The sequence below is a fragment of the Onychostoma macrolepis genome, chromosome 02, assembly GCF_012432095.1.
Source record: "Onychostoma macrolepis isolate SWU-2019 chromosome 02, ASM1243209v1, whole genome shotgun sequence".
NCBI lineage: Eukaryota > Metazoa > Chordata > Actinopteri > Cypriniformes > Cyprinidae > Onychostoma > Onychostoma macrolepis.
Window position 1 is genome coordinate 36204578 of NC_081156.1, and position 72089 is coordinate 36276666.

Below are 72089 nucleotides of genomic sequence, written 5' to 3' on the forward strand. Positions count from 1 at the left end.
CACACACACACACACACACACACACACACTGTCAATCTCTCTCTCACACACACACACACACTGTCAATCTCTCTCACACACACACACACACACACACACACTGTCAATCTCTCTCTCTCACACACACACACACACACACACACACTGTCAATCTCTCTCTCTCTCTCACACACACACACACACACACACACACACTGTCAATCTCTCTCTCTCTCTCTCTCTCACACACACACACACTGTCAATCTCTCTCTCTCTCACACACACACACACACACACACACACACACTGTCAATCTCTCTCACACACACACACACACACACACACTGTCAATCTCTCTCTCTCTCTCTCTCTCTCTCTCACACACACACACACACACACACACAGGGCTGGCTCGGGGTCTGTTGGTGCCCTAGGCAAGATTCTAACCCCCCCACTAAAAAAATCAGAAAATGCAGATTTTTCAAAACTTTATTATAATATAACATAACATAACATACTGATAAGTATTAACATAAGTAGTAAATAAATTGTGATACTAAATAAACTAATTTGACTTACAGTCACCTGAAGAATCACACAAAAAGTTTAATTAGAAATTAAAATACAAATCAACAAAAAAGGTGCAAAAATCTATGATATTTTCAGAATTACAGAACAGTAGGATTTCTGTGCAGCAAAGTCATCAATAACTGCATCAAACACAAGTTCTGATCATCATCCTCCTCATCCTCATCCTCCTCATCCTCAGTGCTGCTGAAGACGCCGGTGCAGCTCTCGGGTCTCAGCTCAAGAGATATTTACTGCACTTTTTGGTGAATTAAAAGCAAGCAGTAATGTAACTGAAGTGAAAACAACATTACAGAACTTTACATTTATTTTAAAGAGAATAAAGTAAGATTAAATAAGCAGCTCTGCTCCACAGCGCCAGATGTTCTGAACACTGCATACACCTCGTGTGTAATAATCTAAACTCCGATCATTTTCTTTTTTCGCTCATGTTTAGAAATGATACTTTCAGAGCACATGAATGACGAAACTATTTTACCTGCGTGCGCCACGCATAATTAATGCGTTATGATGATGTATTATAATTACGTCATGACGCAGAAAGTGTTTAAATTAGTCCATGACATGTTGTCAAATCTTATGTCAATTTTATTTGAATTCTAACATTATTTTAATCAGTTCGAAAAGTACTAAAATTGTTAATGTCAGTAATCATTTTGCTTAATATACGGCTGTAGGAGCGCGCGATGGTCACAAGAGGGCGCTCTTCCGAGGAAAAAAAACTTTCGTGCGACACACACACACACGCACACACACACACACACACACACGCACACGCACGCACGTTATAAATGAAGCCAAAGGAAACAGACTGATGCTCATGATGCATGATGGGTAACCAGCGTCACGCTTGAGCTCAGACATGCAATACTTCCTGCAAAATAGTGGGCGGAGCTGGAGGAGTGACGATGATGAAGATGAAGGTGATGAAGATGAGGCGGAGAGACCAGCTTGACCTGCTCCTCATGAACAAGAAACACAAACTGTTTCTTCTGCTGAAATCAGTTTCAAAGCATCCCATGATGCACCTGATGTGTCTATAAAAGATGAAGTTTTCTCATTTGTGACTCCTGTTTGATTCATCATCATCATCATCATCATCACGCTATTATTCTGACATGAGGAGAAACTCCTGCTGCTGCTACTGTACTGTGTGTGTGTGTGTGTGTGTGAGAGAGATTGACTGTGTGTAGGTAAGTGTGTGCGTGTGTGTGAGAGTGTGTGTGTGTGTGTGTGTGTGTGTGTGAGAGAGAGATTGACTGTGTGTAGGTAAGTGTGTGCGTGTGTGTGAGTGTGTGTGTGTGTGTGTGAGTGATGCTGATGATCGTGTGTGTGTGTGTGTGTGAGAGAGAGATTGACTGTGTGTGTGAGAGATTGACTGTGTGTGTGAGAGTGTGTGTGTGTGTGTGTGTGTGAGAGAGATTGACTGTGTGTAGGTAAGTGTGCGTGTGTGAGTGTGTGTGTGTGTGTGTGTGTGAGTGATGCTGATGATCGTGTGTGTGTGTGTGAGATTGACAGTGTGTGTGTGTGTGTGTGTGTGAGATTGACTGTGTGTGTGTGTGTGTGTGTGTGTGAGAGAGATTGAGTGTGTGTGTGTGTGTGTGTCTCACAGGCAGTGATCAGCAGATTAGAGATAAAGACGGTCATGTGACACACAGTGCAAACACACGCTGCATGAACACAGTTCAGTCTAAATATCTGTAACAGTTACATTTCTAATGAACAGTTTGACTTTGAATTGCATTTTGACCTTTAATGTTCACATCCAGAGGAACATCACTGCACTACAGCACGTGACACAGCTGGAAAGAACCTTCAGAAACACATTTGTGCCGTGATTCTGACTGAAGTAATCCACAGCGCTGCAGTCCATCAGATAACATCTGGAGACAAAACTCAGACAAACCCATCAAGACGTTTATAACTCAAATATGAGTCCATAATCCATAATAACTCTTCCTCCGGTGAAAAAGCACATCTGCTGTTGTCTCTCACATCAAAATCCAGCCACATATTAGTTTAGAGCTGTTTTGGACAGTTTTGGCATCTGTGCAGATTTCTCTCCTGATTCAGACCAGAACACTTCTTCACTGGAGGAAGCGTTATTATAGACTCGTATTTGAGTTATAAACATCTTAATGCTGGATGTGTCTCAGCTTTTGTCTTCTCCAGATGTTAACTGATGGACTGGAGTGCTGTGGATTATTGTGATGTTTTTATCAGACTCTCATTCTGACGGCACCCATTCACTGCAGAGCATCCATCGCTGAGACACTGATGCAGAGATTTTTTTCCATGTCAAGATGAATCTGCATCATTTTCTGTGCCGAGTCTGAAAGGCATTTAGTGACTCTTCATGTGACGTGAACATCTGAAACAGAATAAATCACGCGCATCCTTCATACGGTTCTCCAATTTTATTTTAAAAAATCCTGATGATTTTGAAGCAGACACAAAGAAATAATATGAGTTTAAAAATACAATTAGAAAGAGCGGCGGCTGATCCGAGAGCAGAATGAGCCTCTACTACTCCGTGTTCAAAGCGTCTGATAAACTACAGAAACAACAGTTTTCATAACATTTATACAAACAAAGGCTATTCCAAATCAAAATAATGACAAAAGATTATAATATTGTTAAATGTGGTATATAAATATTCAAACTTTACAAAATTTAATAAATGTATTTGTTAAAACTACAGAGGAAAAGAGGTAAATACTTTAAAAGAAAAGCCTGTCCTCACAGCGTTTGTACAGAAGGTAAAACATGAGACGTGCACGTACAAAACAAACGTGTTCGAGCATCAGATGAGACGTGTGTAAAAATATCAGCGCGTAGAAAAGTCGAGACCGCCGTCACACATCAGATTCAGTGTCCTGCCCCTCTGCTGGTCACGTGACACCTCTGTGATGAACATCCATCTTCACCCCAAAACAATGCAAAATCAGATTTCCTGTCATGAAAGTGAAGCCTAACTGAAGATTGTTCTGCGGTGACTGTTTTTCTCTCATTACTGTGAGCACATAAATAATGTAAAGATTTACTCAAACCAGCATAAAGTGAACGAAGTACAAGAAATACTACCAGAATGCATAAATCATTCAAATAAATGTCAACAAAACGGTAATGAGAATTTAGGGGTTAAATGTGTCACGAAGAAACGACTGCAAAACGATCCTAAAACAGGCTTCATTTTTCTGAATGTGAGATCTGTTTTGTTTTGTGGTGAATATGAGTTTAATATGAATTGAGATGAGTTTATCAATCAAACTCTAAACGACTCGTTACTGCTGCTGACGAGCGACGTGTGACGACAGCGTTAAAACAGAGAGATGAGGAGGAGCAGAACACAAACACGCTGTGACCTCTGACCCCTGTCTGTCCTTGCTCTGAACACAGCCAATCAAACGACGTGAACCGTGAACAACTCAATAAGTTCAAATCTGAACAACACAAGAGAAATCTGCAGGTGAAAGGCAGCGGAGTCTCGCTCGTCCCGTGAGTGTGTGTGTGTGTGTGTGTGTGTGTTTAAAGCAGGCTGGCCAGGCTGGTGGTGGGTCCGTTCTGAGCTTGAATCTGCACAGGAGGAGGGCCTTCGGTCCACTGAAACACACAGAAAACCTCGTCAAACATCACCTACATCGTTCACATCAAAATAAACAAGCAGTGTTGATGTTTGTTATTCATTTACTGCAAAACACTATTACAAACGGACAGATTCTCCTGATTTCTCCATTCTCAGGTGGCGAGTGTACAAGTGCCTGTGTGTGTGCGCGCGTGTGTGTGTGTGTGTGTGTGTGTGTGTGCGTGTGTGTGTGTGTGCGCGTGTGTGAGTGTGTGTGTGTGCGTGTGTGAGTGTGTGTGTGTGTGTGTGTGTGTGTGTGTGTGTGCGTGCAGCGTGTGTGTGTGTGCGTGCGTGCGTGTGTGTGTGTGTGCGTGCGCGTGTGTGTGTGTGTGCGTGTGTGTGAGTGCGTACACTGATGAGGTTGTGTTCTGGGAGGCTGCAGGCGGCGATGTGATCCTGCAGGAGCTGCTGGGAGAAGTTCTGGTGCATCTGCGCAGCCTCATGCGCATCCATGGAGTTCCCGCAGGCCTTGTTAAGATCTGGACAGATGGACACGTGACATGAGCTTCTGATCAACACATGCAGTCAAAACAAAACTTATCCAGACACCTTCAGCATTTCTCACATCATCACAGTTTATTCACTATAGTTGAGACAATGGTAATAAAATATGAGAAGAACTCAGAGTTAAACGGAGTCAGAACACATTGATCTTGATGATGTCAGATAACTTTGATAGAAAGGTATGTAATGAATTCGGTTGAATAGCTGTCAGCTGTTAAATTTAAGAACACAATTAGATAAAACCAATTTAGCTCAACTAATTACCAAGCAATGCTTCATTGTGTTCAGTCTGTTCAGGTCGCATTAGCAGTTAAAGAAAAACACTTCAGCAAAACATGCTCAGGACAAAGTGAATCATTTTTGATCCCAAATTCTACTGATAGTCCACTGTATGAACAATTTCTGTGTATAATATGTCACAGTTTACTGTATTTTGCTATCCTCACTTACATAAATGATTATGTTACATTAAGGAACCTACATTAAGGTTGCCTTTGTAGAGGGTTTATATAGGTGTTTGTTAATGACCAAGTCATTTACAAATGTATTTTAAATCATTTTTGAGCAGTTATAACTGCATGAATAAGAATGGTGAATTAAACGGAAGAGAGGGGCGGGGTCAGCAGAGCTCATTAGCATTTAAAGGAACATGCACCGAAACGGCTCGCTGTGAACAGAGCTGTTTTTGACAGGGTAAAAAGGGTGTTTTACACTACCATTGAGAAATTTTAACCAAAGTATTTTATAGACTTTTAATGAAGACACTAAAGAATCATACCAACTTGTGGAAAATGGGCATCTGATGACCCCTTTACCATTTTAATTTAAAGGGATCGTTCACCCAAAAATGAAAATCCTGTCATCGTTACACACCCTCGAGCCGTTTCAACCCTGTATAAGTTTCTTCTGCTGAACACAAAGATATTTTGGAGAAAAAAAAAAAAAAGAAGTTGATTCCCTTTGACTTCCATAGTTTTCCTCTTCAGTCAATGGGAACCATCAACTGTTTGGTTCCCCATATTCTTCAAAATATCTTCTTTGGTGTTCAACAGAAAAAAGAAACTCATACAGGTTTGGAATAACCCGAGGATGAGTAAATACAATTATTTTTTTAGGTGAACTATCCTTTTAGCAAAAAATATCAATATTGTTGTTATTATTATATAATCATACTGTTACATATTCACATAAAAATTGTGCAGGCCATTTTAAATCACATTTAAAAAAAAAAAATTATTAAAAAAACAAAACCCAAACAAAAACAAGATTTTTCCAAATCATGCAGCCCTGTATATTCCAGATACACATGCACAGGAGAGTTGATGTGTGTGTGTGCTGCTGAACTGACCCTTGAGCAGAGCCGATGACCAGAGCTGCACAGACATGTCTGGGATCTTACTGGCCAGCTGCATCGCAGGAACCACCATGTTGTTGCTCTCCTGAACACAAACACACAGAATGATTGACAGCGCTTCTCCAGGACGCTCCGTCTGAGCAAATGCTGCAGTGTGTCTGAACAAGTGTGTGTGTGTGTGTGTGTGTGTGTGTGTGTGTGTGTGTGTGAGATTTACTCTGTGGTTCCCCAGGACGTAGAATATGTGTCCCAGCAGCACCAGAGAGCAGGCCGTCAGACGATTCAGATCCTCCGCATTCGACATCTTCAGCGTCTCACGCAAGAAACGCCTGCAAACACACACACGATCATCAACATCACTGACACACACACACACGCGCACTCACACGCTCAGAGAGACACACACACACATGCTCAGAGAGACACACTCAGAGACACACTCAGAGACACACTCACTCAGAGACACACACACTCAGAGACACACACACACTCAGAGACACACACACACTCAGAGACTCAGACACACACACACTCAGAGACTCAGACACACACACACTCAGAGACTCAGAGACACACACACACACACTCAGAGACACACACACTCAGAGACACACACACACTCAGAGACACACACACACACACTCAGAGACACACACACACACACACACTCAGAGACACACACACACTCAGAGACACACACTCAGAGAGACACACACACACACACACTCAGAGAGACACACACACACACACACACACACAGAGAGAGACACACACACACACACACACACACACACACTCAGAGACACACACACACTCAGAGAGACACACACACACACACACACACACTCAGAGAGACACACACACACACACACACACACACTCAGAGACACACACACACACACACACACACTCAGAGACACACACACACTCAGAGACACACACACACACACACACACACACTCAGAGACACACACACTCAGAGACACACACTCAGAGAGACACACACTCAGAGAGACACACACTCAGAGACACACACACTCAGAGAGACACACACTCAGAGAGACACACACTCAGAGACACACACACTCAGAGACACACACTCAGAGAGACACACACTCAGAGAGACACACACTCAGAGAGACACACACACTCAGAGAGAGACACACACTCAGAGAGACACACACACACACACACACACTCAGAGAGACACACACACACACTCAGAGAGACACACACACTCAGAGACACACACACTCACTCAGAGACACACACACACACACACACACACTCAGAGAGACACACACACACACTCAGAGAGACACACACACACACACACACTCAGAGAGAGACACACACACACACACACACACACACACACACAGACACACACACACACACACACTCAGAGAGACACACACACACACACACACACTCAGAGAGAGACACACACACACACACTCAGAGACACACACACTCAGAGACACACACACACACACACACACACACTCAGAGACACACACACACACACACTCAGAGACACACACACACACACACACTCAGAGACACACACACACACACACACTCAGAGACACACACACACACACACACTCAGAGACACACACACTCAGAGACACACACACTCAGAGAGACACACACTCAGAGACACACACACTCAGAGAGACACACACTCAGAGAGACACACACTCAGAGACACACACTCAGAGAGACACACACTCAGAGAGAGACACACACTCAGAGAGAGACACACACTCAGAGAGACACACACTCAGAGAGAGACACACACACACACACCTCAGAGAGACACACACACACTCAGAGAGACACACACACACTCAGAGAGACACACACACTCAGAGACACACACACACTCAGAGACACACACACACTCAGAGACACACACACACAGAGACACACACAGAGAGACACACACACACACACACACACACACAGAGAGACACACACACACACACACACACACACACAGAGACACACACACACACACACACACAGACACACACACACACACACACACACACACACACACACACACACACACACACACACACACACAGAGACACACACACACACACACACACACACAGAGAGACACACACACACACACACACACACACACACACACACACTCAGAGAGACACACACACACACAGAGACACACACACACACACTCAGCAGGGGTACAAACTCGTCAGGGTGAAAAACACAGGTGTGTTAACACTAAGGGTAATTCAGCATATTTCACAAACAATGGCAAGTCAAAGTGCTTTATAGGGAGAAAATGTTACACGCTGCTAAAAATGCTTTTCTTACTTTGTTTTGTTTTGTTTCCAGTCCAAATATCTAATAATTCTTAAATCAAATTATTATTTTTTTCCAGAAAAAAATAAGCCAAAATAATCTAATGACTCGTCAACTTGAACGCAGCATCTATGGCTTAGCGCTGCCTTCACTTGAGCGGACTGAGACTAATATTACTGCACATTAAACGCTATGCTTTACTTGTAGGTGGAACAGTTCTCAGATCGACTTCGTGTCAGAGTAATAGCTTACTGATCTGAGACAAATGTTAAGCTCGAGACTGAGGAGCATTTTGCAAAGGGTAGCGAACTAATGTAGCGATAACGTAACTTACAATCTTCATAGCTATTGCAACAGCAGCCTCACGCAAAAAAATAATAAATAAATAAAAAGCCAGCAGCCTCACACGGTAATCATTTATACTGGAACACCATCATTTACAGCAGATACAAATGCATTCCGTCCTGCTCTACAGTGAACTTAATCTAGCTAGCTACAAACAGGCTAATCTAACCACCAGCATAGCCCAATGACTTCACAAATAAGTTGCCTGCCGGTAGCTTGCTCCTTCACATTTCACGAGCCTCTGGAATACGGACAGTTGCCTGCAGCGTCTAAAAGCTATGCTTCAGGAGTGAGATTGGTTGGATGAGGGAAAGAACATTAAGGTAAGCCAATCAGAGGCAGAGTAGGGCGGGCCATTCGCCAACAGGTGACGCAGATCGACCCCCACCATTTAATTTATTTTTACAGATATACACGATTCACGCGAATGACCCATTTCAGAACACACACGCTCTCTCTCCATAGGCGTAATGGTTTTTATACTGTACTTACTGTATGTGCTATTGTCCACACCAACCCCACACCTAAACCTACCCCTTACAGGAGACTGTGCATTTCAACTTTCCCAAAAACCTCATTCTGAGTGATTTATAAGCGTTTTGAAAGTGGGGACATGGTTCAATGTCCTGAGATGCCACCTTCAGCTTGTAATACCTGCCATACCCTCGTCATTATACACATCTATGTCCTGACTTTTCACAAAACACACACTCAGAGACACACACACTCAGAGAGACACACACTCAGAGAGACACACACTCAGAGACACACACTCAGAGAGACACACACTCAGAGAGAGACACACACTCAGAGAGAGACACACACTCAGAGAGACACACACTCAGAGAGAGACACACACACACACACACTCAGAGAGACACACACACACTCAGAGAGACACACACACACTCAGAGAGACACACACACTCAGAGACACACACACACTCAGAGACACACACACACTCAGAGACACACACACACAGAGACACACACAGAGAGACACACACACACACACACACACACACAGAGAGACACACACACACACACACACACACACACAGAGACACACACACACACACACACACAGACACACACACACACACACACACACACACAGACACACACACACACACACACTCAGAGAGACACACACACACACTCAGAGAGAGACACACACACACACACACACACACTCAGAGAGAGACACACACACACACACACACACACACACTCAGAGAGACACACACACACACACACACTCAGAGAGACACACACACACACACACACACTCAGAGAGACACACACACACACTCAGAGACACACACACTCAGAGACACACACACACACACACACACACTCAGAGACACACACACACACACACTCAGAGACACACACACACACACACACTCAGAGACACACACACACACACACACTCAGAGACACACACACACACACACACTCAGAGACACACACACTCAGAGACACACACACTCAGAGAGACACACACTCAGAGAGACACACACTCAGAGAGACACACACTCAGAGAGACACACTCAGAGAGACACACACTCAGAGAGAGACACACACTCAGAGAGAGACACACACTCAGAGAGAGACACACACTCAGAGACACACACTCAGAGAGACACACACACACACACACACACACACACACTCAGAGAGACACACACACACTCAGAGACACACACACTCAGAGAGAGACACACACACACTCAGAGACACACACACACTCAGAGACACACACACACACACAGAGACACACACACACACACACACACACACACACACACACACACACACACACACACACACACAGAGAGACACACACACACACACACACACAGAGAGACACACACACACACACACACAGACACACACACACACACAGAGACACACACACACACACACACACACACAGAGAGACACACACACACACACACACACACACAGAGACACACACACACACACACACACACACACACACACACAGAGACACACACACACACACACACACACACACTCAGCAGGGGTACAAACTCGTCAGGGGTGAAAAACACAGGTGTGTTAACACTAAGGGTAATTCAGCATATTTCACAAACAATGGCAAGTCAAAGTGCTTTATAGGGAGAAAATGTTACACGCTGCTAAAAATGCTTTTCTTACTTTGTTTTTTTTTGTTTCCAGTCCAAATATCTAATAATTCTTAAATCAAATTATTATTTTTTTCCAGAAAAAAATAAGCCAAAATAATCTAATGACTCGTCAACTTGAACGCAGCATCTATGGCTTAGCGCTGCCTTCACTTGAGCGGACTGAGACTAATATTACTGCACATTAAACGCTATGCTTTACTTGTAGGTGGAACAGTTCTCAGATCGACTTCGTGTCAGAGTAATAGCTTACTGATCTGAGACAAATGTTAAGCTCGAGACTGAGGAGCATTTTGCAAAGGGTAGCGAACTAATGTAGCGATAACGTAACTTACAATCTTCATAGCTATTGCAACAGCAGCCTCACGCAAAAAAATAATAAATAAATAAAAAGCCAGCAGCCTCACACGGTAATCATTTATACTGGAACACCATCATTTACAGCAGATACAAATGCATTCCGTCCTGCTCTACAGTGAACTTAATCTAGCTAGCTACAAACAGGCTAATCTAACCACCAGCATAGCCCAATGACTTCACAAATAAGTTGCCTGCCGGTAGCTTGCTCCTTCACATTTCACGTAGCCTCTGGGAATACGGACAGTTGCCTGCAGCGTCTAAAAGCTATGCTTCAGGAGTGAGATTGGTTGGATGAGGGAAAGAACATTAAGGTAAGCCAATCAGAGGCAGAGTAGGGCGGGGCCATTCCTTTGCCAACAGGTGACGCGCAGATACGACCCCCCACCATTTAATTTATTTTTTACAGATATACACGATTCACGCGAATGACCCATTTCAGAAACACACACGCTCTCTCTCCATAGGCGTAATGGTTGTTATACTGTACTTACTGTATGTGCTATTGTCCTACACCAACCCTACACCTAAACCTACCCCTTACAGGAGACTGTGCATTTCAACTTTCCCCAAAAAAACCTCATTCTGAGTGATTTATAAGCGTTTTGAAAAGTGGGGACATGGGTCAATGTCCTGAGATGCCACCTTCAGCTTGTAATACCTGCCATACCCTCGTCATTATACACATCTATGTCCTGACTTTTCACAAAAACACACACACACACGATCATCAGCATCACTCACACACACACACACATTCATTCACTCACACACACACACGCGCACGCGCACACACTCTCAGACAGGCGCACGCGCACACACTCTCAGACAGACACACACACACACACACACACTCAGACACACACACACTCTCAGACACACACACACTCTCAGACACACACACACACACACACACACTCTCAGACACACACACACACACTCTCAGACACACACACACACTCTCAGACACACACACACACACACTCTCAGACACACACACTCTCAGACACACACACACACACACACACACACACACTCTCAGACACACACACACACACACTCTCAGACACACACACACACACACACACACACATTCATTCACTCACACACACACACACACACTCTCAGACACACACACTCACACACACACACTCTCAGACACACACACACACACACTCTCAGACACACACACACACACTCTCAGACACACACACACACACACACACTCACACACACACACACACACACACTCAGACACACACACACACACACACACACTCAGACACACACACACACACACTCAGACACACACACACACACACACACTCTCAGACACACACACACACACTCTCAGACACACACACACACACACACACACACACACACACACACACACACACACACACACACACACACACACACACACACACACACACTCTCAGACACACACACTCAGACACACACACACACTCTCAGACACACACACACTCTCAGACACACACACACTCTCAGACACACACACACTCTCAGACACACACACACTCTCAGACACACACACACACACACACACTCTCAGACACACACACACACACACACACACACACACACACACACACACACACATGCATTCTCTCTCAGACACACACACACACACACACACACTCTCTCAGACACACACACATGCATTCTCTCAGACACACACACACACACACACACACACACACTCTCAGACACACACACACATTCATTCTCTCACACACACACACACACACACACACACACACACAGGTCTGAGGACAGGAAGAGGAAACTCACTTGGCTTCATTGTAGCGTCCCTGGAAGAAGGACAGAAGGCCTCGGATGTAGAAGGCAGCGGCGCGCAGACAGTGAGAACTGGACACACAGCAGAAACAGGAGACTTCGGTTTATAACAGCAGAGATGAAAACTCCAGCACAAGAGCTTTATACGGTGCAGACCGATTCAAAGCAGCTTCTCAGAAATACACCACAGTGTCAATGCTGTAAATTCATCAATTCATGAGTCTCAGCGGTGACGGATTACTGAATGAATCAACAGTATTGAGCCAATGATTCAGTGATTCAATGATTCAGTGCTTCGCTTCTGAATGAATCAGTTGAATGAATGGTTCGCTAAGACAGACGCTTGCTGCCATCTACTGGCGCTTTCAGCTTCATATTTTCATCTCCGTTTAAAATAAATCACTTCATATTTACATTAATAGCTCTTTATTATCTTTGTTTATACTGAATCAAAATATTTCTTTCTAAAGCAAATTTTTGTTATGTCTTTTGTTGGTAATTTCTCAACCAAAATTTGTGTGTGTGTGTGTGTGTGTGTGTGTGTGAGAGATCGGCGTTACCTGACAGGGAAGTTGTGGTCTGGGTTTATCCGCTCTAAAAGATTGTAGAGCTGCACAAATGAAAAGAGAAGAAAAACTTTGAGTCATTGATGATTACTGATGATGATTATTAATGTGTTTTATGATGACTGACCTCTTGATGTCTGTTTCCCTCTCTGATGTACACACTCGCCAGGTTAGTGACGATGAACGTCCACAGCTCCTGATGAGAGGTGAGCTGCACACACACACACACACACACACACACACACACACACATGAATGAGCTCAGCTCCGTCAGGTCTGTAAGAACAGTGTGTGTTTGCGTGTCTCACCCGCAGCGCTGTAGTAAACTGGGCCTCAGCGTTATCCATACAGTTGACCGAGATGCAGTACAAACCCTGAAACACACAAACATCACATGAGCATCTGACCACATCAAAGCATCACTGAAGACTGGATTTTACCGGAAAAAAATACAAGCATTCTTCATAGGGCTGCACGGTTAATCAAAATGAAAACCGAAAAATCACGATATGGCTTCATGCAATTATCTAAACACACAGGCTGTGATTTAACTCAAGAAATATCTGCGCTGCTTCAGAGCGAAGCGTGTCGCTGTGTTCATGCACACGTGAGCAGCGCATGATCCGGTGTTTGAGCAACACACTTCACACATGACCTCCATCTGCTGCGAGTTTGAGACGCTTTAAACACGTGCCAAACATCTTCATAAACTTAATGAGAAGCACATTTCAACTAAAGACAATCTTTAAGGCCTCAAAATAAAGACAGCCATAAATACTAGTGTTGCAATGTTGTAATAAAATAAATATTGTAATATGAACTAAATTATTATTAAACATTATTTCACTGTGAAATTACAAAAGCAATATTTGTTTTATTTAGCCGTCCATATGTTTTTAATAAGCAGTAATAATAATAAATCATGAATTGTTGGTTTTATTTTTATGAAAATTACTAATAAACGATTATAGATTATCGCTATTATTTTAATGGCCATATTAATCTCATCACAACATTTTGGCCAAATTGTGCAGCCCTGTAAACAAGCACAGGAAACCTGCTCTTTTGTTTGTTTTTAAATCAATCTCATTTTTATCTGAAAAATTGCAATTAGATTTTTCCCAAATCATGCTGCCCTTATTTCTTCATATAAGAGTTCACTCTTAGCTCGTATACAGTCAAACCAAATATTATTCAGACACCAGATATAATTTTTGATATTTTTTTTACTAGCGAGTGCAGGAGTAGCAGTGCAGTGCAGTGAGGATAGCAAAATACAGTAAACTGTGACATATTATACACAGAAATTGTTCATACAGTGGACTATCAGTAGAATTTGGGATCAAAAATGATTCACTTTGTCCTGAGCATGTTTTGATGAAGTGTTTTTCTTTAACTGCTAATGCGACCTGAACAGACTGAACACAATGAAGCATTGCTTGGTAATTAGTTGAGCTAAATTGGTTTTATCTAATTGTGTTCTTAAATTTAACAGCTGACAGCTATTCAACCGAATTCATTACATACCTTTCTATCAAAGTTATCTGACATCATCAAGATCAATGTGTTCTGACTCAGTTTAACTCTGAGTTCTTCTCATATTTTATTACCATTTTCTAAACTATAGTGAATAAACTGTGATAATGTGAGAAATGCTGAAGGTGTCTGGATAGATGTTGGTTTGACTGTGTTTGTGTGTGTTAGAGATGATCGTGATGTTTGGTCTCACCAGCAGCGTGTGGAGCTGAGCCGCGTGATTGGAGAAGAGCCGTGGAGACTGCTGACAGAGCTGACACACCTGAGAGATCTGACACACACACACACACACACCTGTTACACACCGCAGCAGCAGCAGCATCAGGCCGCTCTATCAAACACACACACACACCTCCTGCAGCGCCGTGGCCTTGTGCCCCGTCACCAGACGACACATGATGATGTGCTCCAGCAGAATGACTTGAAACGAGGACAGGATGGGGCTGCAGTCCAACACTGAGAAACACACACACAGAGCATCAGTTATCACACACACACACACGTGAACACGAGTCTCTGCGTGTGTGTTCGGTGATGTGACGTGACTCACTCTTCAGCTTCTCCAGCTGCATGAGGGCTTTATCAGTGTATTTCTGAGCTTTCTCCAGATACCCAGCCTGCATCGAGTGCATGACCGTCACCTGAAACACACACACACACACACACATCAACACCTCACCTCTCACTCCCATCAAATCATCACCAATAAACACACAGCTGCATTTCACAAGAACAACTTAAACAAATAAATCAAGCCTCACTTGCTTTCATATTTTTGCACAATTCAATGATCCATAAGGATGTAACGATATTTTTACGTTTGGGAACACAACAGCCATCTTTATTTCAGCTGCAGATGATTACAGCATTTCACTGGATTTGTAGCGAGACTGTTTTCACTGAAGCTGGAGTTTCTTCAAAATAAAAGCTTTACTGACAGCGAGCGGCTTAATGCAGTCCAAACTCAAAATATCTCTTTCAAGTGTAGAAATTAGGAAAGAAGTTCTGTAATTTCTCTACTGTAGTGTAAAGCAGAAATAATACACCTATGAAATATTCATTTATTTTACAGTGCAATTGTTTTACAGTATATGGCTATTACTGTTATTATTATTATTCTATTATAATTAGTTTGTCTTCCTAAAACAGCAGTGAGTGTAATTTAGACTGAGACAGTTTATCACAAATAAAAAGAGGGTTGAGTTTTCTTTAAAGTTCAGCTACAACAGTTTTTCTGACTCACGTTTTCTTCGTTAAGATCATGGGTTGGAGCTCTTCATTTTGAACTCTCAAAGTGCGTTAGATAGAATAATTTAACTTTAAAATGTGTAACACTTTATAATAACTGCACACTATGAAATCATTAGTTAAGCATTAGTAAATCAATTCATCATTTATAAAGCATTGTTCCAACATTAATAAGCAGTTTATAAATACAGCCATAAATGTTTTGTTCTTAAGCATATCTATAATGTTGAATAATTGTATTTACATACTTTATGGTCAATTTACCACCGTTTTGCCGTGTTTCTCTATTAACAGTGAAGCCGTGGCTTTAACTCCTTTAGAAACGATGATGCTAGCAGCTCCTTGTTGAGAAAGATAACGTAGCTCTTGAGTGATGAAACTATATTATTGATCAAATTGCAGGGCAGTGCTAAAAAGTTTGCCTGTGCGCGCGCAGCGTGATCTGGAGACTAAACGTGTGCGTGAGCGCATTAGTTTAGAACTCTTCTCATTTTTATTTTTATTTTTTAAACAGAGTGTGTGTTAATTTGTGCAATGATAACCTACCAGCAATGTTAAGATGATTTTAATATATTAGAATGAGTACATTACAATATAAATGTATTAGAATGAGTACAGTATTATTTATGAGCTTAAAAACAAGATGCAAGCGATATTGTTCCTGGTGAGGAGTGCTCAATGTAAACATAAAACATATGCCATTATCTATATAGTCCAGTGGTAGAGTTATGGACGTTTCTTCAGACGTCAGCTGCTGCTCTGCGTGTAGTTATGAACGACTCTACAGTGTGCCGTGTTTAATAAACAGCGTGATATTCAGTGCAGTCCTTTGCTGGTGATACACAGCCCTGTCATACTCCATCAACAATTAGTTTTCTTTAAATTTGTGGAGATCAATTTATATTTTCCATAAAGAAAGTAAATCAACCGATGATCATGCAAAAATAAATATTTTAAGTATTTAAACATAATAGCATTTTTTTATTAATAATAATAATAATAATAATGTTTTATTTTTATAGCACCTTTCAAGAACTCAAGGACGCTTCACAAAATAATGCAAACCATTAGCAAACAAAACACATCAGACACTCAAGTATTAAACTAATTTACATGTATATTAATTATTTATTCTTAATTGTTTTAAATAATTTTATCATCATTTTAAAATGTTTATTCTTTTATGATGTTTATGATTATTTTAATTCCTTTTCATGTAAAGCACTTTGAATTATCATCGTGTATGAAATGTGCTAAATAAATAAACTTGCCTTGCTTTATACTGATTTACAAAAACAAACACATTGTGGTTCAGATAGCATGATTTCTTCACATTAAAATAATGGGAAGTAAAAAAAAAAAAGATTGTAATAATCCTAAAAGCAGGCTTTATTTTTCAAACATGTAAAACTGAGAATGAATGAGCTCTGGTGAAGGAGCACGCATGCGAGCCGTGGGACGGGAGGACGCTCACCAGATAGACGAGGACACACATGTGCTCTTTGGGCAGCCAGTGGAAGAGATCGGCCGAGTTACTGGGCAGGATTTCATCATCGTGGAGTGTGGAGATGGTCTGGATGCACTGCTGCAGCTGCTTCAGACACGGCTTGACGCTCTTCACCTGCACACACACACACACACACACACACACGTGACCATCTGCACTCCTGATCGGGTCAAACTCGGCTGGGTGATTTTACAGATTTGATCGATTCAATCGAATTTAATGTTTTGCCATGATTTTAGTTTTTATAAAATCGAGGAATCACAATTTTGAATAGAAATATTACCAAACATCAGAATTAGACACTTTGACAGTATGCCAGTGATAAGAGTAAAGAGAAAAGAGTGCTTGCGTCGCGGCAGTGGAAGAGGAAACACATGAGAAGATGGGAGTGAACTTCTTTAACTTGAGCGTCGTGTTTTTAGATGCGGTTTCATGCATGAGACGCGAGCGCAGCAGTAAACGTGTCCATGTCTACACAGAACAAACGATGGAAAAGCAGCGCAATCGAATAAAAAACCTGTGAAGAACTTCTACTGTGTGTCTGATATTTGATGTTTGCATCACGGTGACAGACTGAAAGCTGCTGTTCACTGTTTTTACAGAACATTTATAGTTAATAATACTCTACTGCTTCAGTCATTCAGTCACCTTGACTCTTGAGAATCAGTTTCCTCGTATTATTTCTGAACATATATGTATAAGACAAGTTTGTAGAAGATGTAGTTTCATGCGTGCTGCACTTGGAATAGAATTTTCTTTAACTAGAGGGATAATAAAGAAAAAGTTACTTGAATCATGTTGTAGTTACATTTTCAAGTCGACTAGTTAAAAAAAAAAAAAAAAAGTCACAAAAGATTTTTTTGTTTTTGTGCCATATCGCCCAGCTCTAGGTCAAACACAATGTATAGAAGAGTCAAATAACAGAGCGATGATCTTGTGACGGCTCTCACCTGTCCGGCGTCCAGGTAATGCGTCACCTGCAGCACCAGGAAGAACACACGCAGCGACTCCTTCTGGATGGGGTTTCCCTGCCAGGTCTCCACGATCTGACCGCACAGAGTCAGCAGCGGATGGACCTCCTGCAGCTTACGCTCCATCAGCAGCAACTGCAGAGCAATCAGAGACTCTGAGAAGATCTGATCCCACAAACACCTCGCTTCTCACAGCAGCTCTGCTTCGGACGGGCGTCAGTAACGTGAAGAAGTCTCGTGTTCTCCCTCAACTCCCGTCCGAATCTGAGCCAGATTACAACTAGCTGATCAATTCTCAGCCCATTTTCACATGCGTGACGTTCTTTCACATCAAATCCTGAATCAAGGTTACAGAAGCAAATGCAAACATGAGCCTGATGTCTTCGTCCAAGGAGCCTCAAAAAAATTAGATTTTGTAGAGAAAAAAATAGCTTATTTTGCTCATTGTGTGTCATTCTTTGACATTAAGATGGAGTACTTACATTTTTCCACTCTTTCGCAGACTGTAAGTTAAATGATTCGTTTTGAAAACCCATTCCTGAAACTGTTGTCATTTTACTGCTTTTGTTATTTTGATCATTACAAGTCATTCAAGCCGATACAAATATATCATTTGAAAGATTATGACTTTTGTAAAAAAAAAAAAAACTGTGATAGAAAGTTTGTATTGATGTTTTGAACTCAGCATCATCAGATTAGATGATATTTGTCTTTTATGCAAATCAACAGAATTTTTCAAGATAAAATAGATGAGTGTTTTACAGCTGCACGGACATCATCGCTGGGAAAATCTGACACTGGAACATTGTTCTGCAATATATTGTGATATGAACAAAATACAGGAATTTCCAACAGATACCTGACCTGTACTTGGAAAGAACGGATCATTTTTAGCATGAAATCCTTCTAAGGGCTGCAAAATTTGGGAAAAAGCTTTATAAAATTTGGGCATTCATACTTGGGTTTACTTTTTAGAAAAACCAACTCAAACCTCTTTCAGTAACCATTAAACCACTCTTTCTACTTGAGTCTCACAGGACGCATTCTGCCTGTTTTTAACTAATTCAATATGCCTATAATATATTACGGTCAAAGTTTTATTGATTATCATATTGAGATTTTTGTGATATTAGGAAATAAAAATATTAAAATAAGAACTGTATTGTAATAATACTGTAAAATAAATGTGTGTCCCTGCAGCACAGAAGCAGTCATAAGCAGCAGCTATATTTGCAGCAACAGCCAACAATACACTGTATGGGTCAAAATTATACATTTCTCTTTTATGCCAAAAATCATTAGGATATTAAGATCATGTTCCATGAAGATATTTAGTAAATGTCCTACCGTAAATATATCAAAACTTCATTATTGATTAGTAATATGCATTGCTAAGAACTTCATTTGAACAACTTTAAAGGTGATTTTCTCAATATTTAGATTTTTTTGCACCCTCAGATTCCAGATTTTCAGATAGTTGCATCTCAGCCAAATATTGTCCAACAAACCATACATCAATGGAAAGCTGATTTATTCAGCTTTCAGATGGTGTATAAACCTCAATTTCAAAAAATTGACCCTTATGACTGGTTTTGTGCTCCAGGGTCACAATGAGTAATAAAAACAATTGTATTATTTACTTCACGAGACACAGAGCGATGTTACTCACCATGCCTTTGCTCAACAGGAACAGAGCTCTGTGAAAATGACCAGCAGAGTTACGCCATTAACATCTGTGTGAAATTAAACATTCATACATCATAGTAACAAATTGATGTGAAGTTGTGAAAGACCTGGTATATTCGGATCCCACGACTCTGGCGTATTCTGCACCGACCCCCAGCAGATCGCAGGCCGACACCAGATCCTTCTCCAGCGTGTGCAGTTGCTGCAGCAGAACAACAACATCCAGCACTTTACTGCAGACTGTAACGAAGCACTAACAAGTGTGTGTGTGTGTGTGTGTGTGTGTGAGAGAGACGTACCGCCAGCTGGAACAGCAGCCTGCAGTGCCAGTAGGGAGTCTGCTGTGAGATCTGGATGGCCTTCCGTAACAGCGGTTTCGCCGAATCAACCAAGTTCTTTAGAAGAGAAGAGTACTTTTTTTTTTTAACTACACATCAAATATATATATATATATATATATATATATATATATATATATATATATATATATACACACACACACACACACACATTATATATACATATATATACATACAGTGGAGGCACACTAGTATTTTCAGCAGCTAAAAATGGTTTTAAGTTATTTCTATCTTTTGCTGTAGTGTGTGTCAGTAGGAAACATTTCCAAACATTCATTTTGCCATTAATTGTAATAATCCAGTGAGATTTTTGAGATGTGATCTGATCATCATCATCTGTCTGGAGTGACATGAAGAAACAGAGCAAACTGAGACTAAATCCAGAAGAACTGTGTCTCTGCTTCAAGAAAGCTACGAAAATATGGTGACAAAACTAACATTGAAGATGAACTTCTCTCATGCTATTTGTAACAGAATGAGGATACATTTTTCTCATGTTATTTGTGTTAATTATCATTTTTTTTCTACATTTTTGCTATGTCATACCATAGGACACAGTCCAATTCTTATTTGTCAACTACCCATATATATATATATATATATAAAATCAGAAATATGTGGGAGTCTGTATATATACACACACACACACACACATATTTATTATTTACACTCAGTGTAAAATGGTCCACTATAGATGACAATATATAGGCCCTTTATATTTTAGAGAGAAGGTCCCTATGAAGAGGCGAATGTCATTAAAGCAGTGTAGTGTTGTGATCACTCACCTGCTGGCAGTACAGCTCTGACAGGAGACTCGCCGCCTCAAACTTAACATCCTCAAACTGAGCTACCTGCACACCTGGGCTAAGGAAAGCTCAATAAAACACTGGCATCATTAGACATCATGTAACTCAGCTCTGTCTTCATACACTGTTTACTTACACAAATCACAATCTCAACACAAATGGACAAGATCAAGCTTGGCATTTGCTTAAAGGATACCTGCTGTGAGATAAGCCACTGAAATAGAGACAGAAAGAGAAGCATAAGTCATATTTGTTAGTATCTACAGCAGCACATCCCATAATCCCACAGAACAAATACAGAAGAGGAAAACACAACAGAGCTTCTTTCAATAGACTCGCATTATATATGCTTTACTAAAAAATAAGCCCTTGAAACAAGAAAACATCATCAATAGCACATCCCATCATTGAATCTGTGGCTGAATTATTAACAATAACAACACTGTAAAACGCAGGCCGGGACTGCGGCCTAGTAGCCCGGCTGAGGCCTCGGTCTTTCCTGCGCGCTCTCACCGCTTTCTCGAGGTGCGTGCGGGCCAGCTCGCTGTTCTTCGTGTGGTGGTAGAGCACCGAGCCGAGCTGCAGGTGGGTGCGGGCCTCCACTCTCTGCGGAGGCTTGAACTGGAAGACGGCCTGCAGGCAGTGCACACACAAGCGGATTTTAGGAGGGCTAGAGGTTCGGAAATGTTCGGCGAAACCGAGCAGAGCCAGATACCAGGAGTCCGGGGCCTCCGCGCCTGCCGCCATCATTACCACAACAACAACAACACGAGAGCTCGGCAAATCTCGCGAGAGTTCCGCAGCCCTACCCTGAACGAGAGCTGGGCTGAATCTCGCGAGAGGACGATTTCAGCGTTGCCAACTTAGAAATTCTGTTGCTAGATTTAGCATTTTGTTTTTCAAAAAGGTCCTAGCAACAAATTTAGCTATTTTTAAAAAGTATTTGGCAACTTTTGAAAAGTGACTCAAATGATAATGATTTTTCCTCTAAGCACACAAAAAGAATATTGAACAGCAAGCAGCACATCACATGCGAATCAAGTTATAGCTGCACTTCATTTATGATACACCGGCTTACAATGTTAGTTTGTACCTATAATTGTTAATCAGTTATTTACTGTTGATCTTATCTCAAAAATCGATCTTATCTAATGTATCAAAATGCGATGTGTAATTTAATTATTATTTTTTACTTTCAATAACTTATGCAATGTCCTTTTGTGTTTTTTTTAAATTGCACTAAAGGGAGTTGCACTGTAATCTCTTTGTATTTTAATACAAGGACAATAAAGCTGAAGTGAACTGAAAATACAGGTAAAATGCCTGTGAAAAATTAACACAGAAAATTCCTTCATATTAACTCCGTACACTGTGCCCTATTCTTATGGACTTTCCTTAGTGTGTAGCACTTAAGCTGCTATACACTGCTTAAAACTATAATTGTTAATAATGTGTAGTTTTACTAGTTATTTAGAAAATACATTAAATGTAATCAATAATTTAAATGTAATAAAAATGTTTATATTACTTTTCCAAATAATATTAAATGTTTATATTATTTTTAAATTGACATATTTCAAATTATATTCTTTGCTGAGATTCGAGCAATTTCGGTGTGTATTCTATGCAATGATGCCGTTTTGGTTACATGATGACGTCATCATTCAATGACGTCACAACGCCATCTGGCAACTTTTAGCAACAAATCGAGCAGCCTTTAGCAACTTTACCTGAAAATTAATCTGCAACACTGGAGATGCTCGCCTTTTCTGGACGGATCGCATTATTAAAACAGTCTACATAGATATAAAAAATAAAATAGTATAAAAAAGTTGCTTGCTTTGTCAATTTAATCTTCTCAGTAAAGGATTGGTTAAATAAATTGTTACTTATAGTAAAATAGTAACAAAAATACCATTAAAAAACAACTTATAAAACCGAGAAAAAAACATATTGAGAGAAATCATTTCAATATATCACTTAAAACTCCACACAGAAAATGTTTTATAATCTTAATGTAGTGTATTATAACATTTAGACACTAATCATTGTTATTCTTGTGTGCTTCTTCTAGAACAAATGAAATACTTCCCTTTTGTTAAAGCATAAAGCGCTTTCTGATTCATAAACTATTTTACACGTTTTTACTCCATGGAATATCTGCACTTTAAACACTTCACAGGACAATGTCAAACGAATTTAAAAGTAAAGAGATGATTCAAATATATCATTCCTAGAAAACCCAAACCACTTCACAAACACGTCTGAGAGCTTCTTCCAGACTCTGCTGGAGATCCTCCAGATTTGAAAACATTTGAAAAGCAGAAGAACTGAAGGTGAATAAAGGAGAGAAGCAGCACACACACACACACACAGAGCGTCTGAGAGCACAGGCGTTTAATTGATCTCACAGAGTCAGTGACAGACGGCTGAATCAGGACTGTAACGAGCCCAGCACGACTGAGAGGCTTTCATTTATAATATCTGTGCTCATCAACGGGTAAAACAGACATAAAACTTGCACTGATGTTAATATTATATCACGCAGCTGACTATATCATGGGCTTTTACGGTTTTCAATAAATTTTAATAAATCAGCATCTTCAAAGAAACAAACAGAAACATGTGAAGGGCTGAAATCTGTGACGGCTCATTAAAATCAACTCCGGTGAAAAAAGTCTATTTTCTGAAATAAAGCACACCATAATTCAACCTGTTACGAGGAAAAAAGACAAAACAAAAAAAAGTGGGTCCAGAGGAGATGCTGCGGCGTTCAGTAGTACGGCCTTCTGGGATTGTTCTGTGCAGAAACACAAGACACGTGTTATTACAGTTACAAGCTTCTCTACACTCTCACATGAGATGAAGGGGGTCGGGTTCGTCTGGCTGCTACTAACGAACCGCAAACCCATAATACAATACAAGCTCAGAACGTCTGATTGATGTGCAGACACACTGGCTGATGGGTAATGAGTGCGTGAGAGGCTCACCAGAGGGTTCGGTCTGAAGCGATACGCCAGCATCATCCTCTTACGGAAAGCATCGTACTCATCGTCACTCTTGGAGAGTTCAGCGGGTCGGTCCACACCGAAGCCTGCGCCGTCCACCGCCGTGGTGCCTCTGTACACACACGCAGAGAGAGAGACAGACAGACACACACACACACACACACACACAGAGAGACAGACACACACACACACACACACACACACACACACACACACACACACACACACACACACACACACGCACACACACACACACACACAGAGACAGAGAGACACACACACACACACACACACATTATCAGCACTAGGGCTGTCAAAATGGCTGAAAAACTAGATTTGAAATTTGTATTTAAATATCAATTTTTGAATTATATCTGAATTTAAAAGCATAATTTCAGTCAGGGGGGAAAAAGCTTTTGGTTTCTCTCCTGAGGCCACAAGAGGGTGCTTTGAGCAAAATATTACTAATGTACGTTTATTCAAAGCAATAAAATAACAGGACTATCTGTGAAAAAACTGCATAATGTTTAAAATAATATTTATAAACCATATTTAATTAAGCTGCTTAAACAATTAGAAATAACACAGCATCATGAATGCATGTATAGTTGAATACAAAGGACTTTTTTCACTTAAAAGCACGAGATGCAGCGGGATGAGGAAAACCACCATAAAGTCTGGAGACATGTTTTTTAAAAGTTGAACTTACATGCTTTCTAAACATTTCACAAACTGGGGTACGTGAGGTGACGGATGGGGGTACGCGAAAAAATTGCTGAGCTTTAGCATTCATTTAATTCTACCCCGACTTAAAGTAACGTTAAAACAGAGCATGTATTTCTAACAAGCAAAATGCCGCTTCTAATGTAAAACAGGAAAATCGGAGTGCTTTTGTGGTCAGAACTGACTGCATCCGCACAAGCAGCGTGTGTTTTATAGGATGCCTGCAGAGTATGCTGCTTTAGCAAATCACTGCTGTTCATTGTATCTTCAAAGTAGATTTGTAGCACTTATAGCATGAAGAACAAATATTGAGAAGGACATAGAGATCGAGTTATTGTTTTTCATCTTAAAAATACAACAAAGAATGCAATTTTCCCTGAATATTCAAACGATTGCAACAACAAATAATGTAATATTAAGTGAACATTTTACATTTTAAATGTAGCCTACATTTTAAACACAATATTGTCAATTATTGTTTGTTATATTTATAACAAAATCCGCGACTCCAAGCAACAGCGTGTTTCTTTAGTGAAGGAATCTGCAGCTTTGAACGATTCGGAGAGTCGGTGATTAATAATCTATTCATAACTACAGCCGCTTGCTTCGTTACTGAATGAATGAATGACGTGATGCTTGGCTTATTAAGACAGTGGCTTGCTGCCACCTACTGACGATTTTAGTTTTAAATCTACAGGTTTCTCTTCTTTTTGCCATCATTTATTGCTTTATTTATTATATTAATAATACACTTAATGGCATGCTAAAAATATGACATAAAACGATATACAATTAAGAATAAGGCTAGAAAAACTTTGCCTCCCTAAATGCAAAAAATGCACCTGTAAATCAATTTAAGGGGGCAAATATTGTCCCTTAATGGAAAAGATGTGACTGCGGTCTAAGTGGGGTACTCAGAAGAATGTTAAATGCCCCGGGGGTACGCCACAGTCATAAGTTTGAGAACCACTGCTGTAGGACAATAGAATATACAGTCTGTACTGTCGAAAACATTACATCTATGAAGAGTCCCCACAAGGATAGCAAACCAGACGTGTGTGTGCTTGAGCGCGTGTGTGTGTTTGAGTGTGTGTGTGTGTGTGTGTGTGAGAGAGCGTGTGAGCGTGTGTGTGTGTGTGTGTGTGTGTGTGTGTGTGTGAGAGAGTGTGTGAGCGTGTGTGTGTGTGTGTGTGTGTGTGTGAGTGTGTGTGAGAGGCGTGTGAGTGTGTGAGAGAGCGTGTGTGTGTGTGTGAGTGTGTGTGTGTGTGTGTGTGAGTGTGTGTGTGAGTGTGTGTGTGTGTGTGTGTGTGTGTGAGAGCATGTGCTTGAGCGCATGAGTGTGTGTGTGAGAGCATGTGCTTGAGCGTGTGTGTGAGAGCGTGTGCTTGAGCACCTGAGTGTGTGTGTGTGTGTGTGTGTGTGTGTGAGTGTGTGTGTGTGTGTGTGTGTGTGTGTCTCTGTGTGTGTGTGTGTCTCTGTGTGTGTGTGTGTGTGTGTGTGTGTGTGTGTGCGCGTGTGCCCGTTCACCTGTGGACAGGGTTTTTGATGCCCTTTCCCTCTGAGCCCAGACCTTCTCCCTCCTTCCAGCCCATCTTCATCAGCATCTTGAAGCCGATGTTCTCCACCGTCAGCTTGAACTCCTTGTACTCCGAGTAATCTGGGTCTCTGCCCTCCTGCTCGTCACAGACAGGAAATACACACACGTCACACCGCTGCTTCCTGTCTCATTTAGCAGACGATTTTATCCAAAGAGGAACAAAAGCAATTTGTCCTATTCACATTTTACAATTATTAATTTAGCAGAACTGCAACTATAATGACTGTTTCAAACAGGTTCTGTGGGTGTCAGGTCACATGACGTGATCAGTCTCACCTTCAGAGCTTTAAACGTCTCCATGAACTTCTCCAGCTCATCCGGAGGCAGGAAGTCACCAATGAAGTGCTTCCCTTTGCCCATCTCTGTCAGCTGCTCCGCCCACTCTGTGACACACACACACACACACACGTCACGTGTGTGTCATATAAAACCTCACATCATGAATGTGCACCGAGTCACTGTGTGACCTCTGACCTCGGGTCTTCTCCATCTCCATCTGTCTCAGCCGATGCTCCCAGGTTCCGTCCTCGGGGTCCAGCTCCTCGTCGCTGTCGTACTCGTGCTGGTGGTTCTTGATGGTTTTCTCCCACAACAGCTGCATGTCCTGCATCGCACGCTTGTGCTTCATGATCATGTCGTACATCTCCTGCATCTGATGCACACACACACATGCTGTTTTTACACTTATGTTAAGTGCTATATTACTCTAGGGCTGCGCGATATTAACAAAAAACAATATCTCGATATTTTCTGGGATTTTATCGATACCGATAATTAGACGATATTTTGCTGAGTGTGTTATTGTGCTGGTATCTTAAGGACTGCCGTGGACAGCTGACTCATGAAGTTTCTGATATTCTTCATATTCTCTGTGGTCAGTTCACACTGACAGAAATTAATCTTTTCCAATAAGTTTAAATCGATTTTTACATTTTATGGCCATTTTTACCTTTATAAAGCAAGTGTGCAGGTGGCAGCAAGACACTGTTAATAAGTGAGTCATTGTGATTGAACCGAATCATTTAAACGGTTGATTCATGCTGTGACTGTGTTAAGAACGCAAGTCTAAATTAACTTCTTGTTTATTGAACTGTTGTAAAAAAAAAAACTATCACATTTGTAATCATGGTAATTTTTGGAGGAACAAAACGGCACTCTTCGTGCGAAATTGATTAGTGATATGAACATCATGATTTTACGTAAAGCTGCTTTAAAACAGTGTATTGTGAAAAAAGTGCTATATAAATAAAATGTACTTAATTTGTTTTATGAGAGAATTATTGCAGGGTAAAAGGAGGTGAAAATGGTGAAGAACTTCCTTTTAAATGTACAAACTTGACTCTGAATTTCCTGGAAATCATATTTATAAATCTCTTTATAATTATAGGCGTTTTACTTTCAGTTTCAGCACTAGTTCATTTCAACGTTATGGCATGTGACCGTTGCCGACATGACTGACAGTTTACAGGGTTTATGGGTAATATGTGCGTGTTCGTACTTCCTGTTGTTCTTTGAGCTGTTTCTTCTGTTCGTCTGACAGCTCTGTCACACCCACCAGACCGACCGGCTTCCCCTTCTTATATCCCAGACTGCTCAGCTCCTGATCTACACACAGAGGACAAATGTTGTCAGATTATGCATAAAGATGTAAAAGTGTGTGTGTGTGAGTGAGTGAGTGAGTGAGTGAGTGTGAGTGTGTGTGTGTGTGTGTGTGTGTGTGTGTGTGTGTGTGTGTGTGTGTGTGTGTGTGTGTGAGTGAGTGTGTGTGTGTGTGTCTCCTGTAAGGGGTAGGTTTAGGTGTAGGGTAGGTTTAGGGCAATAGCACATACAGTAAGTACAGTATAAAAACCATTACGCCTATGGAGAGTCCCCACTTTTCACAAAAACGAACATGTGTGTGTGTGTGTGTGTGTGTGAGTGTGAGTGAGTGAGTGTGTGTACCTGTCAGTGCAGGAGTGTTGGATCCGGTCGCTGGAGCAGCAGGGCTGACGAGCGCTGGTGAGGGCAGCTCCACTTTATCATCCTCGGCCCCCCAGCGGCTCTTCCTCTTCCTCTTGGCGGCGGAGTGTGTGTGTGTGTGTTCCTGTGAGACGGGAGATTCGCTGCTGCTCTTGGCCTGACCGAACTCGTCCACTTTAGCCTTATAGAAGCGATGAGCCGCGCTCTGATAGTCGTACAGGAAACTGAGAAAGAGCACAATCATCATCTTCTGTTTATCAGTGCCTCCCTGTTCTAGACGACGTCTGTAATCGCTTTCTGGGTGAGTTTAAGGCTTTTTATATCCATGTTAAATATAGTGCATTGTGGGTGTTTGACACAGGTGAATGCCAAAGGCCTTTCTCTAGTCATGTAGCTCTGATTTTGCATTTCTGCTACACAGACGGTCTGGTTTGATTAAAGCTCTTTTCAGAGCGTCTCACCTGAAGGCTGGATTGTCTCGGTTGTGTTGAGCAGCCATGATCTCCACCTCCGGGCCGCCGTCCGCCACGAAGCGCGCCAGCTTCTCCGCCACCTTCCTGGTGCTGTCGTCCACTGAGGAGGAGACTTTAAGCAGTCTATCAGAACCAGCAGCTCAAACTAAACAAGCTCCATTATGAGTGAGTGTACTGCAGTAGAGAGAGAGCTGGATGGGGTTTGGGAAGAGCACAGTGATGTCTGACGGACACACACACTCACTCTCTCTCTCTCTCACACACACACACACACACACACACACACACAGACATGTCTGAGACGCTAGATGTGTGTCTGCTCATGTGCACACTACACGACTGAACGCACAGCTACAGATGACGGATGAGGTGTGTCCATTAGTGCTGTCAAACAATTAATCGCATCCAAAATAAACGTTGTTTACATAATGTGTGTACTGTGTATATTTGTTATGTATATACACACATACACACATTTATGTATATATTTAAGAAGAATGTTTAAATTTAAGAAAAATATATTTATATAATATATAAATTATATGAATATAAATTTATAAATATAAAAATGCAAATACATGTAAATATTTTCTGAATATATATACTGTATGTGTGTGTATTTATATATACATAATAAATATACATACATACACAGTACACATATATATTATGTAAACAAAAACTTTTATTTTGGATGCAATTAATCGCGATTAATTGTTTGACAGCACTAGTGTCCAGTGATCCTCAAACTCATTAAAAATTTTTTTTATATTTCTTAAAAAATTCTGCTATTTAATAAAATGTGGAAAGAACCATTAAAGTCTGTTGTGATTAGTGAAGCTCCCAGCATGCACCATTAACGTGACGACTGTGGAATACATTTACACACTCTTACTTAACTGACTATAAATATTAGCTATATACACATTCATGTACAGTATGTAGATATTTATATATTATATATATAACCTGCAATTGCATTTCTTTGTGGAATCATCATCTTTACGTGGGTTGTGCTCCGGCACGGCTCCAGCGCGGATGAATCTAATGTTTTGAGGAGTATGTGTGGCTGTCAGTCACCGCACCGAGCTGGATATTCACTGTACTTCAGAATCACAGATTCTACGTCTTGGAAGCATGACCAAAATAAGTAGTTTCACTGGATATTGTCATCTGGGGCCAGTTGCATAAACTTAGCCTCTATGTTAAGACTGTGTCTTAAAAACAAGTTTGACAAACTAGCAGTTAGCAAAGGGGTAATCGGTCTTATTTTTGCATTTAACTTAGGGATGCACGATATATCAGCCACCATAACAGTATCGGCTGATAAATAATGCATTATTTCCTGCAGAGGCACTTCAGATGTGCACTTTTCGCTATGATGGTTTTTATTTGCTTGAAATCACTTTGAAAAGGAAAATACAGTGAAGTGCAACATGTGCAGGGCAAGTCTGTCATATTATAATGAGAACATTACTGTAAAATAATGAATGGAATCTTTGTGCGCCCGTGTTTTAGTGTGTTGTCACGGGAAGAGCGCATCCACAACAGAGCTACACATTCATGACTAGCACAGTTAAGTTCGCTTGTGCATTTTCAGCCTTTTGTGCAATTGCAGGTTGTAATATTGTGTTTATTTTATGCATATATATCTGATTTATCTCATAGGCCTATAGAATTCGTTTGGTTAAGCTAATAGAGCCTTAATAGATCGCTTCTGTGATCATCTTTAGCTCAGCGCATGCATCTCAAACAGCAGCGCACTACATTAATAACTATATGATTGGGACTGTCATATATATACATAATATTATAATGAGAACACTTATTATAAAACGTGTTAGTTCAAGATCTTGAACTTTCTGCGGTTGAAACACTGATGGAGCGATTACGGGAGATGTTCATTCACGTTTATTTCAAGTTAAAACTAGTATTAAAGAGGAACAGATGATCGCTCTGCCATTTGATCTGATAGGTGTTTATACAGCGATCTGTCACGCCACCCAGTGTTGCATTACAAGTCACGCCAGTTACGTAATCAGATTACTTTTTTCAAGTAACTAGTAAAATAACGCATTACATTTTAATTTAAGTTACTTTTTCAAATAAGTAACGCCAGTTACTTTGTTTTCACATTTATTGACTGACAGCTCTCCTGTCCCCATGTTCAGAGAAACAGAAGAACAGAGGTGTGCTGTGTTAACATGATGTTACTACTTACCGTTGTGAATCGGGCTAGTTCTGAACACTGGCTGTTATGTACTTGCCCAAAAATAGATTTTGGATCATTTCTAACCAAACAAAGGTATGGACTGCAGCTTTAAGAGTCCTAAATATTGCCTGATTTGTGAATGTTTGTGAGTCTCTCTCTTCAATCCAACATCAGGTCAAATTCAGTAACATTTAGACCAGTTGTGTGTTTGTTAAAGGTGTTTCTCACCATCGGTCTGAGGCGTCGCGTCTCGTCTGATCTCCGCCACTCTCCTCCTGTAGTACAGATAGTCCTTACTGTTCTTCTCAAACAAGAACCTGCGCAGGAGAGAGTCAGCGCTGAAAGATCTGGACTGCTCACCAAACCCAACACAGAAAACAAGGAACTAGAGACGAGGAACTCACGAGAAGACGGGATCGTCTCTGTATTCCTCCATGGCCTTCTTCTCCAGCTCAGCACCGCCTTCGGCGACGAACGCGGCCATCTTGTTGATGACGAGGCGCAGGTCTCCGTCCTCTGGGGGGGAAACTTTAAGCAGGCTATGAGAACGCCAGCATAACACAAACACTGTACACAGCGCATGTCTGTCCTGGGCTCTGATAATCTGACTGACACACAGTCACACGATGAGCGAGCGAGCAGCGGACCGACTGAAGCAGTGCTGCTTTCTCACAGACAAACAATAGAAACAAGTCTGTTTCTTACACTGCAATGGACTGTAGGTAAAAATCACCTCATGCACACTGTATTTTTTTTTTTTTAATTGGTAAATAAAGATTAATGGAGTATGTTTTAAAAGAAAGCAGATGAGCGAGAGCTGCAGGGGCGGAGTTTAAGTCCTGCATACGTCACCAGAGAGAAGATCCAGTTATGAGGATCTGATTAATCTTTACGAGCTCACAACATTAAAAATACTGACTGTTTACAAGATCTATAACATGCATTTAGAATATAAATAGGGTGGATTTCCACTTCACGCTGACTTAATGAACTAATTAATGTGGGTCTGCTCCTCACACAACTCATCATGTGACTTCAGAAGACAATAGTGCAAATCATACGGACTGTTATGAATATTTATGGTGCTTTTGGAGCTTCACAGTATCAATAACAATCCACGTCTCTCATATGTAAAAGGGCAGCGAGAACATGCTGCTAAACGTCTCCTTCGGTGCTCTACAGAAGAACACCGTGAGTGTGATTGATGGGTGAACTAGTCCTTTAGTTAGTCATGTTAACTCAACCAGAGGAAGAATGCTGGTCAACAGGCCTTTAGATGAACGTTCCCTGGTCAAAACGTGGAGAGTGCGATACCTTTGACCTCCAGATAGTCCGCATCATCGCCCTCCTCGTCTTCATCATCGGGTGAACTGAACACACTGGGTCGGGCCGCGGGCAGCGCCGTCTTCTTGGACTGAGAGTAGTTCTTGAACTGATTGATCATGCTGCTGACCCCCAGACCTGGACGCTTGCCGATCACAATGCTCCTCTTCTGAGCCTGAGATCCGGCCGCGGACGAACTCTGAGCGCTGGGGGCGGAGCCGGCCGATCCTACAGGAAATGACATCAGCACAAGAGCTTCACGACACTCCAAACAGAGGTGTGTTTAAAAGTATTCAGTACAATGCGCACGAACATCACCACGAGGTTGTAATTACAGCTGAGGTCAAAAGTTTACACCCCCCCCCCCCTTTCAGAGGCTACAGAAGATACTTACATGTTTCCCAGAAGACAAAATAAGTTAAATTTACCCTGATCTTCAAATTCTTAATGCATCATTATGTAGACGGAATACTTCCAAGGCACTCACGTGGTAGGATAAAAAGCCTTTAATGTACTGGGCTTAAATCATTACAAATAGTTAAAAGTAGATCTTAATGCATCATGGTTCCTTCTGGAGCCTCAGAGAGCGTTTGAAGCTTCTGTGATAGTTGCGTATGAGTCTCTCAGTTGTTCTCAGTGTGAAAAGATGGATCTCAGAATAATACAGTCACTGTTGGAAAGGGTTGAAATACACAAAAATGATGGAAAACTAAAGAATGTGTGGGAGCCGAAGGATTTTTCTGAAGAACAGCAGACAGTTTAACTGTTCAAGAGACTCATGAACAACTATCACGAAACAAAAAAACACAGCTGCGGATCATTCAGCGAACAACACAGTATTAAGAATCAAGAGTCATTTTTTTTCTTATAAATTCAACTATTATTTTCTCTATATGTAAACATCTTATGTAGGTCAGTACTAAATAAACAATAACATGCATTTTGTAGCTTCTGAAAGGGGGGTGTAAACTTTTGACCTCAACTGTGCAAGTGGGAAGCTCCCAGAGTTTCTGAGTTTGGTTGACATCAGTGAGAAATCATCTCAGCACTACAATCCAGCTTCATTAATGCACAATTATTTCACTTTTCTCTTCAGCTGAAATACAAGCGCACCTGTTATACTGACACGAGACCAGGGGTGTGCAGTATTGATTTTGTTGATAACTATAATTAGACTGAGTGCGTTTCAGTTCTGGTTTAGGACTTTCGTATCAGCTGACTCACAAAACCTTTCATATTCATCATATTCTGTGCAGTGAATCAGTTCATAACCTAACCTTATTAGATGCATCAGATTCTGACATTTGATCAATCTATTCTGTTCAAATAATGAGAAACTATAGACTGTCATCAATCAGACGAAATTACTGAACAAAACCCTTGTTTGCTCTGCAGAAGTGGCACAGATGCTGCATCTAACGTATGTATTTACACTGCAATTACACATGCACAAATAATACTATGCATGCAAATATTAAATGCATAAATAATACTAAACATTACTATTAATGTTTTAAAAATAATGAAATATGAAATAAAAAATAAAATTATGATTTAAATATGAAACTAAAAGTGAGTCATTCATTCAACTGATTCATCCAAACGAATGATTCATTTAGTCACTGTCTGTATGATTCGGTTCACTCAGGAACGAAACACCACTGTTGATCAGAGAAGCACAGTGTTTCTGTAACAACTTTATTTAGAGCTGTTTTCATTGGTGAAATTGAGCAAAAGCAGACAGTATTTGTCTAAAATGTATATATTATGGAGTATATATTAACTTCTTGTTTATTGAACTGTAAAATGAATATCACATTTGCAGTCGTGCAGATACTGTTGAACTATATCATATAGAAACGAGTCTCAGCAAACCCTGACGTGTGCGAGTGAGAACTAACCTTCATCAGCGCTGGGTTTCTCTCGCTGCATCTTCAGGAACTGCTGCAGGAAACTGCCGTCGTTCACAAACTTGTTTGATGAGGATGAGGATGATGATGATGATGAAGATGAAGAAGATGCCTCTGAGGGAGGAGAACTGACACACACACACACACAGAGATCAACACACACAGATCACATCTGTTCTGCTGTACTGAGGATCAGAGGCGTGCATCACCTGCTGGTTTTGTTCTGGTCCAGGTCCAGGTCCAGGTTCTGGTTCTGGTTCTGGTTCTGGACGGGCTTCTGCTTCTGCTGAGCCTGTTCTTTCAGTCTGGCCTCGATCTCTCTCTTCTTCTGAGCGATCAGCTCCTCCTGTCTCATGATCACATTCAGTTTACTCTTCTGATGAGTCTTCCAGCCGCCACGACCTGAAACACAAACACACACGTGTTTATTTCACTGTATCACTCGGCTCATCCACTGTTTTTATATCAGGTGAATGATGTTTCGTCTCCTAACCCTAAACTGACCCTCACAGAAACCGGTGTAAAACACTAGAGGGGTCATTCTGATGTGTCAAATCAACCAGAGGTCCCCGGCTCAAATTTTTGATTTTGCCAATATTTTTTCTGAAGAAAGATAGACATGTATAGTGATAAAAGCCAAAATATTAAATGTCATGGATGAATATTTACTGAATAATCCACTATTTTGTAGACGGGGGTCAAAATGGCAATTTTCACCTGAGATTCAGAGCCAAATTACAGGAGTGCAAAAATAACTTCAGAAAGACGGCAGCATCACGATGTTATATTTACTCAGAGATTGTTAGTAAAATCTGTTGAATTTAGCCTTTTGTGTTGCATTATGTGCCAATGGTGACCATTCAAAAATGGGAAAACAGCACTTTGTAAGTTTTTTCTCCAAAGTTTGCATGCCTGTAACTCAAGAAGTTTTAAAGATATCATAATGTCCTTTTAGATATTGGGTCTTAACAAACTTTCCTTTTGGTGTCTTTATTTGTAAGGCCCTATGGTTCTATACTGGAATTTCAATATGGCTCCAGGAGTAAATCGTTAAATTGTACACCTTTTCAGGGGTCAAAAAGCGAATGTGGGTCACTTTGCAAAAATATAATGCCTCTTTTCTTTTAAAGAGGAACGTCTGAAGAACATATAATGTTGAAACAAGAGATATATCTCGTTTCCGTCTGTCAAAACAACTGCATTGAACACACCTGAGGGACATAAATATTATTTTTCCAAAGTTTGCATGCCTATAACTCAAGAAGTACTAAAGATATTTTATGTGATTCTAGTTGTTAATAAACTTTTCTTTTGGAATCTTAAGTTTCGAGGCCCCATGACATTTAATGTTTTGGCTTTCATCACTATACATGTCTGTCTTTCTTCAGAAAAAATATTAGCAAAATCAAAAATGTGAAACATGATTCAGGAACATTTTTAACGAGTGACGACTCATAAAGTGAATTAACTAGTTGGTTATCTTGATATTTCAGCCTCACAAGAACAAATACACACATGCTCTCAGGAAACCGGTCAACAATATACATTTCAAAATTATATTTTGCAAAAATGAAGCTTAATTTAGTCACATTATTTACATTACAATTCAAACATTTTCCTCTTAGATTGGGGGGGGGGGGTAATTTCTATGTGTTTTCCTGAGATTTGTTCTCATATTTATATCCGTAATGAATAAATTCAGTTTCAGTTTCAATTTAGTTCATCTTTATTGACATGACACTACTGCTAAACAAAGAAGGGTTACGATTGTATAACATGTTTAGAAAAGATTAAATATATATATATATATACAGATAGAACCCATATATAGACTGAAATGAACTGAGACTATCATTTCAAGTAAATACAGCGGGATATCAGAATTATTCAGCATGAAATACAGCTCTGATATCGTGTTTTATATGCCACACATCGCTAATAAAATACAACATAAGTGTTGTTTTGGTTTGTGAGGGTTAGCACTGAAGCGGCTAATCGATCAAAACAATCCATACAAACATGATCTCAACAAACTGAGTCAAAGAACGAGTCAGACACAAAAAGCAAACGCGCATCTGTGAGAGAAAGCCGTGTTTGTGCGGGTATTTTAGCGTGTGCAGGGTTTTACCTGCATCACTGGACTCCATCGCGCTGAGTGTTGTGAATCAGCCGCTTCTTCTGCAGTTTGAAGCGCGGATGAGAACCAAAGCGCAGCGCTCACATCGCCGCCTGCCGGCCGCCGCGGCACATGCACATCACTATAGACGCTGTGCGCATTTGATTGTTTATTTATTTGTTTTACTTTATTGAACAATATAAACTTCACAGCTAAATACTGTGTACATGTAGACTAGAGTGTTACCTCCACGACTAGTGCTGGGGGTAACGCGTTATGAGTTACGTAATCCAGTAAAGTAACGCAGTACTTTTACATTTACTACGAAATATCCGAGTTACTTTTGCATAAATAACGCAAGTTACTTTGTTTGCCATGAACTGATTATATTAATTATTCATTTCACTTCTGCTCTGAAGGGCCTTTACAGCTGCCACAAATATAACTTTTGTTTATTTATTTTATTTTTATTTATATTTGTCATTAAAAACAAATAAGCAAGCCCTCCTCAGGTGACAACAAGTAACACAAAAGTAATGCATTACTTTCTACAAAGAGTAACTAAGTAACGCAATTAGCTACTTTTTATATTCTAACACATTACTTTTAAAAGTAACACTGTCCTCGACGGCACATGTCTTAGGAAGCATGGTAATAATACCATCTATCTATCTATCTATCTATCTATCTATCTATCTATCTATCTATCTATCTATCTATCTATCTATCTATCTATCTATCTATCTATCTATCTATCTATCTATCTATCTATCTATCTATCTATCTATCTATCTATCTATCGCTCTATCTATCTATCTATCTATCTATCTATCTATCTATCTATCTATCTATCTATCTATATCTATCTATCTATCTATCTATCTATCTATCTATCTATCTATCTATCTATCTATCTATCTATCTATCTATCTATCGTTCTATCTATCTATCTCTATCTATCTATCTATCTATCTATCTATCTATCTATCTATCTATCTATCTATCTATCTATCTATCTATCTATCTATCTATCTATCTATCTATCTATCTATCGTTCTATCTATCTATCTATCTATCTATCTATCTATCTATCTATCTATCTATCTATCTATCTATCTATCTATCTATCTATCTATCTATCTATCTATCTATCTATTCATCTATCTATCTATCTATCTATCTATCTATCTATCTATCTATCTATCTATCTATCTATCTATCTATCTATCTATCTATCGTTCTATCTATCTATCTATCGTTCTATCTATCTATCTATCTATCTATCTATCTATCTATCTATCTATCATCTATCTATCTATCTATCTATCTATCTATCTATCTATCTATCTATCTATCTATCTATCTATCTATCGCTCTATCTATCTATCTATCTATCGTTCTATCTATCTATCTATCTATCTATCTATCTATCTATCTATCTATCTATCTATCTATCTATCTATCTATCTATCTATCTATCTATCTATCTATCTATCTATCTATCTATCTATCTATCTATCTATCTATCTATCCATCCATCCATCCATCTATCTATCTAAAGGGTTTATAACTGTATTTCTGAGCATGTATAAACAGCATGTTATAGTCTGTGATCGCTGCAGCTGCTGAATCTGATGATGTTGCTGTTATGAAATGTTATATTTGTGTTCTATAAGAATGTTAATGAGACGGAAGATGCATCGTGAATATCTGACGGTGTTTGTAAGAGATTTCAATGCATGTTAATGTGAAGCTTCACATTTATACTCTTGAGACACCAGAACTTGGAACTGAATTGCTTTTTTTGCATGTGATTCATAGACTTTTGATGGTTTGTGCTGCCCAATCCCATCTGACCCCTGCTCTATCCCATCTGACCCCTGCTCTATCCCATCTGACCGCTGCTCAATCCCATCTGACCGCTGCTCTATCCCATCTGACCGCTGCTCAATCCCATCTGACCGCTGCTCAATCCCATCTGACCGCTGCTCAATCCCATCTGACCGCTGCTCAATCCCATCTGCCCGCTGCTCAATCCCATCTGACCGCTGCTCTATCCCATCTGACCGCTGCTCTATCCCATCTGACCCCTGCTCTATCCCATCTGACCGCTGCTCAATCCCATCTGACCCCTGCTCTGTCCCATCTGACCTCTGCTCAATCCCATCTGACCGCTGCTCAATCCCATCTGACCCCTGCTCAATCCCATCTGACCGCTGCTCAATCCCATCTGCCCGCTGCTCAATCCCATCTGACCGCTGCTCAATCCCATCTGACCTCTGCTCTATCCCATCTGACCGCTGCTCAATCCCATCTGACCCCTGCTCTATCCCATCTGACCTCTGCTCAATCCCATCTGACCGCTGCTCAATCCCATTTGACCCCTGCTCAATCCCATCTGACCTCTGCTCAATCCCATCTGACCCCGCTGCTGACCCCTTCTGTGCTCCTCCATAACTGTCTGGTTTGGGTCAGCCAGCAAATCAGATTTAAGAAGACTTCAACGGACTGTTAGGACAGCAGAAAAGATCATTGGTGTGCACCTGCCCAGCCTTCAGGACTTGTACAACTCCAGAGTGAAGAAACGGGCAGGTAACATCATCAAAGACCCCTCTCACCCCGGACACAACCTGTTTGCACTTCTCCCTTCAGCCAGACGCTACAGATCTCTGTGCACTAGAACATCTAGGCATAAAAACAGTTTTCCCCCATGCCATCTCCAGCTTAAACAGCTAACACATGAATCATTACCGGTGTTCTGTAATTCATTCTGTAATTCATTCTCCATCTTTAATTATTGCCTCCCTCTCAAGTATTATGTAAATACACATACATATGTTTATCTATACAGCTGTATATAGAGTAAATAATGCACAAATCTGTACATAAATCTACTGTTCCAGATTCATACTTATTATTATTATGATTTTTATCCATTGTTAAGTCTTACTATTTAAATGTTTTTTCTGTTCTCATGTCAGATGTGTTTGTATGTATGTATGTACCAGGAGCACCTTAAAACCACAACAAATTCCTCGTGTGTTTGCGCACACCTGGCGAATAAAGCTAATTCTGATTCTGATTCTGATTCTGATTCTGATTCTGCTCAATCCCATCTGACCGCTGCTCAATCCCATCTGACCCCTGCTCTATCCCATCTGACCGCTGCTCTATCCCATCTGACCCCTGCTCAATCCCATCTGACCGCTGCTCAATCCCATCTGACCCCTGCTCAATCCCATCTGACCCCTGCTCTATCCCATCTGACCTCTGCTCAATCCCATCTGACCGCTGCTCTATCCCATCTGACCCCTGCTCAATCCCATCTGACCCCTGCTCAATCCCATCTGACCCCTGCTCTATCCCATCTGACCGCTGCTCAATCCCATCTGACCCCTGCTCAATCCCATCTGACCTCTGCTCAATCCCATCTGACCTCTGCTCAATCCCATCTGACCGCTGCTCTATCCCATCTGACCCCTGCTCAATCCCATCTGACCCCTGCTCAATCCCATCTGACCCCTGCTCTATCCCATCTGACCGCTGCTCAATCCCATCTGACCGCTGCTCAATCCCATCTGACCGCTGCTCAATCCCATCTGACCGCTGCTCTGGCGGTTCATTTAGATGTTAGACAGATCACTTCATGAAGAAACAGTTCTGTTCACACACACTCATCAGAAATATACTTTATTGTTTTTAGATGTCTCAAAATAAATACTCATAATTATAATTATTAGAACAAATGCAGTTAATAATAACAATATTAATATTATATAAAACACTATAAACATCTCAGATCTAATAGTGTAATCAGACAAAGCAAGGCAAGACGTTTGTAGCAGAAGTACTTGAAGACAGATCAGAAACACCAGCGTTTATAATCTGAATATTGACCTCAGTGTGAAACTCAAACATCTGATCTCAGTTTGATAGTGTAGTGCAGGATGAAGCATATGATAAATCAATAGGTCAGCGAGGTCAGGATGACCAGCATTAATGTCTGTGTGTTTGCGGCTCGATTCTTTCACAGCTTCGACTGTGTGTCTCTTTCTTCTCTCGAAGCTCCAGGACTCTCGCTCTTCTTACGTTTCCTGGTTCCTGAGGAAGAGGAAGATGATTTAACCCCGGAGAAAAACACCGTCCACACACACAAGACCAGCACTAAAGTGAAAGCTGTCCTGGAGTTTGACTTTGTGACGTCAAGTCATCTTTATTTCTAAAAAGCACTGTATACAACACAGAGCTGCTTCACACATTAAAACAATGATGAAAACTTCGAATCCAAATTCTGTTGTAAAGCAGCTTTAAAAAATATTCAGTTCAATGTCGATTCAGTTTTGTTCAGCAAATTTGTCAATGTAACACATTTAGTGTCTTTAGAAATAAAAGTAGAGTTACTGATGTAGAATCAGTCGCTGTGTTCTGCTGGAAACACGCGTGGAGGCGGAGTTAAGTTACACTGGCCAATCAGAGCGCAGCGTTCTGTTGCACAGTCAGGTTCATCTGAACAGATAACAGCAGAAGCTCATCTCTCGTATGTCATGAATTCAACCAGTTCTGGCGCTTTGTGTGATTTTTATATGTTCTAGAATGTTTCCTGTTAAACAATGTTTTTATTTGTTTGTTTTTTTAAATAAGCAATATCAAGGATCATTTGATCGTCTCCTTCATCACGTCTCCAGGTTCCTGATTCACTGGCCTTTCATTCACTGTTCATCGACTCTCTGAAGCGGCAGCAATCACAGGATTCACTGAACCCAGAGATCATAAGACAGTTTGGATATGAAGCGCTGATGCACAGAGAGTTCAGTTCACTCCGTTTATTTACATCTGGAGCGGAAAATGACTGCCTGGACATGGAGAGAATTAATTTTTTATTAAACCGGTGGAAAAATACGTGCAATACTGGGAAAAATGAATTGTGTTTAAGACTTCATGTGATGTCAGAGTTCGGGTTAATATACAGTAGCTTATGTATGGATGCATAGGTGACCAAATGATTCTTTTGAATTCTGTTTTTTTTTTTTTTAAAAAGAACCCTAACTTTATGTTTCCAACTCATTTTTAAAAGCCATTTTCAGCTTCAGCCAATTTTATTTATTTTATCTGCACAAAATCAGTCCGTTCTGCTTCTTGATGTTGCAACTGGTATTTGTTTTCACATGTGACCCTGGACCACAAAACCAGTCATAAAGGTGAATAAATCAGCTTTCCATTGATGTATGGTTTGTTAGGATCAGACAATATTTGAAAATTAGAAAATCTGGAATCTGAGGGAGCAAAAAAATCTAAATATTGAGAAAAACACCTTTAAAGTTGTTCAAATGAAGTTCTCAGCAATGCATATTACTAATCAAAAATGAAGTTTTGGTATATTTACGGTAGGAAATTAACAAAATATCTTCATGGAACATGATCTGTACTTAATATCCTAATGATTTTTGGCATAAAAGAAAAATGTATAATTTTGACCCATACAATGTATTGTTGGCTATTGCTACAGATATAGCTGCTGCTTATGAGCTGCAGGGACACATATTATTTTAATATTATCATAATCATAAACACACTGGTTTGCTGCTCAAGTGGTTTTAAGTCACTAAATAGCGTTCTTCTGCGCTGAAAAATAAGGTGGATAATAATCATCGTACAGAACAACAGACGGTCTCCAGGGATCACGAGCGATTGACCAATCAGATGACAGGGACTCACTGCTGTCTAATTTAGATTAATGTGAGGCTATTATTCAGATGAACTCACTCTTTCTGCATTGATCCCAGAATCCTCAGCTGCTGCTCCAGCGCCACGATCCTCAGACCGATGTAACCCGACGACAACAGCAGAAGAATCACACTACACACAAACACAACCATAAAACATCACCGAGACATAAACACATCAGACAGAAGCAGCGTTTATCAGATGGTTCATATATTCAGCGATCCGAACAGCTCTAATCACGTCACGATCAAACACACACGATGCTCAAACATGCCGTCAGGCCAGATTCTGATTCATCAGGTCTCTGTGTGACCATCAGCCTCTGAACACCTGATTAATATTCACTTTCCTGATCGACTGCATACCAGCTGCGTCTCAGAGATCTCAGTCTGTTCACTTCACTTTCTTTAAAAGGAAAGTTCAGGCAAATATGAAAATGAGCTGAAAATGTGTCTCAGCTTTTGTCTTCTCCAGATGTTAACTGATGGACTGGAGTGCTGTGGATTATTGTGGTGTTTTTATCAGACTCTCATTCTGACGGCACCCATTCACTGCAGAGCATCCATTGCTGAGACACTGATGCAGAGACACATTTCTGAACATCCGTGTGTTTCCGAGCTGCTGGAACTCATGAAATGTCTGATATTTACAGAAACGCCACGTTTTTTATTCACTTTACTTCATTTTTCAAACCCCTGAAGGATCTGTTGCTCAAACAGCAAACAGCTGCGATTCATTTGCTTTCGTCTCACAGTCAGTTTAATGTGCTGAGATCGGGTTTTGAAGCCAAACAGGATCGTGAACAAACTTTGATCGCTTCATTTGATTCTGTTTAAGAGAAGCAGATCTCATACTCACAGGATCACATAGAAGAGCAGCAGTTTGTCCAGGCTCCGCGTCTCATTGGACGACAGAACGGAGCTGACCTTCTCTGTTACCATGGTTACCCAGGAGACCGCTAGACCAGAGAAACACACGCAACATCATCAGACACCAGCAGACTCGCCATCCCTTCATCACAGCTAATAACACAACCTTCAGAGTTATCTGCTCTTTAATGAGGGTTTTAAAACACAAAACATTATTTATACATCATTCATGGAATGTTTTTCTGAAGTGATTTACTTGGATGTTCATCTAAGATTTTTTAAATGTTGGTATTTGTTTCAGAAGATTCAGAGAAGATCCAAATCTAACGTTCCCATAATGTTTGTAAAATTATGAAAACAAATGTTCCAATAAGCAAACATTTTAAAAACACGTAATATTGTGAAATATTTTTACTATTTAAAATAACTGTTTTCTATGTGAATATGTGTTAAACTGTAATGTATTTCTGTGATGCAGCTGTATTTTCAGCATCATTACTGCAGTCTTCAGTGTCACATGATCTTCAGAAATCATTCTAATATGCTGATTTGCTGCTCAACAAACATTATTATTATTATTATCAATGTTGAAAACAGTTGAGTACATTTTTTCAGGATTCTTTGATTAATAGAAAGATCCAAAGATAAGCATTTCTCTGAAATAAAAAGCTATTGTAACATTATACACTATATCATGGGGGGGGTTATAGAAATTAATACTTTTATTTAGCAAGGATGCATTAACTTGATCAAAAGTGATGATAAAGACATTTATAATTTACAAAAGATTTGTATTTCAGATAAATGCTGTTCTTCTGAACTTTCTATTCATCAAAGAAACATGAAAAAAAACATTTTCAACATAATAATAATAACAATGATAATTGTTTTTTTGAGCAGCAAATCAGAATATTAGAATGATTTCTGAAGGATCATGTGACTGGAGTAATGATGCTGAAAATTCAGCTTTTAAATCACAGGAATAAATTACATTTTAAAATATATTCAAACAGAAAGCAGTTATTTTAAATAGTAAAAATATTTCCAAATGTTCTTGTTTTTGCTGTACTTCAGATCAAATAACTGCAGGCTTGAGAGCAGAAGAGACTTCTTTAAAGAAACAATAGAAAGCTTTGAGCGATCTGTGATTCTGCTGTGGTCTGGATGTTTGGTCTGCTGCTGGACTCGTGCAGGTGTGAGGTGTTCACCTGTGTCGTGTTGCTCCGGCGTGCGCATCTTTCCGCCCGGTTCGCTGCTTCGTACTTCTGCTGCTACACAATAACAACCCATTTACAATCTAAAACTACTGAGCGATAAACACAAAACATCACCGTCCACACTGAACACAGAGCAGCTCAGCCTCGATCATCAGACCGTGTTTGGTGTGTCAGACTCACGCTGGAGAGCCGGACTCTCGTCTGTCGCACGACTCCAGCGGCTCTCAGGGTTCTCTTCTGGACTCGACTGGCTGAAAACCTGTCAGAGGACATCATCAGGGTTATTAAATCAGAACAAAGAGGACAAGTAAAAGAGACATGCACTGAAAGCGTGTGTTTTCATTCAGAGAGAGAGAGTAACTCTTACTGTGTCGAGCTCCATATCAGGAGTGTTTTCTGCGGAGGATCTCCTGCTGCTCTCCGTCTGACACAAAACACAACACATCTCATAAACACTTTTGAATATGTAAGACTTCTGTGCATTTACACCGAAATACCTTCTCCAGATTTAGACAACTTAGGCTCAAACACTGAACTATAGATGTTATTACTGTAATTGAATCATGTTAGTAGTATTTTGACTCTTGAAGCACAAACCTGCAGACAGAGCGACCGCAGCAGCTGGAAACACGCTTCTCGATTCAGCAACGACACGAACAGATACTGAAACACCAACAAGAAGATCAGAGCCAGCGCTGATCCAGACGAGACGCATCACTGCGGGGATTTATGATTTCTGTACTCGATATTAAACCGCAAAAAAATCATCTTCTTACTTAGTATTTCTGTCTTGTTTTCTAGTATAAATATCTAATCATTCTTGAATGGAGATGCATTTACTTGACAAGCAAAATCACTTAAGATACTAAGTCTTGTTTTCTAAAAAAAAAAAATATTTTTTTAGTTTTTGCTTAAAACAAGCAAAAATATCTGGCAGTGAGTCAAGAAAAATAATCTTGTTTGGCCTTTGAATTAAGATTATTTTTATTACCTCATTGCCAGATAAGCAAAAACTAAGTTTTTTTTTTTTAGAAAACAAGAATTAAAATCTTAAGTCATTTTGCTTGTAAAGAAATTGCATCTTGATTTAAGAATGATTAGATAGTTCTACTAGAAAACAAGACAGAAATACTAAGAAAGAAAATCTTTTTTTTTTTTTTGCAGTGAAACTGCTAGATGTGGAGTCAGTCACTGATTGATTGATTGATTGATTGATTGATTGATTGATTGATTGATTGATCGATGGATGGATGGATGGATTGATTGATACCTTGTGTCCGTCTGTGGTGATGACGGCGATGGCATTGGGAATGATCTTGGCTGTGTGTTTCTTCTTTATGCTCTGAACGCTGGACACGTGGAGCATCACCTACAGAAACACAAACGCTTCACAATCACTGTCCTGTCATTCACCTCTAACTGTGCTTCAGTGCTTTATTCATGAACAGAACCTTGGTTTCCTTCAGCAGCACAGACGAGTGGAAGCAGATGTGGCGACTGGACAGGAACATCTTACCGTGGTAAATCACCTCCTTCTGCAGGGCGCAGCTGTGCACTGAAACACACGTGCCATAAACCTCCGTTCACTTCAGAAATAAACACCTGCTTTCTCAAGTCAAGTATCATTCATTTCTATTGCGCTTTATACAGTGTCCACCTATTCAACCTGAAAATGAAAACCTTAAATTTTTAAGCGTAATCAAATTGGCTGTCGACGTTTGTAAAAAATGTAATTGAATCTCATCCTTTAAAAAAGAAATGGAGTGGAAATTGGTTAAAGTAGTGAAAATTTTTAGATTTTTTATGTTTTTTAAAGAATTTTCTTCTGCTCACAAATCCTGCATTTATTTGATCCAAAAATACAGCAAAAACAGTAATATTGTGAAATATTTTTACTATTTAAAATAACGTCTTTCTATTTAAATGCATTTTAAACTGTAATGTATTTCTGTGATGCAGCTGTATTTTCAGCATCATTACTGCAGTCTTCAGCGTCACATGATCTTCAGAAATCATTCTAATATGCTGATTTGCTGCTCAACAAACATTTCTGATTATTATCAATATTTTAAAAAGTTGGGTAAATTTTTTTTAGGATTCTTTGATGAATAAAACGATCCAGCGATCAGCATTTATCTGAAATAAAAGCTTTTGTAACATTATACACTACACCATTCAAAAGCTTGGAGTCAGTGTAATTTGGGGGGGGGGGGGGGGTGCAGAAATGAATACTTTTATTCAGCAAGGATGCTTTAAATTGATGACAACGACATTTATAATGTTACAAAAGATTTCTATTTCAGATAAATGCTGCTCTTCTGAACTTTCTATTCGTCAAAGAAAGTTGAAAAAATTCTACTCAACTGTTTTCAGCATAATAATAATAATAATACGGTAATAATGTTTCTTGAGCAGCAAATCAGCATATTAGAATGATTTCTGAAGATCATGTGACGCTGAAGACTGGAGTAATGATGCTGAAAATACAGCTGCGCATCACAGAAATAAATACAGTTTAACACATATTCACATAGAAAGCAGTTATTTTAAATAGTAAAAATATTTCACAATATTACTGCTTTTGCTGTATTTTGGATCAAATAAATGCAGGCTTGGTGAGCAGAAGAGACTTCTGTAAAAAACATTTGATAGTGCAGGTCACCGTGACTAACTGATCATATCATTTTTACAGCCGCTTCACAATAAACAGGAAAATAACAGTGTTAATATTGTACAATTCATCAATTATAAAACAAGCTCAGTTTCAGCTCACACAGAGTCATTATTCAGATCAGTTCTGTTTGTTCTCATCTGATAGTTTCACTCTGAATAGATCAGGGAAGTAAAAACAGACCCAAATGAGTCAGTAGTTGTCCTTCGGTGAGAACATAGAGCTATAAAACAGCTCAGATCATTAGATGAGAAACACTTCAGCTAATACTGATATCTCTACAGCAAAAACATGCTCTAAGTTATGAAAATGTTTTTTTCTGAATGTTCTCTGCAAATTCTGAAACAAGGAGCAACATTTTACAAATGTTAGACAAACATCCAACAAAAATATTTCCATTCCATGAATGTTTTTGTGCTAACATTTAAAAAAAAGTTCTATTATTGTTACTGGAAGAACGTTTGTTCATAGCTTTGAGAACACCTTGAGTTATTATTTTTGCATTTTTCCATTATTGAGATCTCTTCTGATACGAGGTCTTTTTCTGAGGAGGAACATCTGAGAAGCAGAAGACAGTGTTACTCTCTGTGAGAAATACCCGAGACGTTAACGAGATCTCGCTACGGATCGTTTGCTCACCGTGTTCCAGTTCCTCCGTCTCGGGGATCTCAGGGAAGAGTTTGTGGAAGGTTTTGTTGTGGTTCTTGAAGCTCTGAGCAAAAGAACAGAAGGTGAAGATGAGCGTGTGTAAGTGTGGATGGAGTTCACTGAAGAATAAACTCACATTACGAGCGCCGGATCCGTCAGGCCGGGCCAAGCCCTCCTCCTCGATAGTCATGGATCTGACGGAGAGCGGGACACAAAGGTGTGAGAAGCTGACGGCCGGGTCACTCTTATACAGTGAGTCTGATTGAACGGGTCACTAACTTATTAACTGCTTATGAAGCCTCACCTGCGTAAGACGCTGCCGCTGCGCTCCAGGAGCTCCAGATGCGCCTCGTCTGGATTCTGGAAGCTTCTGCCGTCTGAAGATCTTCTCAGCGTGCTGTTCTTCTGCTTCGCTGTGATGGTCTCCAGCTGATATCTGCACTCAAACACACATCCACAGTCACATACAGAGACAGACGGTGGTTTAACATGAGCGCACATCTTCACCCGCTACAGAAACACAACAGCGCTGATGTACTTCATTACACAATAAGTGACGGTGAATGTCTCAGATCTCGTGTTATTGTGTGTAAAATGAAAGTGAAACACTGAAAACACTTTCAAAGATGATATCTGCATTCCTTCGAGAAAACAACAGGAGCCACTTTATACAGCAGCCGACAGCGAATCCTGATCACATATCAGTAATCATTCCAGAAACGCTGTGAAACACACAGGCAGAGACTTTTGACTCTTAAGATTTTTACGCATTTGCATTGAAGAAAATTGAGGAAAACTTCAGTTTATATACTACACTCTTAAAAATAAAAGGTGCTTGAAAGGTTCTTCACAGCGATGCCATAGAAGAACCATTTCTGGTTCCACAAAGAACCATTCAGTCAAACGTTCTTTAAAGAACCTTTTAATAATCTGAAGAACCTTCTTTCACCACAAAGAAGCTTTTGTGAAACAGAAACAAGGCTCTTCAGATGTTAAAGGTTCTTCTGTGGCATCGCTGTGAAGCACTTTTATTATTAAGAGTGAATTACAGTATAATAAACAATATTGCATAATTTCAGTAAATTAAACTATTAATGTTACTACTGTCACTGTTCTTGCATCAAGATGAATTTACTTTAACGTTAAAAATGACTTATGTCTTGTTTTCTGAAAAAAATATATATATATAAAAATGTAATTATGTTTTGCTTAAAACAAGAAAAACAATCTTGTTTAGCCTTTGAATGAAGATGATTTTTCTTGCCCCATTGGCAGATATTTTTGCTTGTTTTAAGCAAAAAATAACAAAATTTTGATTATTTCCTTTAGAAAAAAAGACTTGATATCTTAAGCCATTTTACCTGTCGAGTAAATGCATCTTGATTCAAGAATGTTTAGATATTTGAAAACAAGACAGAAATACTAAGTAAGAAAATCATTTTTTGCAGTGATAGAATCATTATTAGAAGTAATTTGACTCTTACTGCTATTGTTTCTGAACTAAGTGCTTTTGTGACTGAATTCAGAGGCTTTAAATAAATAAATCAATAAATAAGAATAAAAGCCTAATGGCACAGAAATCTGAATATTTCTAAAGTTTCCATCTGATTTCAGAAAGCAGATGAGTCAGAATCTCCTCAGAAACCAAACAAACTTGATTATAACTGCAATTCACAAGCCAAAGTTAATCAATTCTGTCTTTGTACCATCAGTAGCTGCGATGAAACTAAACCGAGATGTGTGAGAGCCTCCAGACGTTACCTGAGAAGCTCGCTGTCCTGCTTCAGTCATCCATCAGACAGACGGAGACCGAGACGAGAAGCTGTTCTAGACTCCGAGAGGATCCGACTGAACGCCGGCTGAACTGGTTTCTGCTCTGATCCAGTCTAATGAGCGTCTGTGAAACCTGATTAACACGCCTGCGATCACTCATGCAAACAGAGCCTTCAGCGACGGACGGATGAACCAACACAATGCACTTTACCTGCAACTGGTTATTAATATCTACAACCATTTACATAATCCTGAAAATCTGTTAGATGATGAATATATGCATCGACTGCAATAGACTTTTAAAAAGTTGTAAAACTATGTTGCAAAAGGACACATGAATAAGAAATATGTATAAAATGAAATTATGTTCAGGAAATTGTCAGGTTGTTCTGGGATGTGAACCTTTTCATTTTATACTACAGCTTCTGATAATAATGCTACACAAAAGTTCACCAAATTCTACTCTATTCATAAAAATCAAAATGACGTTGTTCCTCAAATCAGCAGCTGTGAGCGAAAGCGGCAGGCGTGTGAATAATCATATCTATCGGTTTATATCATGTGAGGTGTGAATGTCAGGGTTTTACCGCGGTAAAGAGCTCAGCGTGGTAAAGATGAGCACCGCCAGGTTGAGTTTGTAGACACCAGCACATGTGCTCCTGAAACACTTTCTCTACCGCAGCCGCTCAAATATAACACGTATATAAACTCGCCTTCTTTTTAGTTCAAGTCTTAGTAATTTTGCTTTACTTGATTGTCATTTGTAGCAGTTTTTTCTATTTAGCTTTCATTTATTTTTCTTCAAGTTTTAGCTTTAGTAATTTTAGTACTTAAGGCAAGAATCCCCACGCAAGTCAACGGGGTTAAAAACATAACAAAAAGATATTATAGGCATAATCTAATCAAATATAACTTCCAGCACATAAATCTGAAGACTGGATAAATCCAGGTTCGTAATTCTTGTTTGATTTTGTCGTCATATTAGAGTTCAAGGTTTATCCAGAAGAGATTTTGGATTTCTCTTTTTATCACTCCATAAATACTGCCAGCAGACAGAAAACAAACACTTTTTCACCATGTTTTTAGGAGTAAGATGTCGTATAAATCAGTGGGAATCATATATGAACAAGCCTTCAGACTATAGAGAGGAATAAAACTGTAAAGTTTGGTGAAATATATAGATTGGAATTTAAATCTACAGACACAAATAGATAAAGTGCAATAAAATGAACACTTAAATGTGTATTTTGGATGTTCTCTTTCCACTAGTCCAAAACAAAACTTTATGAAAATCCAGTCCAAATAACCCAAAACCTTAAAACTAATATATATGTATATAATTTTATTTTATTTTTTTCATGTTTTAGTTAACAATAATGAAAAGACACACTCACCCTGAGCTTTCCAGAGAAAACCTCCTGTTTGCTTTTTTACTTCCCATCATGCTTCGGCCGGATACAGACTGTCTCCATTGATCTGTGTGTTATATGCATCAGTCTGATAGAAGCAGCTGTAGCCACACCCACCTGATGCCCAGAGCCACGCCCACTGCAAGCCACAGCCACTCCCACCAACCGTTACCAGGGCTACGTCTGAAACCTGTTTCATAAAAGCATTTCATAAACCCTGGAGTCCTCAGTTATTTGTTTGCTGGTGTCAGTGCTGCTTCTGGAAACACCGTCTGAACGAGAAGCTGCTTCGGGGTGAGATGACACAACACAAGAGTGTTCATTAGCCCCGCCCACCAGCCCCAGTGAGGCCACGCCCACAGATCCGTGTGGCACATGACCAGCCGCACCTGCACCATCAGCACTTACACAAAAACACTCTCATCAAGAATGAAGAGCACAGATGCTATCAGACACTCCAGAGACACGAGACGGCGATCTCTCAGGATTCACGTCACCGCAGACGAAGAGAGAGAAAGAGTAGAAAACCTTCACCGACCAATCACATCCAGGAGGCGGGAGCTTACACTAACAGATCACAAAATTACATCATGTTCCATTACTGAGGACAACTAGCACACACACACACACACACAAGCATTTTTACAGTTTAAAGAAAAACTGTACTTATTTTTATACTGTTTTTACAAATGAGGATGTCCCAAAATAGCAGTATTGCCCAGTTTAGATCACTTCTGGTATTTGTCCCCAAAATGTGGCAATAAATAAATTAATAAATAAGTAAGTAAGTAAATACATAACATAACAAAATAAAAATTGTGTGTCTGCATCATTATTCTCTCTGTCTACACATGAGTGTGTCTCCGCTCTAGATCAGAACTCAGATTCTGGAAATAAGAGGATTTTAAGACGTTACTGTAACAAACAAGAAACAAATCAGTGAAATAATGCAGAGTCACGCAGTGAAACACAAAACAATGAGCAGGAGGTTCTGCTGTCAGACTGAAGAGAAGGACTCGGGTTTCATCAATAACTGTGTGTGCGTGTGTGTGAGAGAGAGAGAGACATTACACAATCATCACACACACACACACACACACACATACACACAATGTTACTCATGATGATTTCGCCTTCTCCAGATCTCAGGTCAGATCTCAGTGTGTTCAGCACAGACAGTAAGAGCTCAACTGGTTTGTCTTTCGCCCGCTCGCCAGCGTCACGCTGAGCACATATGAACATGAAGATGGGTTTTTAATGCACCACGCTCCTGTTTCTGTCTGAAGACCGTTTCTTAGCCTGATTTATAACCAATCAGTTCGTTTGACTCAGAAGTGATTCATTATTTAAATGAGTCTGAAATGAACTCCAGTGTCATATTAACGGAGTTATTCTGGGCGCTGCGATGCTTCGTCTCTCATGAGACACTAAACGATAATTGGCTCCTCACACATTTCAACCACGTCCATGAGCCACGATCACCATCCTCTCAGAAGATCTCAAAATATTCATGATAAATCTTCCTGTCAGATCTGGAAAACTCCAGAAACATCAGATCAGAGTCGAGAGAAAACACCAGATAACAAGCGAATAAAAACACCGCGGGAACACTGTTGCGAGAGGTTCCTGAAATGTTGAAATGTCCAGTTATAACCAGTGTTACATGTAACGGAGTTACATCATTTAACTGCAAAAAAAAAAAAAAAAAGTAACTGTAATCTGCTCCAAATGCTGAGAAAAATTGTGTAATTAAATTACAGTTAGCTACTTATGAAAATATTGATGATTACAAAGGGGTTACATCTGAATATTTTCAGACACATAATTGATTTCTTTCATACTAGTGCTTTCTGACTGCACTAATATATATATATATATATTCATTGAATTTACAAAAAAGAATTAAGGTAAGTGGTTGCAATCAATTTATTTTAGCTACATTTAAATAAATTTAGTTGATTAACTTTCAACTTTTTTTTTAATTAAATGTAGCTAAAATAAATTATTTGCAACCACTTACCTTAAAAATATTTCGTATGATTTTTGGTGAGGAGACACAAACCCTGCCTGCTTTACATGTTTCAAAACGATCAACAGTGGAAAACATCATTCGAATTTTAGAAAAGTAATCAAATGTAATCAGTTACATTACTTTAATAAAGCAATTGAAATAGTTACACTACTTCTTACATTTTAAATAGAGTAACTTGTAATCTGTAACTTATTACATTTCCAAAGTAACCCTCCCAACACTGTTCATAGCTTATAACATTACTCCAAGGTTACTAAAACATTGCTTACAACACTGTACTTTATTATCAGCCAAAATATAACGTTATCTGAATGATTATTTTGAATATTCTAAGAACATGTCCAGTTATCTTGTTGTGATTAGAAGGTAATCTTGGGTCACAAAAACATTTCTGAGAACATTCAAGTACAAATAACATCACAACATTTCAAGAATGTTGCTCTTAGAAGGTTTTCTGTGCGTAACTAGAACATATATCAAATATCATTAAAGTTATAAGAACATTCCATACACATTACTGTTAAAAAGCGTTTGCTGAAGTTGTGAGACGGTTCGCGGTGTTATTAGGATCTGCGCTTGATCTGATCTACTGTCAGTGTTCACAGTGATGATATTAGTTCAGTTGGGTCAAATGTATTTTGTCTGAGGTTTAGCATGTGGTTATTATTAGCTGAACGCCTCTTTCAGAACACAAAGTTCAACAACACAAACTTCCACATTCTGTCTGTCTTTATCTTGTACTTGACTGGAATCCTTTAAGATCTGAAGATTTCTGTGACCTTCTAAAACCGGATCGGTCGAGTTTATTCGGCTGAAAACTAGCGCCAACAGAACTAACAAAAGCAGCTGTGAGTTCAGAATGTGAGATGAATGCAGTGATTAAACGCCTGAGACACGCCAGTGTGCTTAAAACACAGCAGAGCTGGACGCTTTCAGTCTTTGGATGATTTATGTGCGTTTGCTCTGAGAAAGCAGATTTTTTTCACACTTTGTAGCTCAAAATCACGAGTCATGAAACAAGTAATGACTGTGAAACTAGTCTAAAGAAGCGCTCTCTTTATAAACCTTTAAGAACAAATAAAAATCATTCTCATATTCACAATGTTGCTGCGTTTCACAATCTGCAGCAGCATGACAGTGAATATCTAATAAATCACAAGTGACACTGCAAAAAAAGATTTTCTTAGTACTTTTGTCTTGTTTTCTAGTATAAATATCTAAACATTCATGAATCAAGATGCATTTACTTGACATGTAAAATGGCTTAAGATTTTAAGTGTTGTTTTCTAAAAAAAAAAGTTGTGTAAAATTTAGTTATTTTTGCTTAAAACAAGCAGAAATATCTGCCAATGGGGAAAGAAAAGTAATCTTAATTCAAAGGCTAAACAAGATTATTTTTCTTTCCCCATTGGCAGATATTTTTGCTTGTTTTAAGCAAAAAATAACTAAATTTATATATATATATATAATTTTTTTTTACCTTTAAAGCAAATTCATCTTAATTCAAGAATTTTTAGATATTTATACTACAAAACAAGACAAAAATACTAAGAACGCATGCTTCTGAAGCATCTGAAGCCTGGAGCTCTAGAAACATCGATCTGTGATTTATAGCCTCTCCTTCAGAGATCAGCATCTGAGTCTGACTCAATGCAAGCATTTCTGTGCGTGCGTGTTATATATATTATATCTGTCCATGCGAGCTCTTCCTCCACCGGCTGATTTTTCATTCTATACACTTAAAAATAAAGGTTTCAAAAGGAGGGTTTCCCACTGATGTTATAGAAGAACCATTTGGCTCCCAAAGAACAATTAAGTGACCAGCTCTTAAAAAAAACAAGTTTTTCTTAGTCTGAAGAACATTTTAATCATCTAAAGAACCTTTTTCTACTATAGGCTAAAGAACCTTTAGTGGTTCCATGGATGTTAAAGGTTCCTCATGGAACCATCAGTGGCAATAAAACAGCTTTATATTAAGAGCTCATTACAAGAAGAAACAGTAATACTCATTCTTTGAAAATAAAATTTTAAAATGAATATAGAATTTTTGTTTTCAGATCATAATTCTCATGTCAAATGAACACATTGACATCCATCGTTCACTGAAGGTTGTTTTTTAACTGGTCCTACAGTGTTCATCTTCAGATATTCCTCAGAGCTTTATAATCATTCAGAGTCATTTGATATTTCAAACGTGACTGAAGTTCAAAGACACCAAACTCAATCTGTATCCAGGCAACACTTCGACACACTGAAATTAAACTTAAGTGACCCTGACCGAACTAATAAGAGTCTGATGAAGCTGCGATACGCTGCATTTAACAGCATAGAAAATATTAGAGACTCAAACGTGTTTCATGTGAATCACCAGCAAAATCACAACAGAGAGAAAAAACACTGAACTCATGCAGCAAACGAGTGAGAATCACCTGACCGACAGATTCCCCTGGACACACACAAACACACACCTGACCGACAGATTCCCCTGGACACACACACACACACACACACACACACACACCTGACCGACAGATTCCCTGGACACACACACAAACACACACCTGACCGACAGATTCCCTGGACACACACACACACACCTGACCGACAGATTCCCTGGACACACACACACACACCTGACCGACAGATTCCCTGGACACACACAACACACACCTGACCGACAGATTCCCTGGACACACACACACACCTGACCGACAGATTCCCCTGGACACACACAAACACACACCTGACCGACAGATTCCCCTGGACACACACAAACACACACCTGACCGACAGATTCCCCTGGACACACACACACACACACCTGACCGACAGATTCCCCTGGACACACACACACACACACCTGACCGACAGATTCCCCTGGACACACACACACACACCTGACCGACAGATTCCCTGGACACACACAAACACACCTGACCGACAGATTCCCTGGACACACACAAACACACACCTGACCGACAGATTCCCCTGGACACACACAAACACACACCTGACCGATAGATTCCCCTGGACACACACACACACACACCTGACCGACAGATTCCCCTGGACACACACACACACACACCTGACCGACAGATTCCCCTGGACACACACAAACACACACCTGACCGACAGATTCCCCTGGACACACACAAACACACACCTGACCGACAGATTCCCCTGGACACACACACACACCTGACAGATTCCCTGGACACACACACACACACACACCTGACCGACAGATTCCCTGGACACACACACACACACACACCTGACCGACAGATTCCCTGGACACACAAACACACACCTGACCGACAGATTCCCTGGACACACACAACACACACCTGACCAACAGATTCCCTGGACACACACAAACACACACGACTGACAGATTCCCCTGGACACACACAAACACACACCTGACCGACAGATTCCCCTGGACACACACAAACACACACCTGACCAACAGATTCCCCTGGACACACACAAACACACACGACCGACAGATTCCCCTGGACACACACAAACACACACCTGACCAACAGATTCCCTGGACACACACAACACACACCTGACCGACAGATTCCCTGGACACACACAACACACACCTGACCAACAGATTCCCTGGACACACACAAACACACACCTGACCGACAGATTCCCCTGGACACACACAACACACACCTGACCGACAGATTCCCCTGGACACACACACACACACACACCTGACCGACAGATTCCCCTGGACACACACACACACACAAACACCTGACCGACAGATTCCCCTGGACACACACAAACACAAACGACCGACAGATTCCCCTGGACACACACACACACACAAACACCTGACCGACAGATTCCCTGGACACACACAAACACACACGACCGACAGATTCCCCTGGACACACACAAACACACACCTGACCGACAGATTCCCCTGGACACACACACACACACACACACAAACACCTGACCGACAGATTCCCCTGGACACACACAAACACACACCGGACCGACAGATTCCCTGGACACACACACACACACTGACCGACAGATTCCCTGGACACACACACAAACACACACGACCGACAGATTCCCTGGACACACACACACACCTGACCGACAGATTCCCCTGGACACACACAAACACACACCTGACCGACAGATTCCCCTGGACACACACACACACCTGACCGACAGATTCCCCTGGACACACACAAACACACACGACCGACAGATTCCCTGGACACACACACACACCTGACCGACAGATTCCCCTGGACACACACAAACACACACCTGACCGACAGATTCCCTGGACACACACAACACACACCTGACCTACAGATTCCCTGGACACACATACACACACACAAACACCTGACCGACAGATTCCCCTGGACACACACACACACCTGACCGACAGATTCCCCTGGACACACACACACACCTGACCGACAGATTCCCCTGGACACACACAAACACACACGACCGACAGATTCCCTGGACACACACAAACACACACCTGACCGATAGATTCCCTGACACACACAACACACACCTGACCGACAGATTCCCTGACACACACACACACCTGACCGACAGATTCCCTGGACACACACAAACACACACGACCGACAGATTCCCTGGACACACACACACACCTGACCGACAGATTCTGGACACACACACACACACACACCTGACCGACAGATTCCCCTGGACACACACAAACACACACCTGACCGACAGATTCCCCTGGACACACATACACACACACAAACACCTGACCGACAGATTCCCCTGGACACACACAAACACCTGACCGACAGATTCCCCTGGACACACACACACACCTGACCGACAGATTCCCCTGGACACACACAAACACACACACGACCGACAGATTCCCCTGGACACACACAAACACACACCTGACCGACAGATTCCCCTGGACACACACACACACAAACACCTGACCGACAGATTCCCCTGGACACACACACACACCTGACCGACAGATTCCCTGGACACACAAACACACACCTGACCGACAGATTCCCCTGGACACACACACACACCTGACCGACAGATTCCCCTGGACACACACAAACACACACCTGACCGACAGATTCCCCTGGACACACACACACACACACACACAATAACACACACAAACGCTCTCAGACACCACACACACAAAAATATATTTATTGCAGATATTTACAAGATAAGTTTCTAAATCAGCCTGTACTTATTATAAACAGTCTACATAAACAATAGATGTCTGTGATATGTGTGCATGTGAATAACAGCTCTATCTAGTGGTGAAATGTGACCTTCATAGTGATCATGAGTCACAAGAGTAAAGGCCCTCGCACACTGAGTCCAACATTTTCAAATGAATTTTTTTGTTCGTATTCGTCATCTTTCCTATTAAAATGCATGCTACAGATGTGACAACACAGAAAATTGAACCTGGTCCGAATTTTTTTTATGACGGACAAAAGTTTCGGAGGCAGTGTGTAAGTGATTGACACAACGTGAGGTCGTATTTATTTTTCAGCGTGCGAAAATTTCTGACTCCGTGTGAAATGGCCTTAAGAATCAGAAACTGGTGGATTCCACTGAAGTGTAAATTAATCACAGATGATTAATACGAAACATGAAATAACAGACGACACGCACACAGTCTTCACGTCAGTATATCCAGTCGTTCAGTTTTAATACAAAGTTGACATATCTACATACATGATCTGAAATCAATAAGCAGAGAAGTGAAACACTACTGTAGGTCAGCACGCGGCCCACCTTCACACGGCACACTGTCGTCTGATCAGTTGTTGCTTTTGGTTCGTTTGTGTGCTTTCATCTCCAAAGGAACATTTCATATTTCATAGAGAATATCTGATTGAGATGAGCAGCAGAATCATGTCTCAATGTGCTTTCATTCATGACGAGAGGAACACTGCAGATCAGCGTCTCCTTTACTAGGATGAGCTCGTGCTACGGTACAGTGATGCGGATACCGCGGTCGATCAGCTGATATCTGGTCATTACTGAGATCATCAGCATCAGCCAACAACCACATTCACCTGAAGAAGCAGAAGCATCATTTTCTGAAATCTACAGAAAGTACGGATAATAATTTCAGCAATACTGTGTAAAAGTGCAGTCACATTAGAGGAATTTTCTATTGTCTTTTTATTGGAAGCCCATTTCCACCACAGAATAAAATAATACTAACAATAAATAATAATAAAATCAAAGAAAAAGGTAATTGGAGTTTAACTCACAATTCAATGCATATCATTGTTCTCTTCTTGGTTTTGATTGCTTCTATTGTCCTCATTTGTAATTCTCTTTGGATAAAAGCGTCTGCTAAATGACTGAATGTAAATGCAATTCTGACTTTTTTCTCACAATTCTCAATAAACTCAGAATCGCGAAATGCAGTTGCGAGTTTATAACTTGTAATTTGCGAGATATAAACTTGCAATTCTGAGAAGTCTGAACAGCAAGATATAAACTCAGTTACGAGAAAGAAAAGCAGTACTGTGAGATAGAAAGTTGCATTTACCTTTTTATTTTATAAACACATTTTGGGATGTAAACTCAGAATTGTGAAATAAAAAGTTGCGATTGCCTTCTTTATTTTTATATAAAAATATTGGCGGAAACGAGCTCTCGTAACTTTCTGGTCAGTAGTGTGATGTAAAAAGCACAACTCACACAAATCACGTTTAAACCAAGCAGCTTATTGTTGGTGAATCCATGCAATCAAAATAAAATCTGCCTGTGGGAATCTTTCATGAGAATCATGTGGGTTCCGGTTAAAATGACTGAAAATTTGCAGAATTTAACACTAAACATGACTGCAGCTTAAAATCTTTATATCAGCCATCCATCACATTTCAATCATGATAACATGGTATTACCGTGGTAGTTTTTGTTGGGTTTACCGCGGTGCATCACTGTACTGTACACTGCAGATCTGTGACGCTGATCTGAGTCTGATGTCGTCTCTCTGCGTGTGCTTTAACTCGTTTAGTTTGACTGATAATGCTGATGAGAAACGTGTGTAATGTCTAAGAACACGTGCGTTTTGTTTGCGAAGTTAGCGATACTTCATGACCGTTTCGGTAAGGTTTGGGCTCCGGAGGGCCGCGGGCCGTTGGCTTCCTCTAGAACACAATCAGTGCACAGGAAATATAAAATATCTGAGAGGGTTACGAAGCACAACACTGTACATCTGAGCCATGTACAGTCACATTAGCTGGCCAACTACACCACAGCTCACGAATTATATTGCCATAAAAATCATATAAATAAATAGATCCTTAAAAATTCAAGCATAATATAAACAAAACGAAATAAAAAAAATCAGGTCGATTAAATATTTGACAACAACGATAAGGCTCACTTCACGTCTCAGGTGGAGATCTCAGAACCGGCTCGTTTCTTGCGCTACTCCTAAACATCACGCCTGCGCTAAACTAAACATGACAAGAAGAGTTTCGACGGGTTCGGCTCGACCAGAAACGAGTCAAACGGATGAGGAATGCAACCGTCTCAGAAGATCTTTCTAGCGTTTGACGCGTGGCTGGAAATACTGGGGAATGAATCTGGCGATTCCTCTAGAACGTGCATTTATCTTTGAACCCAATAATTGAGGCTCTTCGTCGTCCCACCATAAAGACACAGCGGAGTACATTATGCCACAGCAGAAAGGAGCAAAAGAACATGATACGGATACGAGATTCAAAACTCCCTCGGCCTCCAAACACGGTGTAAGCAGCATATAGTCATGTAGAGACACACCGAATACAGTATTCACAGAGTCCAGTCCGTCTCGCGCACAGCTCCCGAGGATCAGGACAGGAAAGCGATTATATCACGTGTGCTAATGTACGGCGTTGGCTGCGGTTCTGCGGTCGCTCCGTTAGGCACAGAAGGTAGGAGATCTGCTTCCGTTCTGCGGCGCCGACGCATTCGTTCGGGATGGCAACGATGACTCAGGCAGGCACAGACCGGCTCGCGTTCCCTCCGTCGCGCTCTTTCACGTCTGACGTTGGCAAATACAGTTCGAAGAAACTCCCACTGAAGGGTGCAGCAATTATCCAGGCTTTTGATTTCATAGTTTCTTTTTTTTTTTTTCTCGTTGTTTTGCTTTAAATAGATTTTGTACATGTAATATTTTCCTCTTGTTATGAAGAAGATCTTCATCCACAGTTTAATAATTCTAAAAAGCCGACCACAACATTAATATCAATATTTGAACACTGAGGTAATAGTTTGCGTTGTTGACGCAGAGCGTCTCCTGGAGTTCCTGAGAGAACGTCTGCTCTGCGTCGCTGTCCGTGTGTGTTTCACGTGTCGTCGTCGTTCCTCTGCGGGTGTTTGTGGGGTTGTTGAGGGGGAAGGTGTTGGACAGGTTGGTGTTCTTCTTATGTTGCATAGTGATCAAAACTTCCAAGGTACTCCAGAGCGGCTTGATAGCAGAACTGATACTCGTCCTGAGAACAGACAGACAATAAAATACTATCTAATTTTTGCACTTTTTCCATAACAGCATAAATCATAGCAAATCTTGTGGCGGTCCAGAGTCTGGTACGTTGGATCTGAGGTGGGGAAATATGATTTACAGAAATTTCCCAGCATGATTAACACTGTTTCCTGAAATCGACAGAGATCATCCACAGACTCTTCGTCGGTCACGTGATGCGTGTTTTACCTCAGTTTGCACCATCGCTGGTCGTTGTGTGCGCAGCATTTTGACGGTCTGGAAGATATCCACAGCACCCTCGTAACGCATCCGCTCCAGGACGATACTCAGGGTGATGAAGACACCCGTACGCCCGACGCCCGCACTGAGAGAGAGACATGAACGAGACCAGAATGAGACGTAAATGAGACATGAACGATACGAGAATGAGACATGAACGATACAAGAATGAGACATGAACGATACAAGAATGAGACATGAACGATACAAGAATGAATGAGATGAGAATGAGATGAGAATGAGACATGAATGATACAAGACATGAACGATACAAGAATGAATGAGACGAGAATGAGACATGAACGATACAAGAATGAGACGAGAATGAGACATGAACGATACGAGAATGAGACATGAACGATACAAGAATGAATGAGATGAGAATGAGACATGAATGATACAAGAATGAATGAGACATGAACGATACAAGAATGAATGAGACGAGAATGAGACATGAACAATACAAGAATGAGACGAGAATGAGACATGAACGATACGAGAATGAGACATGAACGATACGAGAATGAATGAGACGAATGAGACATGAGACATGAACGATACAAGAATGAATGAGACGAATGAGACATGAATGATACGAGAATGAGACATGAGACATGAATGATACAAGAATGAGACGAGAATGAGACATGAACGATAATGAGAATGAGACATGAACGATACGAGAATGAATGAGATGAGAATGAGACATGAATGATACAAGACATGAACGATACAAGAATGAATGAGACGAGAATGAGACATGAACGATACGAGAATGAGACATGAACGATACGAGAATGAGACATGAACGATACGAGAATGAGACATGAACGATACGAGAATGAGACATGAACGATACGAGAATGAGACATGAACGATACGAGAATGAGACATGAATGATACAAGAATGAGACGAGAATGAGACATGAACGATACAAGAATGAGACGAGAATGAGACATGAACGATACGAGAATGAGACATGAACGATGAGAATGAGACATGAATGAATGAGACGAGAATGAGACATGAATGATACAAGACATGAACGATACAAGAACGAGACATGAACGATATGAGAATGAGACGAGAATGAGACATGAACGATACGAGAATGAGACATGAACGATACGAGAATGAGACATGAACGATACGAGAATGAGACATGAACGATACGAGAATGAGACATGAATGATACAAGAATGAGACGAGAATGAGACATGAACGATACAAGAATGAGACGAGAATGAGACATGAACGATACAAGAATGAGACGAGAATGAGACATGAACGATACAAGAATGAATGAGACATGAATGAGATGAGAATGAGACGAGAATGAGACGAGAATGAGACATGAACGATACAAGAATGAGACGAGAATGAGACATGAACGATACAAGAATGAATGAGACATGAATGAGATGAGAATGAGACATGAATGATACAAGAATGAGACGAGAATGAGACATGAACGATACAAGAATGAGACGAGAATGAGACATGAACGATACAAGAATGAGACGAGAATGAGACATGAACGATACAAGAATGAGACGAGAATGAGACATGAACGATACAAGAATGAATGAGACATGAATGAGATGAGAATGAGACGAGAATGAGACGAGAATGAGACATGAACGATACAAGAATGAGACGAGAATGAGACATGAACGATACAAGAATGAATGAGACATGAATGAGATGAGAATGAGACATGAATGATACAAGAATGAGACGAGAATGAGACATGAACGATACAAGAATGAGACGAGAATGAGACATGAACGATACAAGAATGAGACGAGAATGAGACATGAACGATACAAGAATGAGACGAGAATGAGACATGAACGATACAAGAATGAGACGAGAATGAGACATGAACGATACAAGAATAAATGAGACATGAGTGAGACATGAACGATACAAGAACGAGACATGAACGATACAAGAATGAATGAGACATGAATGAAACATGAACGATACAAGAACGAGACATGAACGATACAAGAATGAATGAGACATGAATGAAACAAGAATGAATGAGACATGAATGATACAAGAATGAATGAGACATGAATGAAACAAGAATGAATGAGACATGAATGAGATGAGAATGAGACATGAATGATACAAGAATGAATGAGACATGAATGAAACAAGAATGAGACATGAATTAGACAAGAATGAGACATAAACGATACAAGAATGAATGAGACATGAATTAGATGAGAATGAGACATGAATGAAACGAGAATAAGACATGAATGAGACATGAGACATGAATGAGACGAGAACGAGACATGAACGATACAAGAATGAGACATGAATAAGACGAATGAGATGAGAATAAGACAAATGAGACAAGAATGAGACATGAACGATACAAGAATGAATGAGACATGAATGAAACAAGAATGAATGAGAAAAGGATAAGACAAGAATGAGAAATAAATGAGACATGAATAAGTCTGTCACACTGAGATCTGCTCCTCGCGCTCATCTCTAAACACTGAATGTGAGGATCGTAACGCACCTGCAGTGGACTGCGATTGGTCCGTCCTGACCAAACTGCTCCTTGGTTTTATGCACCTGTCCAATGAAATCAATGAAACCCTCGCCTGACTTTGGAACTCCTTGTTCTGGCCAATCGGTGAACTGGAACTGTCTGACGGTTCTGGACTGTCCGTCCTGTGGAGAGAAAGACAATGAATCCGAACATCTCCAGACGTGAGAAACACCTGAGCCTGTAGATACACAGATCGGATCTGCCGGGACATGTGTGTCTCTGGTGTTTCTTCATGAAAGATCTCGAAATTAAGACTGACAGTTTTACCAGATCATACCACGGTAAAGCACTCACCCTGGCATCAGTGACTTTGAACTCTCTCAGGATGTACTGCGGCATGTTGTATTCTGCCATGGGATCCACTACAAAGTACTGATAGCGCGCCGAGCGCTCGGCTGGCCAGTACTGATGGCATTTCTCCTGTGAACGCACAAACACACGGATGTTACGACCGCTTCAGTCAGATCCAGACGGAGCGTGTTTTCCTCCAGCCGTCACTCACCCGTCCCATCTCACGCAGTTTGGTCAGCATCACCACGATGGTGGAGTTGTGTTCCCACAGCATGCGCCAGAAGTCCTCAGTGGTCTCTGCTAGCGGCCCCTGCGTCGCAATATATGCCCTCTGCTGCCTAAAAACACACATCATGAGACCGGAACCTGACCACCAGCGCTACGATCCGCCATATAACCAGTGTTGGGGAGAATTACTTTTAAAAGTAATGCATTACAATATTGCATTACTCCCTAAAAAAGTAACTAATTACGTTACTTAGTTACTTTTTATGGAAAGTAATGCGTTACGTTTTGAGTTATTTTTAAATCTGGGCAGGGCTTGCTTGTTTGTTTTTAATATAAAAAGTTATTTTACAAACGTAAAAGCTCTTTCACACCAGAAGTGAAGTGAATGCGCCTCAGAATGAAGGAAATGTAAATTCACGTCTGTACAGTAGAGGGCGCCGCTCAAACTAATCACATGAAGAATATGACGCAGGAGAGTAACTCGCGTTACTTGTAATGCATTACCCCCAACACTATATATAACATCTGGAGCTGGAGTCCAGCAGTGTACCTGTATCCGTCGATGAAGCTGGCGTTGATGTAGTCGGACCCTTCCAGGCCTCTGATTGGCTGCAGACACACGCGGGTGGTTTCGTACGGCATGATGTTCACCAGCCGGTTCTTGAACTTGTTGCAGGGCAGATTAGCGCTGACGAACCTGGAGGTGTGCGCTTTACTGTTGGCCAGACGCTGACAGAAACACAGACAGACTAACGTGAAGCACGGCATTAAACTGCTGCAGGTCACAAACTGAGTTTAACTAGAACGAACAGATTTGAACTTTGTTGAAGGTCACATTAAAACTGCCCTGGAAACACTTTACCAGCCCTTCATCATTTATTTTGACTACTTGACTATTTATGTACTATGCAGACTTTCGTTCTCAAATAGATGCGTATTTAAATTCATCATAAAAATATGAATTGCATTTTGAAAACTCTGAACAATAGTGAAATAACAACACATTGATATTTATTGTGTACCAGTCTCTTCTCTGCTCAACAAGGCTGCATTTATTTGATCAAAAATACAGTAAAAATAATGAAATATTATTACAATTTAAAGCAGCTGTTCTCTGTGTGAATGTGTTAAACTGTAATTTATTTCTGTGATGCGCAGCTGTATTTTCAGCATCATTACTGCAGTCTTCAGTGTCACATGATCTTCAGAAATCATTCTAATATGCTGATTTGCTGCTCAAGAAACATTTCTGATTATTATCAATGTTGAAAACAGTTGTGCTGCACAATATTTTTGTGGAAACCGTGATACACTAGCATTCAAATGTTTGGGGTACTATAAATAAGATTTAAAAAAAAAAAAAGAAGTGAACACTTTTATTATTTTAGTTTTGTTGTGGCATCGAAGAAGTTACATTGAAATATATATATTTTTATATTTTCTTGGTAATCTTAAAAACGAGCCAATCCATGGATCAAAAACAGTAATATGATCCGAACTACTCTTAATTCAAAGGCTAAACAAGATTATTTTTCTTACCCCATTGGCAGAAACCTTTGCTAGAAAACAAGATCATTTTTTGCAGTGTGCCAGTGGAAAGCACGGTGAGGTTTGTGATCATTATCATCACCTTGAACTCCAGCTCTATGCCGGTCACGTGTTCTCCGGCCTCCACCTGCGACAGGTTCTGTATGTAGGAGTAGAGGCTGCGCGCCGCCACCTCTGTGTTCCCGCAGGCCACGGCCTCCAGCAGCGCCTCGTGGATGAAGCCGTACTGATCCTCCGTCTGCACCATGTAGTTCCTCTGCGAGCGCATCAGGGTCACGTGACCGTACACATCCACCGTCCGCTCGTGACGGATGCGCTCCAGCATGGCGTCGATCACGATGAAGCAGCCGGTGCGGCCCACGCCAGCGCTGAGACACACACACACGTCAAACACCGCGCTTTTACTACGGTATAATTTCCCTGATCCGTTTCTGCTCACTAATCCGAACGCTGATATCAAGACAGACAGATGTGGACACAACAAAGCACTGTGGGATTACGCGGTTTAATAACTATAATCCAGATTACAGATGAACACGCATGATGCAGAACATCCGTGAGGAAACACTGCGGCCGTTTGTGTCGTGTGTGTAATCTGGTGAAGATACTACACTACTGTGAAAGAGTGTGTGAGTGTGTGTGCGCGTTCATGCTTCAGTAATAGGATCACACTCTCCTCCAGACTCTCTCTCAGACACACACACACACACGTCTGGTTTGCTATCCTTGTGGGGACTCTCCATAGGCGTAATGTTTTTCTACTGTACAGACCGTATATTCTATTGTCCTACACCTAAACCTACCCCTTACAGGAGACTACAGGCATTTTTAGATTTTCAAAAAACTTCATTCTGTGTGATTTATAAGCTTGTTTACTCGTGACACGAGTCCCCATGAGTCTGTGTGTATTCAGGTTTAAGTCCCCACCTGAATAGAAAAACAGATACACACACACACACACACACACACACTAGTGACGCCTGCTGGTCAGGACCGTGTAAATGCAATGAAACTCCTGTATAAACATGTATAAAAACACCTTTTTCAAACCATCTGCACATACTGAAAATGCAATCTATTAAAGTGCCCCTATTATGGGTTATGAAAGGTTCATATTTTGGTTATTTTTGGTCATATTTTCCCAACAGAGAATGAGGAGTTATGTCACAATCTTTTCACTCCGTGTTGCATTTTGGGAAGGTGCTGCCATATTAGCAGGATACACTATCCGTTTCCATGGTTACTTCTCATTCTCTATACTGATAACTGCTTATCTTTTGTTTTGTTTTTGCCTTTAAGTTAAACAATCATTCATTCTTCATTGTATCGTTTGGAGTGAAGAGAAGCTAATTTATCACATTGCATAATAATTGGATTTTTCTCTTCTCTCAGGTTTTGTAGAATTTCATTTACAGTGTTGATCTGATTACCGTGAAACGCTGGACGCTCGCTGCTGCTTCAGCCGTCATATTAAATTATCCAAACAAAGTGTGTTCAACAAGCTGACAGAAGTCAATCTATTTCTTTGTTGGAAACTTTTAAATGACAAAATATTATTGTTGTCATTATAAATATTAATTTTTCCACGCCACGGAGGAGAATCAGAGATTGTGGGTCACATTCAGCGAACAGTCACAAACTCTCTGTATTTTTATATTTATTTCAACAAATGACAAGCAAAATCCATTCCGCAGGAGCTTGTGAACAGTGCTGGATTAATGTACTAAAACATGTACCCTTTTCCCTAAATCTGTTTATTGAACTTTCACAATAATAACAGGATACAGAATCATGAAAAAATATTTTTCACCCCACCCCACCCCCACAGAGGAAAAAATAAATAAATAAATACATTATAATGATAAAAAAAAAAATAAAAAAAAATAAAATGTAATTAAGGTGAGCCAGAATATTAACACGACATGTTTAAACGTTAAGCGTTTTCCTCCCTTTAGAAAACCGTAATGTAGAAAGCGATTATGGATTAAGACGGTGATATTTAATGTTCATATTGCTCATCACAATGCTCATCTGTTTTTCTGCATATTATGATTTACTAGTAAGGTGTGTACAGAATGTGGTCTTTTATTATCACAGTCTATCAAGCGTGTTCTTATGAGAGGAAATGCTTATAAACGCGTTGCACATATGCTTCACAATTTTGTCTTTATCACTGTCTTGGTACATTAAGCATGATAGAAAGTCCCCTGTTCAAGTTCTGCTAATTCACAAGCCTAGTGAGAGTCATACTAGCAAAGAAGGTAACGTTAATTATTAAATCAACAAAATCAAATCTTTCTTTTATTGAGTGAGAGGCAGTGGGTTTAATCAGTGACTAACAGATTTACTATATGACCTGATTCCTTTTTACACAGAAAAAAAGGCGAAAAAACATACTGCATTATCCAGTTTTGTCTCAGAACGATGATCTGAGTCACTATTGCAGTTCTCGATGCAGCATAAATGACATACAATGGTGACATTTTTCACAATCACGACAAAAAAAAAAAGATTATACTGCCCTAAACTCAATAGTGGAAAGGCAGCGCTATCCTGCAAGTATGGCGGATAAACAAAGCAGTTTCCCAGAACTCAACGCGGCGTTACGTCACATTCTCATTCTCTATAGCAGGGTCAAAAATTACTTCCATTGTCTTATATGCATTAATTTGTACCTTATTTGCTCACCGACTCCCAAACGATTCGCTCAGTGATTCATTTTTCCAAACCCCTCCTTTGCGTGACGCTAATCTGCGGTGATTGGTCTCATTTTCATCTCATCTCGCCTGTAACGCCTGATAAAGCAGTGTTTGTGATGCTTTGTGTACAGCGTTACCGGGGAAACCGCTATTTCTATTTTAACGCTCCAAAAGCGGCACCTAGTGGCAAAGAATGAATTTGCATTTTCATTCAGACCAATGCGAAAAGACCAACAAGTGGGCGGCAATATGCTAATGTTTCGTGTTGACGGCAACATGAAACGCTTGGGATTCGTTTTAAAAAACGACTCGTTTCAATGATTCAGAGTCGACTCTTTCTTTTGAGAGACATTTTGGAGAGTACCTCAGAACGTACTTGACATAATCAGCGTTGTTTACGTTCGGGGGGAAAGCGCGCCCATGAACGTGATCTGTGTATTAAGTGTTGTTTACGCTTAGGGAAAAGCGTGCGTATGCGTGGTGATACTCTCTAAAATAGCGGAAGACGTAACTCGGGGGAGAAGAATGGTTGAGTAAATTATGTTATTTTTGCTTTCTTTGCGCAAAAAAAAAAAAAAAAGTATTATCGTAGCGTCGCAAAACTGAAGTTGAGCCACTGATGTCACATGGACTGTTTTACCCATGTTTTACTACGTTTCTGGACCTGGGAACATTTCAGTTGCGTTGCTGTCTTTGGAGGGACAGATAGCTCTCCGATTTAATCAAAAACATCTTAATTTGTGTTCTGAAGATGAACGAAGGTCTTACGGGTCTGGAACGACATGAGGGTGAGTAATTAATGACAGAATTTTCATTTTGGGGTGAACTAACCCTTTAAATATGAAGTGTCTATATACTATGTTATTTTATAACTTTTTGGGCTTTTGTTTGGTTTTATAAAGAGATTGCTTAATCAGGCCAATAAGAGACTATTAACTACAACTCTTTTATTATACAAATATCAGCATCAAATTTATAAAACTGATTCAAGATCAGGTAAAAACCATATAGACACTGGTTCATGGGTTCACAAACATCATTGAAATTTCGACACATTAATGACATGACATAAAGCCTCGTTTTCTGAATTCATGTGACTCTGTCAGTTTGATATGTGCTCTAAATCACTGGTTCATAACAAATGATTCACAAAGGTTTTGAAGCTTCATGAAGCAGTGTTTTGAAAGCACACATCACTAAAGCCTGAGTGCTTCTGCGGCTCCGGGTGGATTTGAGGACAGACGAGTTTAGTCTGCAGAACTGAAGTGGTGTCCTCACAGCACAATTAATGAATAAAGCAAGCAACTCTTATATAACAAGCGGAACAGTCTTACTCTGCAAGCTGAAGGGTTTGAGAGGGAATAAACAACACATTTGTGTTTGCAGAGCATTTATCATTGGCCCAGATCAATGGAAACATGCAGGAGTTTGCTTCGTAACGCCAGTGAAACAAACACGCGTGACCGATGGTCAAGTCAAGTCATCTTTATTTATATAGCGCTTTTAACAATACAGATTGCGTCAAAGCAGCTTTACAGTATTAAAGTGCCCCTATTATGTATTTTTGAAGATGATCTTTCATGCAATGTGTAACAGCTCTAAGTGAATGAAAATATCCTGCAAAGTTTTAAATCTGAAAGCGCACCGTGTATAAAGTTATTGTCTCTCAAAAGAAAGAGTCGACTCTGAATCATTCAAATGAGTCGTTTTTTTAAAACGAATCCCAAGCGTTTCATGTTGCCATCAACATGAAACATTATCATATTGCCACCCACTTGTTGGTCTTTTCGCATTGGTCTGAATGAAAATGCAAATTCATTCTTTGCCACTAGGTGCCGCTTTTGGAGCGTTAAAATAGAAATAGCTGTTTCCCCGGTAACGCTGTACACAAAGCATCACAAACACTGCTTTATCAGGCGTTACAGGCGAGATGAGATGAAAATGAGACCAATCGACCAATCACCGCAGATTAGCGCCACGCAAAGGAGGGGTTTGGTAAAATGAATCGCTGAGTGAATCGTTTGGGAGTCGGTGAGCAAATAAGGTAAAAAAATAAACGCATATTATAAGACAATGAAAGTGTTTTTTGACCTTGCATGCATGTCAACCTGTTGTAAGTTAAATAGGAAAATAGTGTGTCAATATTGCAAAAGGACAATAGTAAACAACACCTGAAACATTCAGCACTGACCTGCAGTGGACGATGACGGGGCCGGCGTCCGGCGGGTTGCACGCTTTGACCCTGCGGAGGAAGGCCAGGAACGGAGTGGGATATTCGGGAACGCCGTGGTCGGGCCAAGCCGTGAACTGGAACTGCCTCACCTCTCTCCTCTCATTACAGCCGCTCTGAGGGGTAAAAACATCCGGATCACAGCTGATGATGGAGACCTTCAGTATGTCTTACAAGCCAGAGCTGGGGTTTGCGAGTTCATCTAAAGCTAAAAATGTATTAAATTGTAAAATGTAAAATAAAACATTAAAACACTTAGCAAAATAGATTAAATATTTTATTTGTTAATCTGCATTAGAAG

At 40.4% G+C, this 72089-nt stretch overlaps 4 protein-coding genes across 9 annotated transcripts in view; all 4 read right to left on the reverse strand.

Moving 5' to 3' along the window:
- Positions 1-2970: 2970 nt before the first annotated feature.
- On the reverse strand, positions 2971-22590 carry mau2 (MAU2 sister chromatid cohesion factor). 2 transcript variants are annotated; one of them, XM_058745361.1, is made up of 19 exons: positions 22275-22590; positions 21958-21975; positions 21741-21806; positions 20896-21009; positions 20704-20798; positions 20580-20607; positions 18890-19045; positions 17907-18053; positions 15735-15825; positions 15537-15640; positions 15378-15455; positions 13957-14022; positions 13776-13859; positions 13643-13692; positions 13077-13154; positions 6269-6380; positions 6046-6136; positions 4545-4672; positions 2971-4171 (listed from the first exon to the last, which is right to left on the reverse strand). In XM_058745361.1, the coding sequence occupies exons 1-19, from the start codon at positions 22509-22511 to the stop codon at positions 4097-4099; spliced, it is 1818 nt and encodes a 605-aa protein (XP_058601344.1). In that variant the 5' UTR covers positions 22512-22590; the 3' UTR covers positions 2971-4096. The 2 variants fall into 2 exon arrangements, with proteins under 2 accessions (XP_058601344.1, XP_058601351.1); XM_058745368.1 differs by having other exon boundaries at positions 20896-20991; positions 22275-22587.
- A 1551-nt stretch (positions 22591-24141) lies between these two features.
- sugp1 (SURP and G patch domain containing 1) lies at positions 24142-37218 on the reverse strand. 2 transcript variants are annotated; one of them, XM_058745350.1, is made up of 14 exons: positions 37095-37218; positions 35176-35368; positions 34958-35094; positions 33048-33284; positions 32138-32261; positions 31962-32050; positions 29510-29621; positions 29031-29272; positions 28588-28694; positions 27564-27741; positions 27366-27472; positions 27020-27165; positions 24752-24881; positions 24142-24561 (listed from the first exon to the last, which is right to left on the reverse strand). In XM_058745350.1, the coding sequence occupies exons 1-14, from the start codon at positions 37111-37113 to the stop codon at positions 24535-24537; spliced, it is 1848 nt and encodes a 615-aa protein (XP_058601333.1). In that variant the 5' UTR covers positions 37114-37218; the 3' UTR covers positions 24142-24534. The 2 variants fall into 2 exon arrangements, with proteins under 2 accessions (XP_058601333.1, XP_058601330.1); XM_058745347.1 differs by having other exon boundaries at positions 29510-29633.
- Positions 37219-40762: 3544 nt separating this feature from the next.
- LOC131552152 (GRAM domain-containing protein 2B) lies at positions 40763-51676 on the reverse strand. 4 transcript variants are annotated; one of them, XM_058795738.1, is made up of 13 exons: positions 51379-51676; positions 48516-48647; positions 48348-48405; positions 48203-48275; positions 46344-46447; positions 46163-46261; positions 45490-45555; positions 45260-45316; positions 45073-45151; positions 44884-44946; positions 43665-43764; positions 42846-42938; positions 40763-41183 (listed from the first exon to the last, which is right to left on the reverse strand). In XM_058795738.1, exons 1-13 carry the CDS (start codon positions 51426-51428, stop codon positions 41168-41170), a joined length of 990 nt encoding a protein of 329 aa, XP_058651721.1. In that variant the 5' UTR covers positions 51429-51676; the 3' UTR covers positions 40763-41167. The 4 variants fall into 4 exon arrangements, with proteins under 4 accessions (XP_058651721.1, XP_058651730.1, XP_058651713.1 ...); XM_058795747.1 differs by lacking the exon at positions 51379-51676 and adding an exon at positions 49973-51321; XM_058795730.1 differs by lacking the exon at positions 51379-51676 and having other exon boundaries at positions 44884-44943; positions 48516-49953.
- A 7452-nt stretch (positions 51677-59128) lies between these two features.
- Positions 59129-72089, reverse strand: part of LOC131553972 (receptor-type tyrosine-protein phosphatase S-like) — an 85114-nt gene continuing 72153 nt past the window's right edge. Inside the window, 8 exon segments of the mRNA XM_058798975.1 lie at positions 59129-61950; positions 62169-62304; positions 64760-64914; positions 65087-65212; positions 65295-65421; positions 65862-66040; positions 66942-67227; positions 71750-71904. Of these exon segments, the coding sequence (XP_058654958.1) occupies positions 61882-61950; positions 62169-62304; positions 64760-64914; positions 65087-65212; positions 65295-65421; positions 65862-66040; positions 66942-67227; positions 71750-71904 (1233 nt within the window). The 3' untranslated portion in view covers positions 59129-61881.

What these genes read in the sequence shown, in the direction of transcription:
- mau2 (XM_058745361.1), bottom strand. Translation starts at nt 22,511, where the DNA reads ATGATGGCGGCAGGCGCGGAGGCCCCGGACTCCTGGTATCTGGCTCTG. An exon ending in ACGTCCTGGGGAACCACAGA is followed by an intron (nt 6,137 to 6,268) that starts GTAAATCTCACA and finishes GTTTGTGTTCAG; the next exon opens with GAGAGCAACAACATGGTGGT. An exon ending in CAGAACACAACCTCATCAGT is followed by an intron (nt 4,172 to 4,544) that starts GTACGCACTCAC and finishes TGTGTGTTTCAG; the next exon opens with TGGACCGAAGGCCCTCCTCC.
- sugp1 (XM_058745347.1), bottom strand. An exon ending in GACCAGAACAAAACCAGCAG is followed by an intron (nt 35,095 to 35,175) that starts GTGATGCACGCC and finishes TGTGTGTGTCAG; the next exon opens with TTCTCCTCCCTCAGAGGCAT. An exon ending in CGCGACGCCTCAGACCGATG is followed by an intron (nt 29,634 to 31,961) that starts GTGAGAAACACC and finishes GACTGCTTAAAG; the next exon opens with TCTCCTCCTCAGTGGACGAC.
- LOC131552152 (XM_058795723.1), bottom strand. Translation starts at nt 48,712, where the DNA reads ATGTGCGCTCATGTTAAACCACCGTCTGTCTCTGTATGTGACTGTGGA. An exon ending in AGCGGCAGCGTCTTACGCAG is followed by an intron (nt 48,406 to 48,515) that starts GTGAGGCTTCAT and finishes GCTCTCCGTCAG; the next exon opens with ATCCATGACTATCGAGGAGG. An exon ending in ACGGATCCGGCGCTCGTAAT is followed by an intron (nt 48,276 to 48,347) that starts GTGAGTTTATTC and finishes TCTTTTGCTCAG; the next exon opens with AGCTTCAAGAACCACAACAA.